We start from the raw sequence: 60,948 nt of genomic DNA, 5'->3' as shown, positions 1-60,948 counted from the left end.
CATACTCCAGGGAAGAGTGATAATTTTCTACTTACTGTATTCTCCCTGCACCTTTGATACCTTCATCACCAACACTAACATGGCCAAACAACATGTTTTCTAAAATTGTATCATCTAGATTTGCCTTTGATGTTTTTCCTTTCCCCTTCCAATCCCCCTTTTTTTTTAACACTTGCAATGCTGAAAAACTTTGTATAAGTATCATATTCATGGAAATGTAATAACAATAGCAAAAAGTTTATTTTGATGTTATTTCATTTAGGCATTAAAGAAAAAACCATAGCTAGTACCCAAAACTCTTTTGGGTCAATTTAAAATATTTATTTCCAAAGTATGCTAATTAAACACTTCTAAATGGCAATATTTCCACGAATTAGTTCCATGACCTTCAAGTATTTAAAGGAGAAATGAATAAAGCATTTATGCAATCTTTTAAAAATCTACGAAAAATTTGTATACAAAATTTCTTCCATTTATAGTTATATTATTACCTTCTTTATTAGGAGAGGTATGTTTTACAGACTTCTGTGGGATTAAAAACTTTAAAACCAGTTAGTTTCAGTAATAAACCTCTGCAGAACGGTTTTTATTATTTATAAATAAACCCATAATTATGATGTTTTTAGCCATGATACAAAACAAACCATCCCAAAATCATAAGGTACATATATGCAAAACAGTATTTGTTGTGGCATAAGAAAAGAGTGATTATTACTCTGAACAGTTCACAATTCACCAACATAGTTAAATGAATTTTCAAGACATTTTAGGTGGGCAGGGATTAGAGCAGGCCACAATAACTTTAACAGATGTCTCCAGTTAGCAGGGCTTGTACTAAAGTAAAGGCTGAGTAAAAACAGTAAAAAGTTCAATTATTTGAATTTCTGCTTTTTCCGTGCCTGAAACTCTTCAGTTTTATGTTTGACTGACTTTATTAGCATTGATAGGGCAGGATTTATGGCTTTCTTGGCAACCTCTCCTTTCTTTGCCATCTTGTTCTCCAGGCCCTTGTTTGCCTCCTTGAGATCTTGCTCCTTTTCTTCTCTTCGGCGAGCTTTCTCTTCCAGGATCTTTTCTACTGCTTTTGTCTTTTTGAAATTTGGATCTGAAGGATCCAAATTAAACAGGGGAGAAGTAAACATGGCTTGGAATCTTTTATCAGCAACATCTACCTGAAGTGAGAAAAGAAACATTTATTTTAGGTAAACTTTTCCCATGACAGCAAAGCTTTTAAGCCAAATAAAAGATGAACTGCTTCAGAAGTCACAGTTCATGAGATTCCTGGAACTGCTCCCGTCACAAAGTCAAGAAATACACAATTACCTGGAAGTCATCTTCTAGTAATTCTTTCTTTTTCATAAGAAGTTTCTTTTTCTTCTTGCTCAAATTCTGTTGTTCTATAATCTTTTTATAATTAAAATGTTTTCTGGTGTCATCCTCATCATCCATCATCAGTAGGGCCATTTCAGCCTGTTACAAAATAAGAAAGTCCATGTACACAATGAAAGTTTTCTATGAAAAAATTCAGCATCTCATTAATAAAGCCTGTATGAGTCTACATTTGTTTAAATAAGTTGAAATAGGGTCATCAGGGCAGTATTATTTCATCCATAAAAACGTTCTTTTAACATTTTGAGGTGTAGTATTAATACAAAGTGATTTCCTTCTTATTAGATGTAAAATGAATGCAAATATGCACATTCAATTTTCAAACACAGTAAAAATCTCATCTGAAAATTTTACACCACAGCTTAGAAATAACTAGATGATACAATTTAATACTGATATTCATATAGCAAAATAAAAACGAACATATCTGGATTTAAGTAATTCCTTTAGTGAACTTGTTCTGAGAAAGGATGAAAAGAAAACACAAAATAGCAATTAACTCACTCTTCAAGGAGAAAAATATACAGGACAAGGTTTGAACTCACAAACGTTTCATACAATACTGATGTTAAAAAATAAAAACTTGGCACTGCCCAACACACAAACTTCTTCTTGGTTTTAGTTTCAAAAGCTCTCACTGTTAAAATTGTATAGTTTTATTCTACTGCTATCCTATGGAATTCTGCAGTTCCACTCACAAACACATAACAAATACTTGTAGAATTCATACAATGCAACATTTTACACCACTTTACCTTCTGCTTTTCAACTTCGTCCTCATCTTCTGAGGTACTTTCTACTGATTCTGGCTTCTTCTTTAAACCTAAGTGCAAATACAGGGCATGAACATATTTATCCAAGCTTATGCATGAGGGCATAATTTACCTACAGCTAGAACTTCTAAGTACATCTCATTTTCTTGCACTCAGTATTTGAATGTCGGATGTGGAAAAAGGCTGCAAAGTTAATAAAAAACAGGAAGGCTTAAAGCAATAAAAATCCACTGAATAGTTGTTCAGTTTAAAGGAGGCAGCAACATTCAAATGGCATCAGTAAGTCAAAACCATGGTTTTACTGTATTTTTCATAGAGCAGTAAAGAGAAGTATCACAATAGTGCAGGCAAACCCATGACATCCCACCACTCCCAGGGCATTTTCTAGTGGAAATTAAAATATGATTGACTCTGCTCAGACTGAATATTGCTCTGAGGAAGCTCTCCTACTCCCTTAGCATTCAGATATACAATGCTGATAATGACAGATATAATGATCAGTAATAGCATAAGACGTTAGTCAAACCTAACTTCTAATGAAAACAGACCTGTTTATAAATCCTACTAAATCAAATTTTTTTTTTTTTTTGAATGCCTGTAGATCTTGATCAAGAAAAAGCAGGAAAAGCAGAAGATTTCCTGACCCAAACCACACACTCTGGCCTTTGAAGCTAGGATGACATTCCCAGGCAATTTACTGCAGTCCACTGGGGGTACTCTTAAGGAAGATACTTGGCTTCATTTTGTTAGGACAGGTTTGTACTCAGACTAGAAATACAGACATGCCAGACACATGTCAAGTTATATCACTAAGGTTACTTTGGAAGAGGATGTATTTCTTGAGAAAGGTTTTTTTCTGCCTTGACTATTCCCTTGACTATTTCTACACGGATTCCAAACTGGAAATGGATTTCCAGAAGAAACAAACCACCACTGTGAAAAAATAAACTATCCTGATGCACAGTGTCATCAGCTGAAAGACTAAACTATTGATTTAGTAGTTCCAGATAATGTGCAGGAAAAGCTGATTCAGATATGATATTGTTACCTAAATGACACAATTTAAGTTAATGTGTAGAAGGGAGAAATAAATGTCTTCTGTAGGCCTTCAACAACTATGGAATCTTTCTATCTTTTAGAAGTGGCTAAACTACAGAAAAGGAGCACAGAGATAAAACTGGAGACAATTATATGAGAAGTTTCTTTTCTTTCTTTTTCCCAAAGGAAAGTAATTCAAGTCACCTTCCCTCCTCTTTTACTCTATGGGCAATCACAGCAGTGATGCTCATGCCTTCAGAGTATTCTGTGGATGCAGATGGGGCTGAACAAGGAGTTGGTATCAAACTGACCTCTTCTCCATGAAAACAAATAAATTAGTAAACCCTTTATTTCTTTTGACACTATGCAGCTAGTAAAACCAGCTTGGAACTTAAAATCACCCTTGGGACTCAAAAATTTGTATCATACTGAAAATGGTTCTGCTTGAAAATTCACAAATGCATGATTTTCTGTATTATTAACATATTCCTGCTGCAGTCCCTCTTCCCACATACATTCTGCTAGCCCCACCACACACACTTGTTGCACGCTTATGGCAAACTGATTGCAATCCATCAGATTTTTCCTAGCACTTCATCCCCACTGCCATCCTTCAATCAGATTTGTCCCACCTACAGCAGAAGACACTTCAGTGTGCTGCAGAACTAACTGGTAGCTGCTGCCAGCCAGTACAAGGACTGTCCAGTTTCTGCTGTAATTCCCACTCAAGCTGCCATTCGACTCTTTCTCAGCTCAAGAATTTTGTTTGCAACATTAACTTTGCACATCAACAACTTCCCAGCTGCCAGTAAAAGCTAATCTTACCTTTGGGACTTCAGATACAGAAACTGACCCCAAATCAAAAACTCCTCTCACAAGACCTCTGCCTTATTCAGAAACTTGAGTCAGTCTCAAAAGCCTTGCAAAGACACATGGTAAATGAATATTTTCATCTACTTTATCTTTCAAGTACAGGTTCTACAGCTATACTCTGATTCTATTGTTAAGCTCTTAGGTCCTTGCACTCATACTGCTCCCTTCCAGCTTTAAAGAGCCATCAGTTCCTACATATATCATAAATTAGATCACAAGAAGGCATCTAATGGTTTGGAACTAACAGGAGTTACAATAATGTGTGGAGAATTCCTCAAAGGTTCAACAGAAACTATGTTTAATAGTCTAATGTGTTCTGAAACTGTTCAGTGATCCCCAAAAGCAGGACCTTGGTCTCATGTTAATAAGCAATTACACTATTTAGCTATTAATTTTTCAACAGTTTAAGCTGCAAGAGTCATTTTGTCTCCCTTTACTAAGATCCCACAGAAGCTGATGCAGTAACAGTGAAACTGACAAACCCAAACCCAAGTCTTGCAAGGCTTTTTGAAACAGTATGGGCATCAGTGTAAAATGAAAGTGACTTTTTTTTTTTTTCTTCACAATATGAAACTAGAGTCAAGCTTCTAGAATGGATCATCAAGGCTCATGTATCTGCAGCATCTGACATTTTAGTCTGTGGTACTATTAAAAAGTCACATGAAAACTGTGCAAAACAAGTACTGCCATGAACCCTACACAGACAGCTCTTGGGCACAGCAGGCACAAAGAATTTGTTCTACCTTGCCTCTCCCAAGCATCCACAGGGTAAGAATCATTGCCTGCTTATCAGGAACAAAGACATACCTGAGGAACATATGCTTCAGTGGACTTCCCATAAATTCCAGTTTTCCTTTCACAGCACTCAGAGTTTTTAGACCCTTGGTCTAGCATCTCCTTTCACTCTCGCTTCCCTTCAATTGCCTCAGCTTGACAGAAAACAAGCTACACAAGACCCATGCACGTTACAGCCAACAAATGAATCCAGCACTACTGCATCCTCAGTTTCTGCACTGGTCCACATAAGTCTGCAAATAAACCCTGCCATACGCTTTTTCAGCATAATCTAAAATAATCTGACAGTCAATTTAAGGGTGAAATTTCAATCTTCCAGGGGAATTGTGGAACGCTTGTGAAAAATGATGGTCATTTAAGTTGCCTGTATCCTAAATACAAAGTTGGCAGAATTACAGCCAAGTTCAAAGATGACTGTAACCTATTCTCCCTCACTGGATAAGCTGTGCTTAAAAGCAACCCCAACTATGAAACAGAGGCTGTTCTGGGTAAACTTGGTGAACGCCAAAGCTGTGCTGTGTAATTACCATTAAAATGTAAACTGGCTCGCAGCCAGCCACTGTACTGTCCCTTTAGAACTTCTCCAGGGCTAACCACGTCCTGCTTTTCTCCTGTATCTCAGTAATTATCAGTAATCTTGAAGACAAAAGCTTCACTTTCTTAACTTTTATGTGTATTTAACTATCCTCAAAGACTCCACAAACGTTAAAGGCTATTCTCTATGTTATGGACAAGGTTTAAAAATGTGCAGATAAGCTCATTCTCTGCCGAGCCCCTTTAGGACACAACTTCTCACACAATGCAGAAGCAAACATTTTTTCAGAGATTTCACAGAGAACATCACACATCATATGAGAGTACATAGGTAATCTTGCTACTAAAGAAAAAATAAACAATTTGGTGAAAGGAATGGTTATCTTTACAATTAATTACTTCAACCTATACACAAGCCACCCAGAAAGTATGGCAGAAAACAGCACTGCATGACACTTTGGACTGTGGTGTTTTTCTCTAAAACACGGACAGGACTCACTCTACTATTCTGTATTTCAGATTATTAAGTACAAAATCATCCATATTTGGGGGGTTAGTTATTTATTTTATCCTAGGATAGATTTTAACATTCAGGACAGAAGCCTGTGCTGGCAAGTATAAAATTAAAAGCAACTTACCCTTTTTAAATGGAACTTGGATCTGCACTACTATGCTTAAAAGACCCCCAACCAAACAACAGACTGGCAATATTGAGTAAATCAGTTGCTATCTTCTTTATGTTTGTTTTCTTCCTTTTGTTTTTATGTCATTTTTCTTCTTTTAATATACAGCAACATGAGCCACCTTTAGGATGTGGCTCCCAAAAGTATGGAACATCAGAAACTTACCTTTATTGATTTTACTCAGCAAAATCACTCAAAATAAATTTGCTGTTACCATGGCAAAAGCTAATTTAAACATCAGAATAAAAAGTTTGTAAAAAAGGTATCCTAAAAATCTAAATTGGGCAAGTTATTTTCTAAAATATTACATTTCTCTACTGGGGTTTCTAAGCAGCCAAGAGTACTCCAGTAAAAACGTGTATCAAACTAAGAGAAAAGTGATTTCTTCTCAAAGACAACTTTGTTTATGATGCAAAAACATTTGACATTTTTGTAATTGACCCAAGCTTCAAAGTGACCCATATAGATTTGTCTCTTTTTAAATAAAAATACTTCAAAAGCAGTGGAGTTCTTTTCTCTGGAATACTTAGGGGAGCAGCTTGTTTTTAACAGCCATCCCCAGAAACTGGATAACTAATGGTCTCTGGTGAAAGCCAAGAGAATATTCCGTACCATTCCATATATTACAATATGCGTAATTTTACAGGAATAGCAATTTTAGGCAAATAACACCGACTTAATTTAATTCTGAACATTCTATCTCTGTGTTCAGTCCAGCCTGACTTTGTTGGAAACTCAGTATTTAACAAAAGGGCAGATTTACTCTAGAAGTTGCCTGTCTTGACTGACCTGTTTTCTCAAATTCTTCGGCAAAATAGGGATCATTGAGATCAACGTCAGGTGGAAGTTCATCTTCACTCTCTTCTCTCTCAGCAGCAGCCTGTAACAAAGCACAAACATTATTTCAATCAACATTTGATTATTTCAACACTATTTCAATCAATCAACTATTTAAGTTTCACTGGAATGAGATGTTCTGTTAGTAGCTATGAAGATGAAAACTGAAATACTGTACATGGAACATCAAAAATCCACAGCACAGTAAAAGTTGATAGTAAAGACAAATCAACAATTTCAACCCTCTTTCATACATTTTATCAGGCATATCCCCAAACTGTGATGCATCAGACAACCATTCCAACAAAATTACAGGATCAGTACTGTTACGTCCTTACTTTATGCTTGGGGACAAATTTGAGTAAGAAAGTTCACTTTGTGCTGCAGATTTCAAAAAGCTGGAGTTCAGATTTAAAAGAATAAATTTTCTTTCTGGTAGTAGTGTGTCATACACCTTGCTCCTTGACTTAATTTATCAAACTGGACGAGCATATTAAGCTAGACAAAGTTGCTCTGCTACTAACACTGCTGCTTTCTCCATTTTGAGCACTTATCAACTTAAAGAAGTTACTTGTCAAATGCCAGTTAAAATTAACTGACAGGCACAGAGTAACTCAAGGTGTAGAGTTTACTCTTAGAAGTGTAATTCAGCAATGTGAGTTACACTGGGAGTAAGACTTTAGAGAATCTACATTCTGCATGCAACATGCTTTTTATTTTTTGTCTTGAAATTTAGAATTTGAATAGTTCTTTGCAGCTATTAATTCTTTGCTATTACAGGTTTGGTAAACAAGTCTGTATTATTTTAGCCACAAAATTTCCAAATTATCATTGTCATAACAACTACAATTATCATTGTCATAGCGACTTTGAATTGATATGCACACAGTAGCAAAAAGATACTTCTAATGCATTAAAAATGTAAATTACAGCCAATTATTATTATGACTAATTTATCTTTACAGCAGCACAAGTAGATAAAAGATGCTTTGTGTAAGCATATGTATGGTCAGAAGTATGCTGAATAACCTTTTCCTCTCTAGGTTTGATCAAGTACTCCCAAGTACTTCTACATGAGTGACCACCGCATATTCTAACCTTAAAGTAGCACTGGCAGCTGGACAATTTATTTTGTTTATCTGAAACAAACCTTAAGAACAAATAAGAAAATAAACAACAACTCCCCCTCAAATGGCCAATATAAACATTACCTTTCTCTTTTTCTTAAGAATTCTTTTTTCTTTCTTCTTCTCTAGATATTTTTGCCATGGAGTCAGGTTATCCTTTCCCTCCAACCTGTTTTTGACCATTTCTTCAGCACTTTCTTTGAGGCCTAGGAAAAAAGCCATAGTAAATTTAAAAAATGTGATGAATCTGAATTTTTTTAATAAACTGTTTTCTCCTTTGCATAAGAGCTATCTAGCTTTTATTCAACAAGTCTGTGGAAGCAACATAAATATTGCTTAAAAACCCATCTTTATAAAGAAGATTGCTTTATAGGATGTGTTTTTCCAAATAAAACATCCCTTCAGTAAAAACTGTACAAGAATCAGAAGAAGTGTTTGCTATGTAGTATCTGACCCCCAACACTCCTGCTGTTCCTCAGAAAGGTCTCTTCTCCAGACATTAAATTGTGCACAAAACAAAACCAACAGAGCCCTTATGTTTAATGTACCACGCTATCATTAGTTAAGATTCTGAATTAGTTACATTGCTGAAACTTTGCCTCTGTGGCAATACTCTGAAAATGCTGTAGGATCTCTGCTGAACACTCTATTTTTCATTCTAGAAAAGTAAACTCCAAAGAAGTACAACACGTCTGGCTCTTAATAATTTTGGCCTAACAGGATCAGACAGTTAAGTTTGGATGTGTGAATTAGGACAGTTGAGTTTGGATGTGTGAATTAGGTTTACATTAAATTCCATAATTTAGCACAGACATCCACTGTTTCCATGCCCAGTACTTTCATCTGCATAGACAAGTGTGTCCTAACCTTTAAGCTTTTTGTAAATAGAACAGAATGAAGGTTTCTATAAATATGCATCATTAGAATATTCAATGATGTAAGAACATCACCTTAAAAATAAATCCATTAAATAACTGAAGCATTCCCATTGTAAATGTAGAATACTTAAATCCAAAATATGCACTTCATTTAAAAGCAACCTTCTAATTTTGGTAAAAAGTTCCATATACATCAAGAATATTGTCCTAAAATTCATTGCATCACAGAGCACTTGGATGTTATGAGGATGAAAACAGATTTCAGATGCACCTCATAAACATTCAGCCCACTCTTCAGAAGATGGGTGCTTACAAAAACAAAATTTCATGATCTAAGGAGATCAAGTGACTTGCCTTGCAATACACTGGAGCACAATTCACTGGAAGAAACAGAATCAAGGAGTAGGAGGTAACAGCCTGGGCAATGAAGTATTTTTTTCCTACTTGCAATTCCTTGCTTCATTCGCTAAACCTTTTTTTTAACTTTGGTAACAAATTAGTCAGATATCCTACAGGTAACATTGTCTCCCACAACGTGACTGAATTTGCTTCGGAGTTTGTAGGAATCCTGTTCTGCTTCACTCTCCAAGTCTCATATTTATTATCTCTTCCTCAGTCCTACTTCTAATGGTCTCTCTTCAGAATTCTCTTCTGCCACACCAGTCCAGCCCTGACCTAACTACATCCTAGTCTCCCACCCCTCATCCCAGTTTTATTGCTTAGAAAGCATACTCAGACTTCTCCCGATGTCCTAGACTAGATCCCATTCTTTTTCCCAGATTCTTCAGTTGCCAAGTCCCCATTCCTCATCATTCCTTCCAGCTCTCCTCAGTATGGACAAACTGAAAACAATGATTGAATAAACAGGGCAGCTTTCATGGACAGTTCTAGCCATCCCCAGAAGAGCAGGCAGAAGATTTTGCTGAAAAACTGCAAACACTAATCCCTGTTTTAGCGTTCATTGACACTCCAAAAATTATTCCAAGGCTGGGGAGCTGGTTGCAACTTGTCTGAAATACGAAATGTGGACAAGATATAAAATCATATTAAACCATAGAATCGTAGGAGGAAAAGAGTGGAGCAAAAACAAGAGAAAGGATCCTTCTACTACTCTGGAAAGGCACCAGAATGAACTGTAAGTGGCAAACTGTTACAGCCACAAAAATTGGCCAGTACTTAACCAGCAAACAAATCAGAGCCATGATAAAGGAAGGATTTTGCATAGATTAACTAAAAGCATGTCATTAAGAAACTCTCATACATCAAGAACAAATATTTACTTATCTTCAAAGTCCATGAAAGCAGAGTCATCAGCTTCCTTGAAACTGAACCACTATAACTTTGAATACTTTGTAGTACTTTTATGGAAAAAATTACTGGTCAGGTAACAATCTTGCAGATTCTCTTTGAAGATAGTAAATACAGAATTAAAAAAAATATACGTCACATCTCCAGCAAAAGAGAGACCCAAAATCTGAAAGGAAGTTACAATATTTCTGATTTATTTGCCTGGAAAATTGAATCATTTGATCCATCTGGCACTGAAGAACTTGGAGGAAAATCCAGCCCTTTCTTGTGGTATTTGGCAGTCTCATGAAAGGCATTAGAGTTTCTCCACAGATTAGAATGCTTAGAAACTACTGTCCAGACCACTTCCCGAGAATAAGAGTGTATTTAAGTGGTCAAAAAGATTTTGATTCCAGAAGGGGAAAGGAACTGTCTACTTTAGGTAGAAATATTAGCTGGCCATAGAAAGGTCTAACTTATATACCCTTATTGATATAATTTTTTTTTAGAATTAATGAATCAATAGTTTTATTTAATCTTCACAAAAGAAGGCAAGAAAAGAGAGGGAAAAGGTCATCTATATTAGCATGCAACGAAATCATACTTCAGCTAAAGGATTAAACGTGTTGTTAAATACTACAGCAACCCTAAGTACACTGCTGTTCACACTGGTGGGACAGCAAGGGATGGGTGCAGGCAGAATTTTTACTTCTCCAAACACTCAGTTCTGAAAACTAATGGAAGTATAACAGCCTGCAACTGTCACTGTTATTAGAGGCTAGAAAGATACATTTCTGTTCTCAGGAAATCTAAACAAGCAAGTTCATTTTGCATGTAATGCCTCACCAGAAAATTGAAACACCTTTTATCAGGTAGCTGAAAGGAACAGCAAATAGAAGTATTCTGATAACATTAGAATTTGTTACCCCCAAAGATAAAATATGTTAAGTCAACCAAGCCTTCCTAAGCAGTAAAAGTGCCTGTGAGAACCCACCACACGTAGCAGCTGTCATGTGTGAGCCCCCACACAGCTCAGCACGTGCTGCTTCATGCTGCAGGAGCTGAGGCCACTCCAGGAAGGGGACACACTCAGCAATGACCCAGATGGAGATAAATACTTCATACAAACATTTCTGTGCTCAACATCATCTCTAAATACAGTTGGGCTTTACTACGCACTTTACAGACACCAGCCTTCTATTCTGCTTCTCACCAAAACAAATCTGAAATTTTTGCTCTAAGCCTAGCTAAATATTTACATCTCATTCTTCCCAAAGGAAAACTTTTTAAGTTCATAAAATGCCCCCAAAAACTTGGCTGAATATCATCAAGAAATGCAGTTGTGGTCTTCTCTCTTTTCACTTTCTAAGGGGAGCTTTGGGAGCTGGATAAGGATTCATAGTAATTGTTGCTTAAATCAGATATGATTAAGAAAACAGATGGATGCTTGAATATAACACTGATTTTGTGCCTAGAAGAAACAGGCCAAAGAGAGTTGGAACTACATCTAATTTATTTTTGCTGGCACTGTGGTTTATTTAAGACAATTATGATTCAAGAATAACTGAATCATTGACAAAGTATGCTTTCTATAACCATGTGTAAATAACTGTGCCAAAACTCAAAATTTTAAATTAATTCAAATATCTGCCTTTCAATTGAAAAACTTCCTAATTTAACTGTTGTAATTCTTCCATGTATTAAACATTTGGGCAGGAAAAAGATTTTGCAATAAGTCAAGCACATTAAGGCAGAACTTGATAATAAAAATATTTCAACAGACATAAACTACTTTTCTGAAAAAAAAATACAGAGGCTTCAGAGAATACAACAAAAACTATTTTTGAATGCCTAGAATGCTCCAACTAAACATGAATTATTTTGAAATTTAAAAGAGCACATTTGTTCAAGAAAAAATAATGTAACAACTAACTATCCTCCCTCCCATAAGGAAGCATAGCCTCAAGCATGTATAAATTGCCAGAGCTATAAACTACTGTTCAACATGTGCTGCTTATGCTCCACAATACAAAAAAACACATATAAAGAGTATCCCCTTCAGGTGTGCAGGACCTCTTCTGCAAATGCTGCCCGAAATAAGTAATGGCTGAATTTTTGACTCAAAAGCAAACTTTAGACACTGATTTTCACTTTTACGACTTGTGTTTTGGACAAAACTATATTGCAGGTGTCAATAGCCAGAAGTGGCACTGCTGACCTTGTGGAGGGGAACAGTCTCTAACAAAGGCAAGTGAACACTTCTATGATTTCCAGAACCTCTGCTCTTCAACAAACCTCTCATTTTTCAGGGTAAGAAATGAGGAAATGTTAACATATACTGTAAAATCATAGTTGCTAAATTAACATGAAATACAATAAACTATCCATGTAAAATTCATTGTGTGCACATGCACATTGATCCTAAAATTATATGAACAAACCTGATCCTGTGCATGGACATCCAGCTAAATTTAGACAAAATCAGTCAAATGTATGTTTTTTGTTTGGTTATTTGGGTTTTTTTATCATCCCTCCCTCAAAAGAGATAAAGACATAGCAAAAGCCCTAGGAGTCCTACAAGAAGGTGCAGTAGGGAAGGGGTTGGACTAGGTATAAGTATGTAACAAATCCAATTTTCTAAAGTTCCATTGCAAAGAAACAGAGAGCCCATGCATCATGGAATGGATTCCATCTCTACTACAGTTAATACTCCATTGCTACTAAATGTAGCGTGCAAGGTACAGCCTCTTAGAAAACTTCTTGCTCTCTCAGGGCAAGCAAGGCTAAAGAGTTTCCTTTGGTCTCCCTTAAAACAATTTTCCATCTCCTAAAATGAATGGTTTGCTCTAGATTCTTGAATATGTTACCACATTAAGTTGCTCAAATTTTTTTAAATTTACAGGACTTCTTTCACACAATTTGCAAAATTCTTTGAAAAACAGAATGCATAATAAACAAAAAACCCTCCAAATGTGTTTTCCAAAACCAACATAAAAACCAACTCAAAAAATAGTTACTTTAACAACATCTAAATACAAAAATATATAAATACAAAACACACTCCTAGCAGCAATTGATTCACCTGTGGTTTCCACCTTCACTCTGAAAGGTGGCAACAACAAATCTCTGTAGAAGTCTTATAAAGCTACCTATCTATGAAAACTCCTTAGCCTTGAATGCTCAGTGACAAAATGAATCAAATACTGAGTGAGCAACATCGTGAATGCAAGTACTGACATGCTGTGGACAGATGGAGTACGACACTGTGTCAGTGGTCACTTGTCCTGGCTGCATGATACATGCTTTTTCAAAAAGGTTTTGACAGAATTCATGTCAGAAATTATTGGAATTATAAAAGCATGATTGAAAGCACATAATTTATAATGCCCATGTATCCTTTTGAATACAGGTCTCATGAAGAAATGGGAATAAAATTGTTCCTTTCACTTTAGTCCATTTCAGTGAACCGCTACAGACCAGAATATTTCAAACTGAGCAGAACTTCTATTCAGCAGAAGTTACCTGAGTTACAACTCAGAATAATATTTGTATAAATCATACCATTAGATATGCATTCCTAGCTGGGATTAATCCATCAGCAGTGAAGGGCCTGGATTTTGGCATGTGTCTGGTCTTGCTATATGCAGTAACAGAACGGGGCTGTGTCCTGACATAGGCTGCAGTCCCACAGCTGTTGCACTTGCTGCTCCCAAGAAGGGGATGTCACACTTCCCTAGTCTTTCAGCTGCACATTTAACCCTCTGAACATGTGCCTATCTGGCCTGCCAACTCAGGGGAAAAGATACGGATTTTTTCTTTTCCAGACTAGTTCTGTTATTTTAGCAAACAAAATTAGACTTGCAGAGACTTACTGTCATGGTTTGACAGGGAAGTGAATTTTCTCAGGAAGTTGGGGTCAAACCAATCAGAAGTCAGGTTTGGACACTGACACTTGGAGTGACCATTGAAGGCATTGGACACACCTCTGAGAACACAGGGGGTTAAAAGCAGAGAACTGCCAGGGGAACTTTCTCTTCTGTTCCGGTCAGCGAAGAACGCATTATCTGAATTATACGATTATCTGAAGGGTGGTAACTTGATCAGGAATCCACAGTTGTGTCTCACTGTGTTTTGGTGGAAATTGGGTGGGGGGAGGAGGAATGGTTTGGAAGGTTTTCATCCTGAACTGTGTGTGTGTCTTTTATTATAGTAGTAGCTTGATAAAGTTTTTTTCCTTTGTTTTTAAGCTTGAGCCTGCTCTGCTCTGTTCCTGATCACATCTCACAGCACTCATTTGGGGAGGGTGTATTTTCATGGGGGCACTGGCATTATGCCAGAGTCAAACCATGACACCTGCCAAGTGCCAGGGCTGGTACAGACAGTCAGAATGAGCTCTGGGCCAGGATTAAGGTGATGCCACAGTGCAAACCTTTCCCTCTGTGGACGTAGTGAGCTGTTAAACTAGCTCATTGCACCTCACAGACAACATTCAGTCTGAGTGGTTTTTCATCACAAAGGAAAAAGAGAACTAGACACTCATGTTTGCCTCTCCAGATGAGCTGTGCTGGGATGCTACATGGTGAAGTTACCTTTCACTGATTTCCAGATGTCAATCTGGATGTCACTGTTCCCCAATCATTCCTGGTACCTTGCTTTTTCTCCCAGAGCAGTTTCACTGGAAGGTCTTCTTCCTCTTTTCTTCCCCAAATCTTTAGCATTATGCAAGCAACACTTCCAAACCACTCTCCTCTATTTATACACTATGTTTCCAAACATACTGATTTTCATTTTTAAAAGTGTAAGTATATTTTATGACTCTATAGCAAACACATGAATTCTACTTAAAAAACATCTATAAAGTGATAATTGAAAAAGCAAGTACAAAAAATCTTGGCAAAAACTGATCTATAAAGAGAAACTTACAGCTGAGGAACTAAGTTCAGTCATGTTATTTCTTCTGTTTCCCTCACTGTAAACAATCTGGATTTCAATTTATGGGGAAAAAAAAAAGGGTTTGTTTCTCCTACTATAAATTCAGCACCTTACACTATATCCCTGTCAGCAGACCAATATTGCATATCTGCCAAGGCAGGAAAAAAAAAAAAAAAACAAACCCTACCTGGAACCCATTTAATCTCCATTCCTATATCCTTTTCTTCCTGCTTTTTCTCTTTTTCTTGGATACTTTGCAAAAGTTCTCTGTACTTGGCAATTTGCTCTTCATCATCTTTTTGGCTTTTCCTCGGTTTGTCATCTTCCATTTCATGAGCTACATCACCATCTAGGAGGAGAGAGCAAAGTTATCACAGACAGCTTCATGAAAATGAGCAACTGAAGTTAATCTTTACAAAATAAACCTAACACATACACATTATTTCCAGAAGATAATATATTTTCATCTATTATTACCCCACAGAATAGCCAGTTTAAGAATTCCCTTATTTAGATGAATTAAAATAGTATCTGAAAAGACAAGACAATTTGTCCTTTAAAGGAAATCACTCACTGGACAAACATCCTTCACCATATTTTAGAATTATTACTTTTAGAGTCCTTTCCAGCAGAGTAGAATGTAAATCTCCAAAACCAGCCCTTCCAGGCCTTTGTGTAGATGGGCATTACATCTGCTAACTTCCAGTCAACTGTGACCTCCTTGATTATCCAGGACTGCTCAAAAATGATGGAAAGTGGCTAAGAGCATAAGATATCTGCCAACTCCCTCAGTACCCTTGGGTAGATCCCATCTGGCCCCACAGACTTTTGCGTCTCTACGTGGTGTAGCAGATCACTGACCATTTCCCTTTGTATTAAGGGGGCTTCTTTCTGCTCCCTGTTCCTGTCTCCCAGTTCAGGTACCCAGTACCTGCATTAGTATTAAAGACTGAGGCAAAGGAGGCATTAGTACTGCAGTCTTTCACTCATTCTTTGTCACAGTGCTTCCCTCTACATCCAGTAAAGGATGGAGATCCTCCTTAGCTCTCCTCTTACTGCAAATGTATTTATATGGACAATTTTTGTCTTCCACGGCAGTAATCAGGTTAAGTTCTAGCTTGGCTGTCACCCTTATTTTCTCCCTGCATAACCTCCCAACAACCTAGTCCCCCTGAATTGCCTGCCCCTTCTTCCAAAGTTCATAAACCCTCCTTTTTCTTTCCTAAGTTCCAGCCAAAGCTCTCTGTTCAGCCAGGCCGGGCTCGTTCCCTGCCGGCTCATCTTTTGCATGGCACATGGGGACAAGTCAGCTGCAGCTGCTTTTCTACTTTCCTCATCAGAAGCTGAGATCTAAGAGGGAAGCATCTGCTCATCCAGAAAGCAAAAGGCAACTCTGTTTTGAAGACAAGTAGAAAAAGAAGACATTTGGTTGTTTCTTATTCCTAGTGTCCTGAGAAAGAAGAGGTTGAACTGCATGGGAACTGAAAAAATCCTTAAGCTGAAAGAGGATCCCTAGAACCTGGATAGGCAAGGGGCTACCAGTTTGTATTTTTCACTTGTTTTGCTAGGAGAAATTTAAGTGGCAATGCATATTGTCATTCTTTCTCATTTAGACAGAACTTATATTTCTTCTGTCAAAACTAACAGTTTTAAAACAAATGTTCAACATTGCCTTCAAACGAACTGTAGGAGCTTATAATTCTGTAAGCAAATAACACACATTTGACAACAGCTGCAAGAAAGGAAAGTGAGCTGAGTTTGTTCTCAAAGTTTGTTCAGAGTTCAAAAAACCTTGTCAGTGGCTTTCAAGTATCAAGCTGTATTGCACAACATCAGGAGCCACTTTCTGATGGATATTAAGGCAGCAATGCTTTCTGCCAACAGCTTGTTCAAAGGCTTTTTGAACAAAACACACAAACCAAAAAGTTTTGGGGCATTAACCGCTGCACTGCAAGAGAAATACAATCAACCTGGGAAGGAGAAAAAGGCAAAAACTGATGAAATTTAGAGTATAAAATACAAGCATATTCTTATTGTTTTCAAAGGGAAGTAGTAATAGAAGTGCTAAAGGATTTTAAAATAAGAAAGTTCAAATAGTGACGCTAGTCAGAAACATTCCAATGCAACAATTTGTTTTTAGAAGATGACATTAATACCAAATATAACCAAATGCAGAGGTTCAATATATTAAATCAGTGACTGGCAGCTGAGTTAGCTGAGATCATGTTCTTGTAATCACAGGGCTGTGAAGAGATTGTGTTCTTCGTTTAAAATTACCTTGCAATAGCTGAGTAGATGATTCCTTTTTTTAAAAACCTCAGCCTTAGAAACTAAAGACAGTAGAAAACTTTTAGCAGATATAACATCTGACAAGAGGTCTGCTGCAAAGCTGAATTATTTTAAAGGTGGGGGGAATTTTCTTTCCATGATGTAATGGCAAAGCAGAAAACTCAGCTACTGACTTGGGTACTGATGACCCTACCTTAAAAATTGCCCTAAATATCTCAATTTTATTCAGGGTAGTTACTCAAATTCAGATAGATAAAAAATAAAAAACAAAATATGTACAATACATGTAGACCTAGAGAATTAAAACCAAAAAGCTTTACACTCCAGTGCTCAAGAATCAAGCCTAAGGTAGAGGTTTTTGCACTACAGCATGCTATGAAAAATTAAATGTGTTGATGTCAGTTGTGAGCCAGAAAATAATGTCAAAGAAAACACTGGGGTTTAACCCCTTTCCCCCACATTCTAAGCACTTCCTGAACAAGGATTTGTGCAAATCCCATTAGTTCATCCCAGTGATAATAAAAAAATGGAAAAATTTAGAATACAAGAAGAAGTTTATTCAAAGCCTATCAGAGTTGATGCCTTTTTGTAAGATTTTTCAGGGAGAAAAGATACTGGAAGAAGAGAATGCAAACAGATAACAGTAAATGAACGGTAAACATTTAATTATGGCATTTTCTTAGCTTTTTTTGCATTTTCCTTCAGGTCTGTGTAGTCTAACTATTGAGGGGTGTGCACTGGGTGCAGTTTTTAAACTTCCTCTTGCAAACCAGGTGAGCTTTGTAGCTGCAGCCTTCAAGCACCTGTCTGTGCAGAGGTGAGCTGGCACCACTAGAGTCATGCCTCTGAGCCAGCCAGACCTAAGGCAAGGCTAACACTCTGGCAATCAGAGTCAGTCCTGAGCAGGGACACACTGGCCTGCAAAAGCACAGGGAGATGTGCTCTTCATGTTACTGGACACCTCCAACAGTTTATATGAACTTCCTAGGAGGAATGCTGACATGACCCTTGGCCTTACAAGCACCTTTAATTACAAAACAAACCCAACCCAAGAGTTCCTGCAAACATGCTTTGGAAAAGTATCCAACATCTGCATCAGTCATATCAAGTTTCTGATGCTTCACAGAAAGAAAATAAGCAGGTTGTGGTATTTGCATTCTGAAATTCCCATGAAATTCCACCCAGGCTTGGCCAACTCATAAACTGCTAAACCCTCTTGCTGCTTCTTTCCACAGACAATAATAAATAACCACATGTTCTACTTCTGTCACCCTTCATTTCTTAGCCTTCTGTAATAGCTTTAGAAAACATAAACACATGTGGATACTGTTCATTTTTAAGAGAAAAAGGCTGTACCTTATCTTATAAAATGCTATATATGCATTTAAATTTATATATGTAGTCATGAGTTATTGCAACAAATTGTTTTCAGAGTTGTAAAAAGATTTAATAACTAGTCTGATTCTATCTAACCCTAATTATTGAAAATAAGATTTAGCAGCATTATTTAAACAAAAATTCCTCCCTCCCACTACATTTCCTTTCATTGCACTTGTGCACCTCTGGCATCAGGACAGCAGCACAAAACAAAAGACCTACTGGCTTTGTGGAGTCTTATACTGGAAGTCAAATACCACAGGAGACTGGGCTTCCTGCTCAGATTCCTACTGAGGAGAGCAGGGATCTACAGGAAGCTCCTACAAGCCTGGTGGTGTTCAGTGTTTGGACAACTCTCAGGTTTAACTTTTAGGTTTCCCTTTGTGGAGTCACAACTTGGACCCAATGATCCTCATGTGTCCCTTCCAACTCAGGATATTGCGTGATTCCACGCTTCTATAAAGACCAGCTAATTAAAAAAAGTCCTATAAAAGTATTTATCATAGAGTCTGTTTCACTATTTGTGTGCTGTGCAAAGCAGAACAGCAGAAAATATGTTGCTCTTGTAAAGATTAAAAAAAAAAAAAACAGATTAAAAGCTTAGACATAAACCCCATAATGCTTAATTTGAAGCATATTTAAAATGCCATACACTCAGTCACTGGTCCACATTGTCAAAATAGCAATTATGGGCTGGGCTTGATGAATGCCACAAACACTTCCTAACTGGGATAAATGTACCCAAGTAACACAAAATTCAGAAGTTACGTAAAGGAGAAGTTTTGTGCTATGAACCACAATATTCCAGGTCACTGAAATCCTTGATGTTACAGAACTGTTGTTTAACAGTAATACTAACATTCATGATGCACATATTTTAAGGTGAAAAATTCCATGAAAAAACATGTTAGAACAGACCAACAAAAACCCTTTTAAAAATAAAATATTTTAGTAAGTTTGAAAAGTATAAATTGAAGTCCAGGACACTTCTTCCTCCTTATCAGACTCCTACATTTCCATTCAAGCAGCTGACATTGATTTTTCCCATTTGTGCATAGCACCACATAATTCTGCCAAATGGAACCCTGACAGATGGAATCCTGTTTTGTATCACATAACTGAATGGATAAAATGTCAGGAACATATTAAAGACATGACAACATAATTCCTCTATTAGCAACTTACTTTTCAAAACATCATTTGAATCTAGATATTTCCAGATTTAAAATTTATCAGTGTGGTAAGCTTATTTAAGGTCATTTCTTTTTCCTTCCCAGCAATGGAATTTTACTCTTTAAAATTCCTGAAGTGTTGTTCACATGAATATTTGCTTTCATCACTACTCTATCACAGATGCTTATCTTTAGCACCTTGGTAGCCTTGTACCTGAGAGAAAATGTGCTTTACTCTGTATCCCTTGGTTCCCTTTATAGACTTCACTAAGTATTGCTAGAGGAACTAAAGTGCATTACAGTGCAGTTTTTATGTAAGATAAGACACAAGTGGACATTATTGCTGCCAAGATGAGTTTGCTGCCACAAGATTTCCCAACTCTGTAACCAGAAGAATCTGTAATGTTTTTTTGCATGCTCCAAGCTCATCTCTGATTGCAGCAACCTACTTTAATGTGGTATAAATCAATTTTAACATCTGTTTGAAAGACCTAATTAAGGTTTAATGAAATTTTATTTGCCTTGTAATCTAGGCTGTATATATTAAGAGCAGGATGAATTTTTGATTGAAAACAAGCAATTTAAATCAGGAATTTAAACACTGCTGCACCATATTCAGAAGACTCATGTACCTTACAAAGTTAGAAGAAATTCTCTTTATATTCTTAAGAAGTATGTGAATCAAAAAGCATTTGAAATATGTTCCTGTTCATTTAGTCATTATCCACCTTGCATTTCAAACTAGGACCTTTCCTCTGAAAAGGAAACATTTCAAGTTCTATGGGCCCATAATTTATCTCAGAAATGAACAGATTAAAAGCAGATATTGCCAAACTTGACAAAGAGATGTCAAGATACCCTGAAAAAAGAGAAAAAAAAAGGAGTAGGAGGAGAATCAAAATGCAAGAAAATTATTTTCCACTCAGAGGTGCAAGCTCCTATTCAGAAAGCAGCTACTGTAGTCCAGTGGAAGGTGTCCCTGCCAATGGCAGGGTATTGGAGCTAGATGGTCTTTAAGGTCCTTTCCAGTCTGGACTATTTAAAGATTCTGCTCAGGGGTACAATCATTATAAAACAAATATAATATTGTCCTTGTAAAAGATGACGCTCAAAGTATTTGCTATAGATATGACATTTAAATATGTAAATAATTTGTATTCAGAACCCTGCAGCTAATCACTTTGTGTACAATATTTATTACCAAAGTACCTTGCTGCTGTTCCTCCTCTTCTTCACTTGATGAAGCCAAATAAGCTTGAAAATCCATGTCAAGAAGCTCCTCTTTGTTAAAAGTTCTGCTGAGTGATGTCACTCTCTCATGATCTGTCTCATCCCATGTGATATCTACCTTAAAAGAAAGAATGCCAGTTGTAGAAGCTGGAACATTAAAACTGAAGACTGTAACATTGTCTTTTTAGGGAAGATTATTTTATACTTTCCATTCAATTACCTGTTAGTAATGCTCTCTACAATATCTCACTATAATAAATCATTTAGTAACATGAATCTAATTATAACATTTTGGAATTTATGCTACATTTCTAAGGAGTTGGAACTACAAGAAGAACTGAAGAAAACTCATGCACTGAATGGTTCTGGAACAGCAGGTCCCACAAGACAAAACCTCTGTAAGCTGAATTTCCTTTGTGGCAACAGATACTAGAGTTGAAGCAGCCACTAACCCCTCTCTTTTCCTCTTCCAGCAGCAATTCACTGCTGGAATCACACACGGACTGCAATGGAGACAATGAAAGTGTTTGCGCAACTGCACCCTCAACCAGAACGTGAAACAGATCTGACTGAAAAACGATCTAACAGAAGTACTTATTTCTCAACTAATCACTTCTCCAATCTGGTTCACTTCATGGCCAGATGGAAATTTTGGCTCTCAGTAGGACAGAGTAGGAATTAATTGCTACAAGGAGGGGAAGCAACTGTTGAAGCCTGGCATTACTACCAAAAAAACTCTTACTGATTTATATACTAACATCCATTTTAGGCAAATTAAAGAATTTAACTGTAAATAACAAAGTTATTTTATGTGTAACTTGTCACAGAGATATAATGAGGTCAAAATACAGTATTGAATTTGTAAAAGAGAAGCACAACCTCCTTTAAATACCAAACCAGGGTTGCAACTTGTAGGTCCATAGCATGCTTAAATCTTTTAATATGTTTGATGTCTTTATTTTGAAATGGTGGAGATAATCAGGAATCTTTTCCCCAGTACATATATCATTCACAAGCTGACAGCAAAACTAAACAAATAAGAAAAGCATTACAAAAACACTGTAAAGATACCTTTGATGTTCCCATAGCAGCAGATGTGAAGTACTTTGGCTTATAAGCAGCTATGTTCACTTCTGAGGCTACATCTTTTGGCTTATCATCAAATGTAACATTATCTGGAATAAATCTTAAAGGCAAATAAAACATGTTATTCTTCAAATACACCGGGAAATTGCATAGTATAAACAGCCTAAGCTTTCCTAAGTATGGTACATCAGCATGAAAGAATTAGCTAAAATAAAAAGGGGGTAAGTCTGAAAAGGGAACAAAAGATATGGACAAGTACTCCACACATGTAAGATTTATTGCCTGGCTTCTGCAGATCTGTTCCACAAGTTTTCAGTGTATAACAACATGCCCTTTGGGAGGTATTTCAATTTTCAGTCTGGTATAAATAGGGTCACAGGTGGTTTGTTTGGTGGTTTTCTTTGTTTTAAGAATGATCTTTTCAGAAAGTTTAATATTAAACATTAAAAAGAAAAAAGTGAATAAAATAGGATTTGAAAACAGATGAATAAGAAATTCCAAACTTTTTAGGAAAGTTTAGTACATCTTGAAAATTGTAATTAATAAGGAAAAAAAATTAAAAAGTAACAATTGAAGAACTTACTTAAAAAAAAAAAACCAAAACCTTGATATACTACTTAAGAAATTACTTGTGATTTTTTAAAATCTTTGCAAATGTAATCTGATAAACCATATTCAACATTAAAATTTAACAAAGCAGAAGATTAGGAAAAACATTGGAGATTTTCAAGCAACTGTGTTTGTTATAAAACATTATCAGTGTTTAAAATGATGAAAAGTTACATGTTCCCTTAGCAAAGATGTCTTCTCCAAAATGGTTCAAAGCAAATTAACTGAGTTTCTCTAGAATATGATTCAATGCAAAAAACCCTTAACTTTCACTGACTTCCAAGGATGTCCATAATAGAGGCTCCAGCAGACAAACAGGGCTTTTGTCACAACTTTTAGTGATTTAGTAACTTTTCTGCTTAGAACGAAAGGGGGCTTTTGCAACAAAAGGAAATACTAACAATAAACAAAACCATAATTTTAAATCCTTTCTTTCCCAAACATGACTTTTAAAATAGCAGAGCATCCAGCTCATTCACAAGGACTAACATATCTATTACAGCTTTGTGACAACAGCAGCAATAATCTTGCCCTGTGGTAAGGAATCACAAAAAAGATTCACTTCTGGATCCTTGGGGAGAGAAAAAGAAAAAAGTTTCATTTTCTGAATCCTATCACTTTACTTAACTGTACCAAAAGCTTGAAGATGTAATCAGAACTTTTTATCTGGCTTATCTGAAAATAGACACTCTATGCAGAGATCCTCTTGAACTTCCCATGTTACAATAAAAATGGTTAAAAAGAAGAAAAACCAAAGGGAAACCTAACAACTCACTGGATGCCCAATTTATCTTCATATCTCGTTCTGGTTACAGAATAAAGTAATATAGTTTACTCTGAATTATTATAAAGTGCCTTTAATTCACCCTCCCTGGCCCAACGTGCAAAAATACCACCAGTGGAGTTACCTCAGGTCTATGAAAGAACAGCTACTTTCAAATTCCAGTCCATCACATTCCTCATAAATTTTATTGGCTGTTTCAGGAGAATCACATTCTACAACTGCATAGAAGTATTTCAGTCGCTTAAACTGGTACTCCCGCAGTTTTTCCCTATAAATCCTGCAAAAGTGGAGAAAAGACCAGTCAGGTGAGCTGGCTTTAACAGCTTTTTACTCACAATATCTTTTAAGTCAAAATTTAAATTTTAAAATTTTATTAAAATTAAAAACATGCGTTAAAAGCATGCGCCAATCAACTACTCTCCTAATCTTGTAAGACGAAATGTTAAACAGCACGAAGTTCCACCAGTATTGAGTTTTCTTCAAGTAAAAAGACCATTTCAGACAGCTTTATTAAGTGTAAAATTTGTACATGACTCCACTGATAGGTCACAGGGATAGGTTCAGTGATTCTGAAGGGCACAGGTATCACTGTGGTGGTACCTCTGGGATACCTGGATTTCTGTGTGTCAGATTCCAGATGCTCTCAAGCCCACTGAGCAGTAAATCCAACACTTCAGGATGCACCTTGAGGAACACAATGCAGGTGACCTCAGAACATGCTCTACATCCACCTTACACTCTCCTGACACACCAGAGAATATCTTCAATGGGATCTGCCCTTATTTTAGAAGCATCTAGATTTTCTAAATACAGGGCAGTCTGTCAGGATGCATTATACAAATATGGCCCCAGTCAGGCTGCCAAACATCTGGAAATTTTGGAAAAACATCAAAGCAAAACCTTGAAAAAAAGCTAAAAAAAGGCAAAAAAGACATGCCTGAAGAAGCCAGGACAATGGTAGAACTGAGGAACTCAGCCTAGGAGGCCAGGGCTGTTGCTGGTGACATGCAAGAAATATCAGTCTGGGAATTCTTGGACTAAGGTCCCTGTTGATTCACAGGTAAGAATTTTGACAGTGAGCACTAAAAGGAGTTTACTGCACAAATGGCAACTTGTAGAGGAGAAATGCTGGTTTTTAAGCTAACCACACATTTGTTCCATTGATTACTCCAGTGAGCTACATCATAAAATTTTGAACTCACATCAAAAAGCAAATCTCAACTTCTCAAGTTTCATCATCATGCATTTATTAAATGCACTGATAATGAACCAGTGCCTGTTGTAAAACAACCTTTGAACAAAACTAAAAACTTAAGGTGTCCACAGGACACTTCCACATATGAACTCCTGAAAAAAGGAGTTGATTGGGATTTCTACTAAGAATTAAACATATTATATCTGTCATTTGAAGACAAAATTAAAATTAATACCCGTCATCCTCTGTGGTATTCTCTGGAAGATCAAACAGTTCCACAGGTCCTTTTTGTTCTTCCTCTTTCAATCTCTCTTTTCCAAACTCTGAAGGATAAATCTACAAATACAACAACATAAAACGAAGTTTTTAACTGTAGTGTAATGTACACTAACTAAGGAAAAAAATATCTCTCCAGGCTTTTACACTTCACAGTTTTTATTTAGGATCAGTAAAGGGATCAATTCCATAATTGATGGAAAGTATGGAAAAGACAGTAGAATAATCAAACTGCCTGCTAGGAATTTTGAGGCAGATGAAGAACAACAGGAACCCTGACTTTGTTCATTGTACATTGTGGCCCTTTTCAGAAAGAGGTATCTGATTAAAATTTCTCAGAGAGCTGAGGTAGACACTATTAATGGAAAAATATAACTTAACTGGCCAGAATACAACCAATTTATTAGTAAGGTCTAAGGCTGGGTCTTCAGTCTAAGGTTGAGTTGTCTGCCATACAGACCACTGAATATTAAACTAATCAAGGAAATGTAGTCTCCTCCTACTAGAGAAAAAGCAGCAATGAGGGCCAACCTCATGCACAAAAGAAATTAATGGCTTTGGCCTCTAACTATGCCAAATACATACCTGTTACAGCAAGTTAAATTGCAACATAATTTCTCTTTAAACGCATTAATATTTCTTTTGGCTCTCCACAGTACTGTCTTGCTTCTTATTTTCTAGTCTATTTTTTTTAAACAGTAGAAGTCGGTACTCCTTTTAGAAACCAGTTCTTACCTTAACAGAAAACACTGTTCCTCCTTTGGGTGTGAAAGAATTAAATAGAGCCAACAAATCCTTAGCCTTCAACCTATCCCAGTCCATATTACAAACAGCCAATCTACTTGTAATCTGAAAGAACATAAAATTAATTGTTAACTGTTGTGGGGAATACACAATTCACAATACACTAGCAGAACTCAGTGGTAAAAATCAAAGTCAGCAATAAACTTTGCTGAAAAAAATAAAAGCAGCATTGTCGTCATGACTTTTTATCATTTAAAGTAGCAAAGATGAGAAGCATTGATTACCAGAGCACATAAAAAGGACATAAATAGTGAAGCACCACAGAATAGACTGCACCAATCACAGATTTAGAACTGCAGTGACAATATAATTGCTTAGGATTTTGTTATCATCAAACACTGCTAGTCTCAGGAGCAACCATTACCACTATTGTGACAGCACTAGAGTACTGTGATTTCCTTACACACTGATTGTGCTAGTTGTAAAGTTCTATTTCACTGTCTCATGATGCCTTAATTTCTTGAAGTGTGAGTTAAATAACTAAATTTTTGAAAAGTGAAAAAAATCAGTAATGAGCAAAAAAAGCAGTACTATTTAAATTCTGGAATTACTGAAAGGCTTGATTTTGTTTGTTCTTTCACCTGTAGACAGCTTATTCATAGGTATAGGCAAGTGTGCTTAGGGGAAGAGGAGATACCAGTGAAAACTGCAAGTCTCTCATTGTCAGACAATTTCATTACCACTTCCATTCTGTCACTAAAAGGCTGAAAAACCTTTATGAAAAATACTTCCACAAACTGTTCCATAGATGATGATCTATAACCAACTCATAACATTTCTGAGTTTGTCATGTAGCAACTTTTCACAGGCAAAGTATTGTTACCTCATCTCCACGAGGGGCATCTTTATCCAGCTCGCGCCATGAGTGCTCGATCTCTGGCTCCTTTGGAAACAGCTCGTTTAAATCCTCATCATCCTCTGAGCTCGTGTCAATGTTCCCTATGCCTCTGGCTAGATCAGGCCCACTATCACTTTCTTCATCATCTTCTGAATCACTGTCATCTTCACCTATATCCCCATCATCCTCTGGCTCCTCTTCCTTGCCTGTTTCTCCACCATCTTCTGATTCATCTTCTTCCAATTCTGCATCTTCACTTGAAGAGGTTTCTTCTTCTAACTGGCTTTTATATTTTACACTTTGGTCACAGATGTCTGAGTACAGAAAGATAAACATTAGATACATTTTTATGTTAGAATTACACATGACTCTTTACAAAAAGGAAAAGTTCAGGGCTCTTTCATACCTATTTACAGGACTCCTTAAAGGTGTAATGATGCAGGAGCAAGTAACAGAAAACAGCATTTCCTCTTTTGCTTGTCTGGTCTGGTCTAATCTAATTTAATTACTCTTTAGGCTCAAAATTGTACTATCAATCCCAACTGTAATTAAATATTTTGCTATTTTATTTATATTACAGAACCAAGAGGTAGAAATCTATTTAATAATGGAGGCTATACACATGCACAAGCAATATATATAAAGTTTTTCTTCAAGTTACCTGTTCTTTCTAATCCCCCCTAATATTAATGGCTCAACGCTGCCATGTTTACAATTTCTGCCCACAAGCTGTGACGTGCCTTCATGGTATCAGTTCATATATCTGCTGTTCAGTTTGATAAATACAGCAGTGCATATGCTGCTATAAATTTTACTTTCCTAACTAACCGACAATTTCAGCGCCAACAATTAAAAGAACAGGGATGTTCACAATCTTACTGAAGAATCAGAACTGATTCTATACAGAGCTGACCAACTCCAATCCTTCAGCAGCACTGAATCTGAGTCAGTTAGCTGTTTTATAACTAATCTTGCAAAATATCTCCCATGGATAAAACAAAAGCATCAACATCCAAATGAACACAGCTGAATTCTCCTTGTTATTTGAACAACTAACCTGATTCTTTTATTTTCCCTTCTAGGGAGTGGTCCCTCCTGGCAGTTTTGACTGACTTAGTAGCACTTCCTTGTGAAGACTTTTCCTTGATTTGAATCGAAATGGATCTTCCCCCTGATACACCTCCTTGCTTGTTTTCCCCTTTGGGTAAAAGGTCCTTGATTCTCCGAGAGTGATCAACTTCCACCACGGGTTTCTGCGAGTCCTCTTTCAAGCTGAACTTAGATTTACTTTTTTGTCCTTCTTTTTTAAGGTCATTTAGTTTAGTCACCGCTTCACATGTTTGGTCCACTCCTTGTCGGGCTTTTTTGCCCTCCTCCTTTGGGAGGCCACCAGCAAGAGCCTTTGCAGAATCTCCTTCTCTACCTTTAGCTTTCTTTTTCTTTTTTTTCTTAACCACGAGTTCTTTACTATCACTTTCTGAAAGATCCGAGTCAGATTCCGACAAGGCATAAAACTTCCTGAGGTTCTCTGTAGAGGTGTAGTTAACAGGGCGACCTCTTTTATCCACTGTGTACCTCAGCTTGAACTTCTTGTCATGGAACATGGCTCGGAAGCGCTTGTCAATCTTGACTTTACGTTCCTTTTCAGGCATCTCCCAAAACCTGGGATCCCTTGCCACGCAGCTGAACCGGCCATCGCTCAGTATTTCCTCCTGGGCTGACATTTTCGATGCCATTGAAGACTTGGACATCTACAATATGGAAAAAACCCCAAACATTTCTGATTAAAAAAACCTTGACCAATTAACACAGATTTAGATACGTAACTGAAAAAAAAAAAATGGATGAAACAAAGTTGAATTTCTAAACTATACCTAAGGAGTTCTTTTCAAAAGCACATATGGCAATTTCATAGCATCACAGGCCACCTGGTTGGAAGGGACCTCAAAGATTCCCTGGCCCAACATTTCCTGGCAAAAGCATTGAATATACAAGATGGCCCAGCACTCTGACAGCCAAATCCTGTAAGTGGGAATCCACCACTTCCCTGGGGAGATTCTTCCAGTGGTTGAATGTTCTCACTGAGGAAAATTTTCCTCTTGTATCTAAATGGAATCTCTCCAGGAATAACTTGTACCTATTAGCCCTTGTCTTTTGCTTGTGACTCCTTGTAAAACCAGTCTCTAACTTCTCTGTAGCCACATTTTAAACACTGGGATGTGAGGATAAGGTCTCCCCTGAGCCTTCTTTCCTCAAAGTGGAACAAATCCAGCTCTCTCTGCCTTTCCTCACATGGCAGCTTGCCAGTCCTTTGGCCATCCTTGTGGCCCTTCTCTGGGCCCTCTCCAGCCTGTCCACATCTTTTTTGTATGGCAGAGACCAAAACTGAACACAGATGTGCCCTGACAAGCACTGTGTGCCAAAATGATTTCTTTATCTCTGCTGGTGATGTCTGCTGATGGAACCTAGCACCCTGTTGGCTTTGATGCAGCAGCAGATTTAAATAAGTCACAAATAATCCTGTACCTACCACAGTCTCAGCCACAAATCTTTGCTTTGTCAGCTGCACTGGCAGCCCAAAAATCCCCTGTGCCCTGGGCTGCATCCAAAGCTCCATGGACAGCAGGTGAGGAAGGGAATTCTGCCCCTCTGCTCTGCTCAGGTGAGAGCCCACCTAAAGTGCCATGTCCAGATCTGGGGTCCCAGCACAGGAAGAACATGGAGCTATTGGAGCAAGTCCAGAGACCACCAAGGTAACAGGAGTTCCTCTCCTATGAGAAAAGACTGAGAGAATTGAAATTGTTCAGCCTGGAGAAGAGAAGGCTTCAGGAGACCTAACTGTGGCCTTCCATCTGAAGGGAGCCTACAAGAAACATGGAGAAAGACTATTTGCAAGGGTCTGGAGTAACAGCACAAAGGAGAATGGCTTCAACCTATTAGAAGGTAGGTTTCGATTAGATAGGAAGAAAAAATTCTTCCCTGTGAGAGTGGTGAGGCACTGGTACAGGTTGCCCGGAGAAGCTGTGGATGCTTCATCCCTGGAAGTGTTCAAGGCCAGGTTGGATGGGGCTCTGAGCAACCTGGTCTGGCAGAAGGTGCCCCTAGCCATGGGAGAGGGTTTCGAACGAGACTGTGTTTAAGACCCCTTTCAACCCAGGCCATTCTATGATTCTGTGATGACGTATACACCTGGGCTGCAGACACATCCCTCCGTGACTCCTCACCAGACCCGCGCATGGGACCTTCAACGAGATTAACCCAGTGCGCACCGCAGCTACGGCCCACCAGCAGCACCAGGTGCGCCAAGACGGCTTCAGCCCCCCACACCCGCTCCGTCCCCGACCCCAGCGACGGAGGCGACCGCAGGGTGGAGCCCCGAGGCCGCTCCGCTCACACCGACCGTGCCCGACGCCCGCCGCTCCCTCACGGCGCCGCCCGCACGCCGCCACTGCACGGCCACTTCCGGCGGCGCTACGGCGGCCGCGGCGGGACACGGCTCTCCCGCCCGCACGGCGCACGCGCAGAGGGGCGCGCCAGGCCGAGCCGATGCGGGGCCTGGCCCGGGCGGCGCTGAGCGCGCGATGGCGCCGCTCGCTGTGGGCGCTGCCGGCAAGGGCCGCCGCCGCCGCTTCGCCTCCTCCTCCCGCCGGATTCTCGCCGGGCTCGGGAGCGCTGAACCCGTTCGACCGCCGGCTGAAGCGGAAGCAGAAGAACTGGGCGGCGCTGCAGGCCGAGCCCGCCAAGTGCGATTACCTGAGGGAGGAGGTGCGGGGCCGGGGGCGCTGGCAGGTGCTGTGGCCGGTTCTGGGCCCCGCAGCTCAGGGACGATATTGAGAAGCTGGAGCGGGTCCAGAGGAGGGCAGCGGGGCTGGTGAAGGGGCTGGAGCACAAGGCCTCTGAGAGAGCTGGGCTGTTCAGTCTGGAGAAAGGAAGGCTCAGGGGTCGCCTTATCACTCTCTACAACTCCCTGGATGGAGGTTGTAGGCAGGTGGAGGTCGGTCTCTTTTCTTAGGCAGCCAGCGACAGGATAAGAAGACATCGTCTCAAGCTTTGCCAGGGGAAGTTTAGGTTGGACATTAGGAATTTCTTCACAGAGAAGAGTAATCAGACATTGGAATGGGCTGCCCAGGGAGGTGGTGGAGTTACCGTCCCTGGAGGTGTTTAATGAAAGACTGGACGTGGCACTCAGTTTAGTTGACCATGGTTTAGTGGCCACGGTTTAGTTGACAAGGTGCTATTTACTAATAGGTTGTGCTTGATGATCTCAGAGGTCTTTTCCAGCCTCATTGATCCTGTGATTCTGACCGCCGGCTCTCCCCCCAGGTCGGCGGCAGGATCGCGGACCGGGTGTTTGACATCACCAGGTAAGCCCCGCCTTGTCCCGCGCCCTCCCCTCATCCCCAGGCCGTGGGAGCCCTGGGGAGATCGCTGCAGGCCTTGGAGTGCCTTTCCCCGAGGTACCGCAGAAGGATGCTCGGTGGGCTGAGTTCAATAAGGCCCTTAGAGATTAGCAGCTCTAAAATTAAAAATATTGTACCACTTGGTTATGTTCTGTATTGCTGATCTTATCCTTTAGAACGTTTCCTCTTGCTTTGGACGTTGGCTCTGGAAGAGGTTACATAGCTCAGCACTTAAACAAGGTACTGTTCTCTTCATACTTAAAAGTGTTTAAAGGAAGGTCATAAGTATACCTCCCTTTCAAATAGGGCTCTGTTACAACTCAAGACGATCATCTGAGTCTTGATGAGGTAAATCTTGCCCCCCCTGTACCCATATACCTGTAGTTATAGTTCAAAGCTGCATATTGTGCAGGCTGTTCTTCATTTATTGCCACTGAAAACTGGACAAATGTGCAAGGAAAGTTATCAATTATAGTACAGTTAACCTTTAGTTTTGGATAGGAATATTCCTGGTTTTTTGGTGAATCTATTGGCTACAGTTAGCTGTTAAAGAGAAGTGTCATTGTGGAGGCTTTGAAGCCATTAACAGTTTACCATTCATGAACCACTCTGTAAGTAAAGGTGCTTCCTTGGCTGTTAATCCATGGTTTATGTTTAACTAAACTTATGCCTAAAATTACAGAATGTGTTTTCTGTTACCACTTCTGCCTCAGCTGTTCTCCCTGGGAGCAGGTGCCACATTGTGTGGGGAAAAGTGCTTTGCACTTTATATAAAGCTTCTATCAAGAGTGGGAAAGATTCTTTCTAATTTATTATAAATAGGTGTAAGTGCCAAAAAATTACTTATGTCCATTTACAAAATAATTCACATATTTAATCGACTTTTAAAATTTTATTTCAGGAAACAGTTGAAAAACTTATTCAAGTTGATATCGCAGAGAATGCTTTAGTAAGTAGCTTTTTGCATGCTAAAGTGCTTGAAAACTGTAATACAGGAAAGCAAAAGAAGTGTGGTTTTGATGAGCTGTTTTTCTTCCAACCCAACATTAGAAAAATGCTGTGGAATCTGAAATCCCGACGGTCAGGGTCGTAGCTGATGAGGAATTCCTTCCTTTCAAAGAAGATACATTTGATCTTGTTGTCAGCAGCTTAAGGTATGTATTCATGATTCATTTATTTTGTTTTGTTTAAGTTGTTAATAATGTTCTTTTCAGAATAGCTTTAAGAAAATAAATCCAACAAAGATTACTAGTCCATTAAAAAGCAGTAAAAGTACTTGCATAGTTAATATGAGCATGCATTAGGAAAAACTGCTGTCCTGGTGATTCTTCCTGTTTTGTTTCATTTCCTTCAAAACACTTGGAGCTTCTCTCTTTCCTGCATTTTGACAAACTAGTCTCCAAGATTTGTGTTTTCTGACCAAAAAGAAGCTCTGTGTGGATAAATTTCTGTTCTTGTTTGGTATCAGTTTCAAGCAGGTGTTTCAGCATGGTCACACCTTCAGAAATCAGTTTGTGGTTTTGGCTCCTGAAACTTACTCAGCTAATTAGGTAGATACTGGCATTTGATTTAATCTGAAATTATAAAATGTACACTTCTGTTATTTCAGTTTACATTGGGTGAATGACCTTCCTAAAGCTTTCAAAGAGGTAAGAAATTGGTTTTTAATACTCTAACTTAGCACTTGCCATTACTTGCATTGAGAGCACTCTCTATTTCCAGGTCTTCTTTAAATAAGAGGCACACAACTCATGTTGCACACAAGTATTTTTTGCAATACTTTTTGCAGTTTGAGGAGCATTAGCTGATATTGCTATTTGCTCCCTCAGATCAATTTGGAAAAAATAACTGAAACAACATACTTGTACAATATTTGGATTCTCCACAGCAGGTAACTAATGTCACCTGAGACAGTGCTATTGATTTTTATTGTTAGCTCTTACTATTTGTAGTAAAATACTACACTTCTCCAGAGCTGCTTTATGGAGTTTGAGTTATTTGTATGTCTCAGCTGTTTATTTTGCAATACAGCTTTGACCAAGGCTTTTTGATATTGGCATAAAGCAAATACTTGTTGAGGACAGAAAAATAGGTTTTTTTCACTAGCAGATTTGGTTATTTTGGGTTACTTCAGCTCTTTCCTGCTGGTGTAAACTTTAGTCAAATCAAAAAACGTGGTGCAAGAACAAGGAATGTGTTTTTTCATTTATTTCAAATTGATCAGTCCTTGCAGTGCTGTCCTATCACCTGTTGGTAGGAATAGGACTACCCTACTGTCACTGAAATAATAAAAATCAGTTGAAATGCATTCAGTACTTATTAAAAAAACTTTGAAAGAAATACAGAATTTTCACTGGAATTTAAGTATTCTATGAAGGGTCAAATATTTTCTCCCACAGTAAATATAACTGACACTGTCTCACAATGGCAAGGGAACTGGGCTTCTTGGCCAGCTTTCATGATTTTCTGTGTTGTCTTTAACTAATGGAAACTGCCTTTAACTGCCTAATTTTCTTACCTGTCAATTAAAGGCTTTTTTACTAGCACAGAAAAGGTAGCTTGATTAATACATCATTAAATTCTATGGAAAATATTTTTTTCAAAGGCATTGGAAATGCTTGCTGTCTTGTTAGCCTGGTTATATAATCAGGCTCTTCTGGATGTCTAAAGCAGAGATAATTTCCAACTCTTAAAGAAATTAGAAAGCATTAATTTATTTGCCTTCTCAGTAGGAAGAGGGCTAGAACTTAGGAGACCAGAAAGCAGCTTGTCAGCCTTGGTGTTTGAATTATGATATTGCTGTTTTGGCAAGTCAATAATAAATAATTGTAGGTATAATAAAAATGGCATTACTCTATTGTCTCAAGTGCAGAGTACTGGAAATTAAACTCTTAATTTCTCTTAAATCAAACCATTAAAAAGTGCTTTTGCAGCTCTCAGAAAGTAAAAGTAAATAGCATACTTGCCTTAATCTACCCTCCTTTTATAAGTAAATTAATTTAGAATATTATTTTAGGAGTATTGTGCTGAAAATAGTTTTACCCTCAATTTCTACAGTTTGTTCCATATTTCCTGACTAAGTGTAATTTCTGAGGATTTATTCTTAAGAATAGAAAATAGTCTCTCTTCAACCAGAGTATTTGTTTGCAGTGTGACCAGAAGCTGTGTCACAGCTTGCCCTGCAGAATACAGTCAATATTAAAAGTCTGTCACAGCTCTTAACAATGATTACTTCTGAGTTCTTTAAGATAAAAGAACCACTTAGTTATGTAGGCTTCACGTAGCAAAGCCGTGAGCTGTGTGTTTGTGCGTTGCAGATCCACCAGGTGCTCAAGCCCAACGGAGTGTTCATCGGAGCCATGTTTGGGGGGGACACTCTGTACGAGCTGCGCTGCTCCCTGCAGCTGGCGGAGCTGGAGAGGGAAGGGGGTTTCTCTCCTCACGTGTCGCCCTTCACCGCCGTCGCCGATCTGGGACATCTGCTGTCCAGGGCTGGCTTTAACACCCTCACTGTGGTAATTATAAGTAAGAGAGCCATCAGGGAGAACGAGCCAGAACGTCAGAGCTGCTGGAATATGAAAATCACAGTTTGCTAATGTAGTAATAACATACTGCTTTCTTCTGCATTTGGTGCACCTTGCTGAACAGGCTGCAGAAATAGCCTGGACTGCCACTGTTTTTGGCTTTGTGGTGATAATGGAACCAACTGAAGTGTATCTTTGGCTCATGGCCCAGTAGATTTTGGATGGTTTTCTTGGAGAAATGTCAGAGAATGTTAGACCTGCATGAAAAAATTATAGACACTTGCTCTTTCTTCTAAAACCAAGAAGAAGATAATGGCATTTAAATTAAAATTTGATTGCATTTGGGCTACTAAGCAAAACTTTTTAGAAATGTTAAAATAGTACATGCTTCCTAGAAATACGTGATTTGAGCAGAAGAGGCAGATGAATAGAATTGTAGAATGGTTTGGGTTGGAAGGGACTTCAGAAATCATCTAGTTCCAACCCTCCTGCCATGGCAGGGAATAGTTTGGTAGTACAGCAAGGTTGAAATAATGCTATTGGTTTAGTTTGATATGCTCTAAAATTGAACTTCTCAATTCTTCTAGGATACTGATGAAATCCAAGTGAATTACCCAGGGTTATTTGAGGTTATGGAAGACTTACAAGGCAAGTATATTCTTTGTGGAAACATAAATGTTTTCTTGTATCAGTGGACCAGACACAGAACTGTTTTACTGTGTGTTTCTTAACTCTAAATCATAGACTAGTGTGGGTTGGAAAGAACTTTTAAAGGCCATCTAGTCCAACTCTCTGCAGTGAGCAAAGACATCTTGAACTCGATCAGGTTGCTCAGAGCTCCATCTGACCTGGTCTTGGATGTGATGTGGGTCATCCACTACCTCTCTTAGCAACCTGAGCCAGTGTTTCGCCATCTTCATCACAAAGAATTTCTTTCTTAAAAAAATACAAATAAATCTTACTGCAACAGGGGAAGCATTAGGTTTTTTCCTGCTTTCTAGTTAGTCAGGAGATTATGCCCGTCAGGAGATTTTTGTTGGGAAGCACAAGTCAAAGATTTGCTACTTCATGGTCTGCTATGAATATTCTGCTTCCCTGGGGTTCCTGTTCTGCATGAGCCTGTTCAGTGTAAGGTGCAGAAAAACCCTTAAAGGGAGACAGAAGTCCATATCCCACACACTGACTTTTCCTGTGAGCCTTTCTAATTACCAGGGCAATCAGCAAACTGCTTTGGAATGAGAGTAAATACATCCTTAATTTGGAATCTGCTGAGGAGCAGCAAACAATTGAGTAACGATTTTGTTAATATTCTGATAGCATTTGTCATGGATTGTAAAGCAGTCATTCACATGCAGTCTGTTGTTACTGACAGCAACTCAGGGCATTTCTTAGCTGGATCGACTGCTGTATGGAGTAATTCCTTAATGGAAAGGCAACTTTTATTCTGAGCAGAAACGTTCAGATGCAGTAAGTGATTAAAAAGATTAGAATTGTGGTTACTTTATTTTGTATTCTAAATCTCTTGGACTAGTAATTTTAATGATTATCTGTTAAAACAATAAAGTCATGTGTCTGAATAAACCCTTTGTACTCATTCTTAAAATTAGTTATACTTAAAAGCCTAAATGTTCAAAGACTCAAGCTGAAGAAGTAATCTTTTGAAATGATTCCTAGCAATGCAAACTGTAAATTGCAAAGCATAGGAGGTTAAAAGTTTTGGATTCTTACACATAAGAAACTCACCTAATGATCTCTGTGGTATGTTCTCTCTTACACTGAATAACAGAGGATTCTGTACTTTGGTTTTGTAAGAATCTGTCCTTAGTGCATGACCTTAACTCATGGCATGTGCAATATCTTCTTTTCCTTAAAGCTAAAACATATTTTTAGGTATGGGGGAGAGTAATTGCTCTTGGAATAGAAAACCTCTGCTGCACAGGGAGACAATGCTGGCAGCTGCTGCAATATACCAAGGTCAGTATTTGAGAGTAATGGGTTCATGTAAAATGACTTTAAGAATATTTTTTCTGTGTCTTTTTTTATGACTTTTGTGTAAAAAAAACTCCAGAAACCTAAACAAACCCAAAGCAAAACCAAAAACCCCAAATACTCCAGAACAAAATGCCATTATCATAAGCTATTTTTAACCTCAATTATAATGCCAGGATTTGAACTACATTGATGCACCAGTATGAGATATTTTTATTGTCCCAAATCTTTCACCAGGAGTCATTATGATGAATATGTCACGCTCAGTTCTGATGTTCTGAGAACTGAGTGTTTCCTGGTGCTGACAGCCTGTACCTTCTCTCTCTCCCTTCCTGCCCTAACAGAAATGTACGGAAACAGCAATGGCTCTGTACCTGCCACCTTTCAGATCTACTACATGATTGGCTGGAAATACCATGAGTCACAGGTAATGTGAAGCTGTTATTTTCTCTTTGAAGGTACTATTTAAGTAAGTGATGTTTTAAAAGTTTTTTTTATAAAACATTTTTATTTAAAATTAGCCCTATATGGTTTGTTTTTTTTTTCTTCCTTAGGCAAAACCAGCCCAGCGAGGTTCTGCAACAGTTTCATTTGGAGATCTGGCAAAAATAGAAGGACTTCTTAAAACAGGAAAAAAATAGTTGTTCTTCAGAATAATAATTGTCTTGAAACTTCTATAAAAGTTTTAATTGCAGACAGTCTTCACTTGTGCTTATTTAGTGATGACATCCTGAAATGATAATAAAGTACTCTAATTTGAGGTTTTGTATTGTGCCACAGCATTATCTGTGTGAAATGGTGTTAATTTTTTCTTTCTAGATAAATATTTGAGCAGTTTGCTCTCTCAAGTCTTTGAGTTGAGCAACTCTCAATTTTTTATTAAATTTACTATTTTCAAAAATAATGCCTTCTTCAGCATTTCAGCATCACAGGCTGCTCCAGGTATGGTTTACATGTCTTGAATGCATTTTTAAATTATTTCTCAAGGATAGTAGATTATAATAAATACTAGTGTATTATAAAAGTAAAGAATGGTAGCGGGTGTATTTATGAGACAGCCTATAATAGAAATTATCAGCAAAGACAAAGATATAAATTATTACGGTTTTTATGAGTTGGGAAGTATGGGTAAAAAAATATAAGATATTTGAATAATTAAGTGATACGTTATGTAAATGTTAGTTGAAAATTACACTTACACATTACTTCCCACTTTTCTATGTCAGAGGCTAAAGAGCAAGAAGAGTCATTTTCTCTTTAGCTGTGCCATGGAGCTATGACTTTTCCTGTCTATAACAGCATTACCAGAAATTTATATTAATTGCAACTATGACCCATTAATATGAGAGGTTTAGAAAAAATACCTGCCCAGAGATTTTGCTTGATTGTAGCACTCATAGAGTTGTGGAGAAACAGAAAGGATGAAGTCTATACAACCAAATATTCAGTTCCATAATTTTTGTCCTAGTATCTGAGTGGTATATCAATCCTGGTGGAGCTAAAGTCTTTTAAAATTTATTTCCTAGGCTTTTTTAAGATTAACCACCAGGTGGAGTTTGACAGAACTTGTGCATAGCACAAACCCAACAGGCCAGGTAGGCAGAAGTCTTCCCATCTGTAAGGTCGTGTTTTGGGGGGTTATTTTATTGACCAGGTTTTGACTTTGAATAAAAAATGGGCAGAGAATGGACAAGTCATGAGAAGGAGGGCCAGAATATTCTGTCCTTTTTTGCTTGCAAGCCTAACCCCTAATTATTTGAGAGAAATTAGTTCATTTTTTCTTTTCCTAGAAAAGAACAGTGATTCTGCTGGAAAACGGGGGAGAGACTCTAAATGGTGTGACAACCTTTAAAACTCTCGAAAGACTAAAACAAGAGCTTGTTTCTGTGAACGCTTCTGTTTTTTTAATACTCCATCAGTGGATTTGGTACAAAATACTGCATCACTCTAGAGGTCTTCTCTGGCTTAAATAAAGTCCCCTTGTTTCTGGAGGAATCTCTGGTTTCCCAGATGTAGGTTTCTGTGAAGTTATGCATCAAATTAATGTAACTTTATAAATCCCTGCTTTAGTAGGTTAATTTCCAATCGCTTGAGCTGGTGGTTGTGACTCAGACTTGTTAAGTAAATGAGGAGGTGGAATGTGCTGGGTAAATGTTAATTGGACAAGTGCTCCTGCTGTGCTCCTTTGAAGTATTCAAGTTGTGGTGAAAAGGAAGGATTTCCAGTTCTTTGATTTCATATTTCATAGATGGCATACATAAATAGTAAAGTGTTTTGGTAGTGGGGAAGCATCTTCTGAACAGGGAGAAAAGATACGTAGCTTTCCTCCTAGCCCTTGGGGGGAAAAAAGGTGTAGATATTCTATTAATTTGAAAAAGGGCTGGGGAGTAATAGAAGTAAGGAGTAGTAAAAATGGCATTGGAGCAGTGTGGGTTGGAATTAGGGAACATGTAACAAGCAATAAGGTGTTAATTTCCCTGTCTGTGTTTGAATACCTGCCTTTTGTGGGAGCTTTAAACTGCAATTATAGGGTTTTTTCTGTAGCACCTCTTGAAGTTCTAGGTTACTCCTAGTTGCTTGAATAAGTAACTTTGAAAACACTTAGTTTACTATGAAGAAATGTTTTTGTTACAAGACTCTGTTTCATTTTAATTCCTTTTCACATTTAAGTCTTTATGGCTTTCTAAAATTGTAATGGAGAAGAACACTTTTGCCACTTGCTAGCCTAGTACTTTGTATGCTGAGAGTCAGCTTTTTCAGAGTGACTAAGTTCTAAAAAGTAGTTGTGAAGGTGACATAATGTCTCTTGTAAGCTTAGTTAACTTAAAAAGCTTTATGTATAATACAGAATATTTTTCTCCTGAATACAGAATGAGAAAAGAATTCAAGGAGATAATTATTTTGATTAATCAAAAGCTAGGAGCCCATAAATAAAATAAAAATAAGTTTAGAAGAAGCATGGTTGCACTTAATGAACATGAGTATTTTTATTTTAGAATTTGAGTCACAGATCAGTGAGTATGCTTGGTCTGGATCTTTGGTTACAAGATCTGTCAATGTATAGTTTTATTCAAGTCTGTTTAGGATAAAGGAATGAGAGCCTGTACTTTCAAGACTAAGAATCTGTGAAGTTAAAACATGAGAGAGGATTCTTCATTACCTCTAATTTATAAAAATGTCATCAGCAGAAGTACAAAAGTGAACCATACAAAATTAAATTTAGCTGTATTTCTTTACACTGTTTAAAAAAGAAAAATATGAATGACACTCTTTTAATGTTTTTTGGAAAAACTATGAGCTAATACTGAGCTTTCAGTTGCAGGGGGAGAAACACACCAATCTTTCATATGGTTTTTAATTGGAATTTTCTGAAGCAAAAACCTGATCTCAGGGATTAAATTCATTAGAGCATCTTTAAGAAGCCACTTTTTAGAAGGCTAGCATGTATGTTAAACCTCTGAAGTTTTCATTTGTCTAACCCAGAGATTTAATATGCACTTTTCAAAGACGTGGTCCATTTTTGCCCAGGATTTGGAGCTGTTACTTTGGAGAAGTGCAATTATTGTAGTCCTTTGATTGGAATCAGTCTGAGTACTGAAGCAAGTGTGATTTCCTGAATATCTTGAATGCCTTCAAGTGAAAGAAAAGGAAAAGAAAAATAAAAACCTGAGATAGGTAAGTTTAGTTGAAGGCTACATATAAGAGTGAAGCAGAAGACACTGAAGGGGTGCATTTGCTGCTTGTAAGGGAAAAACAGCTCGTGCCTTACTTAAATCAAGTTAAAATTGAAGTGATTTGTTGACTTATTGATAGCTTGTGATTGACTGTTAGTCTGTGAACTATGCATGCAGGATTAATAGCAGCAATATAACAGATAAATGACTACTAGACCCTTACAAAACCTTAGTAAACACCTTCACATACCTAAACATACTCCTATAGCAACCCCCACAGCCCCCACACATACTCTCAAATTTGCAGGTAAATGCTCACCCCTGTCCCTTTACCAGGAGGTTTCAGTGGTATGAGCCCACCCTTCTCAGAATATATTCCTGTGTGCATCCGTCACCTGAGGAGATGTGGATGGTGTGGCTGCATTCTCACCTGGGCTGTTCCTAACACCTGCTGATCCACCCAGCTGTTGGGGCAGGACCCCAAATGTGACACCCCAGGAGTGACCTGTGCTTGTTGAGCCCTGTGTTCTCAGCCCACTGCCAGGGGTGGGTGTTCCCTCAGGCTCCATAGAGCTTGAGATGCCAGGGGCACCTTCTTGGTATCAAACCAGGTTTTCACTGCTTTTTTCTCCCTGTTAGAAATGTTAGGGCTTTATATATATATATATTTTTTTAGCTGATTTTTCTTTCCCATCTGAGGTCTCTTGATAACTGCCTGATTACTATTTCATGTGGCTGATGGTTATCTTCATTTTCAGACAATCTTGGCAGATTTTAAGCAAACACCTTCTCAGTACTGAATGTTTTGTTCACACACATTGCACATGCAGTTTTATCATAGCAGCTGATGATGTCCAAGATTTTTTGCCACCTTGTACTTTATGTAGGTTTCCCCTAATATTTGGAGCTGTGTCTTGGGGTACAAAGTATGTTGATAAAGGAAGAGACAAATTCCACAGAAAAAGTGTTCCTGTTTGGAGCCTTATTTTGAAGCAATGAACGATGAATACTGGGGAATTCTATTTGGCCTCAAACTCATGATAGGCCAGAAAATTTGCAAGTTTTCTAATTATTGCAAAATAAGGAGGTTTTGTTATTCAAATACAATCTATATAATATCTATCTGATATAATTTCTGGTTTCATAGATGCCAAAACTATGGAAATACATGGGATACATTTCAGCAGCCTTCCAGTACTAAATGGGCTGCAAAAGAGTTGGTGAGGGACTTTAATGGTGTGTGGGGTAATGGCTTTAAGGTGACAGGGGGTGGGTTTAGATTAAATAATAGGAAGAGATGATTCCCTGTGAGGGTGGTGAGGCCCTTGAAGAGGTTACCCAGGGGAGCTGTGGATGTCCCATCTCTGGAGAAATGTTCAAGGCCGAGCTGGATGGGGCTTGCAGTAACTTAGTCTAGCAGAAGGTTTCCCTGCCAGTGGCAGGGGGTTGGAACAAGGCAACCTTTAACATTTCTCTGAACCCAAGCCATTCTATGATCCTTTGCATAAAATACCATCTTTTAGCCAAATTACAACATAAAAGAAATTATTGTTTTACTTGGTACCTGCATTGGTTTAAATGGTTTGAATCTCTAACCTTGATTTTTTTACATCTAAAGTAAGGCACCCTAATATTAAAATACCACTTATTCTGTGGAAATACTAGCCAAAATGAACAATTTACTGAGGGAATCTACTGGGCAACAGGTATAAGAAGTAGTAACTTAAGGTTTTTGTTGATAGTGGAATCACTGTACTCCCTGAGGGTTTTTTCTCCCTGGAATTTTTTCCTCCTGAAATTGTTTTCTCCCTAAACTGAGCCACAGATGGTTATATGTGGTGCCCATTTTTTTAGCTGTACTATCATCTTGTCTTCACAAAGTGTGTATTGCTGTAGCATTCAGGTGCCAGAGGCATCAGTTCTTACCAAAAATTACATAAGGAATGTCTTGAAGTCTCCCATTTCTTTTTCTACCGTGTGTAGGAATGTGCCCCCTGTTGATGAAGTGACTAAATTATTCTTTGTCTGCTTAAAAAAGCAAGAAGTCCAGAAGTTTCTCTCCCAATTTGCTAAGAAGACACCTCATAGAACCTTTTGGACTTCACCTCAGACCTGGGGCTGTCTGATTGGACAGAGGCCAAGAGGTCCTGCCTAGGTAATTCACTAGAAAAGGAAGAGAACAAAGGAAATAACTGCTTTTGTGGGTGTTTTAGCAGGAGCAGGGACCTCTTGCCCCTGGCTTGGTTTTTCTCTGTAGCAGCTTTGTTATTCTGTCTTTTATTAAACCTTTTCCTGTTTCCAACACTACCTCAGAAGCCATCCTGCTAATTTTATGCATTCGGGGTAACTGGCCTGTCTCAGGTGTGATAGGTTTTCTGGGAGCTCATAAGACCTGGTTTGAGGAGAAACCCATCAACCATGTGTTCTATTTTCAGTTTTATGAGGATTTATTACTTTATTCCAGTTCTAGAACTATTGATTGCTTTAATTTGATGCAGAACATATATTTGTTACAGAACTCTCCATGTTATTTCCTAATGTCAGTTGCTTTCACTTCTGGAATTAAAAATGTAATTCCCATCAAGTACCACTTCAGATTTGGTGATTATATTCCCAGTCAATTTCTTTTCTGACTCAAAAGCAGGATGCCCAATCTTAGAGTAATACTGCAGTTCTGAGGCAGCAGCTGTAGTAAGCTTTACTTGGTAAACTAATGCTGAACTTCATAGGTAGCTAAGTTCAAAATACAAGCCAGTCAGAACTCAGTATCCACTTAACAGAAATTTAGATAGTATCTTGTCCAGGCCTGACTTTTTGTCTGTGACTTTTTTTTTACCTATAATTGTTTCTGAAATTCTAAAAGAATAACTGAGCTGGAGCTACTGCAAAGAGATTTTTTTAATCACATCTCAAACAAAGCATTCCTCGCATGATTTTGCCTCCAGGCTTCAACTTCGAAGGCATTCTCAGGAGGAGCTGCGGTGCTGTCACAGCATTGTTGAGTCAACAGAGGTAGAGCACTTGTTTGATACATGGATGACTGATCTTCGATTACCACCTTTCACAAAACAAATGAAAACATCTGTTCTTTTATTTATATGTGAGCTTTCCAAGTAGATGTGAACAATTTTCTTTTGTTTATTTTTGTTGTGTGTGTTCTTTTTTCCTTCTGACTCACTGAATCTTCATTGTATGGAAAGTGAAACTTTGAGCACTGAATGGATTGGGTGATTGCATCTCTGTTCAGGTTGGTTTACAGTGTGGTGGCTGGTATTTTTTTGTACCTAAAAGTTTATTATCCCTTAGAAGATAGCTAAGCACAGAGTTTTAAATTACATTCTATCCTAAAGATATGGCATTAAGATAATAGTATGATTATTTATTAGCCTATGTTTGGAGCAGACTCAGTTGCTCTGCCTTGGGAAAGAATTCAGGTTTATGAACACAAAGGCTTCCAAAGTGCGGGAAGTGTTTCCCTGCAGAGAGTTAGTAAATCTTCACAAATTACTCAGTCCCTGCACTCCTTTCTGGCATTTTCTGCTGGACAGCTTGGCTTTGTTATACTGGCTCTCCTAGATCTCTCAATTGTCACATAGAGACTGTGCATAATTTTAGAAGTCTTGAGAATTGAAATCAGAGCCCCTTACCTGTAAAAAGGATCTGAGAGTTAGATCACAGAATGGCTTGGGTTGGAAGGGACCTTAAAGCTCATCTAGTTCCAATCCCCCTGCCATGGGCAGGGGCACCTGTCACCAGAGCACCGCCCTGAGTGCTGCAGCAATACAAATGGTTCTGTGCTCCTACCTGTTCAGTCTCTGCTTTTGAGTATTGCTGAATAACTCCACTGAACTATACTGTAAATATTACTGTTTTCAAGCAGTTAACCATCTTGAAAACGCATCAACATGACTTAGTTAGTATAACACTTGATGAATTTACAAATGAATCTTGGCATAAGGCAAATGCATTTTAATGCTGCGGTTTGTATGCCTGCTCCCTGCATATTTATTTTCAATTCCAGTTGATTAGCTGCTTTGTCTTGTGTGTAGAAATGGCCTGTTTAATGCAGTGGGAAGTCAAGTAGAAGCCAGCATTTGTTAATGGATGCTTTGAACAGGCACAGTCAGACATTTTAAATTATTCTAACTAAGCAGGAATTCTAATTTATTTCTAAAGATAGAAGTACAACAACCCAATTACCTAGTTTTCTCATGGAGTGTAATAAGTGTAATTAGCATAAAATTGGTCTATAAATTTAATGGGCAATTTCTTGTGTGGTCATTGAAAACACTAGTAAAAATGTGGCAAGCTATATTCGAGTCCATATAGTAACTTGTTCCCATTAGATGCTTCCTTGATAGAAGGCATTACTGTAAAATATCAATCAAATGTGTTCTGCACAAGGAGTTCTTAAGGTATTGGTTCAAACAGGCATGCCTGTAGGTTTGAAAGTTCCTTCAATCAGAGATTTTTTTTGGCTGGGTTGGCAGTAGGATTTTTTACCTTTTAAAGATGGTTTTCTGACTATAAGTTCAAACTTGTAGTATATGTGAGCATGTGGCCAGTTCTGTGTGTAGCCTCATAACAATAGCTGGATCAGTTGTTCTAAATGTAGATTATACACACAGCTGACAATAAAGATAATAAAATACTATTTATTTACTCTTGAAAGTGGAAGGGGTGCTAGAGTCCCACACCTGATGCAGAGGTTCTCAAATCATGATTCAGGCTGCTGTCAGCACTTTTGCAGTTGGTTGGATGTAACCAGCTGTGGGACATTTCAGAAGTTCTAGATGATGGAATTCAAAGGATAGTTTTCCCTCCCTTCTACAGATGATTTGTTTATGATGGGGAATTCTCTATGTAAATGTGTTTTCATCTAGTACTGTAAACTCAGACATAGCAAAGTTGTGGTGACCTGTTGGGACTAAAGTGGTGAAAACTAATGCTGTGAGAGAGAACACATATTAGAAGAACATGAAGTTTCTTCTGCTTTGTCTATTCCCTAGAGAATGAATAAACAAAAAATCCAACCCTGAGGCTTGGAGATTAGGACCAAGTCCTTCAAAGTTTTCATGATGGATTTTTGATTTCACACTAGTGCAGGCTGACATTACTGGAAAGAGAGATAAATGTAAAAATCTCTAAAACAAATTTACCAATCATGAAAATTCTTTAATTTCTTCAAGAGGGCATCCATTTTAAAGTTACTTTATTACATCATTCTGTTAAATACAATGAATAAAATTAGAGCTGTGACTGTCAAAATACCAAGTTATTTCTTGTGCGTTAGAACAGCAACTCTCTTTGGGATTTATGCCCTACCACATCTTTCCCTGTCTTGTTAATTTCATAGAGTGCACTTGCCTGCCTTCCTCTTTTGCCTTATCACTGAGCAAATGAAATCATTTGCAGGTCCTGGGCTGCTTTGGAGAGATGTTGGGCCGCTGTGTGTACTCTGTGACTAGCAGCCTGCCAAACAAATTGGGCAGTGTCCTCAATTTACTTGGTTGTAGGGCCAGTAAAAGATGTATCTTTACATTTCTAAGATTTAACTCAGGGCAATGGAAATTATTTTATCAAAATATATTAACATGTAATTAACAATTCTGTTCCAGGTTAAACCCTAAGAATGTTAATCCTATGGGATTACTAACTTGGATTTATTCAAGAAATAGTATTTTAAAGCAGGTATTTTTAAAAAGGGGTTTTTTTAAGTTCCTGAACTCAATGTAAACCACACAGCAAGGGGAGAAAAGCATGGAGCAGTCCATTGCTGACCTCCCTCAAACTGAGCTGTGCTCTGCTAAAATAGGACATCTTATGGAAGAAAAGTGTTCTCAGGTCTTTTGTTCTGAGAGAGTCGCAGAAAAGATAGGTCAAAGTTTTAAATAAATCTCTTGGGAGTGTGTATTCATATCTTACCTGATAAATCAGTGCACCTCTCTTCACTAGTAGCTGAAGATTGAAGATGTGATTCTATAATAAGGATGTGTTGGCAGTAGAACTTGTAAGAAGTAAAATAATTTGTTGGTCTGTGTAGGAATTTAGGTGTGTTTGACTTGGAATGTGAGAACCACCTCACTTAATCCTGATTATAGGAATAAAGTTATTCACAGGCAGTGCAGGAAGGGGCTGATTTTGGTGGCTGTGCGCACAGGGGTAGCTGCTCCCAAGCCCCAGCAGTGTTTCAGGCCTGCCCTCACTTCTGCGGGCAAAAGAAAACAAACAAACAAACAAACAAAAAAACCCCAAACAAACAAAAAAAAAAGTAAAAAAAATTGAAAATTCCCATCTCTGGAAATATTGTCAAGTTGGATGGGACTGTGAGCAGCCTGATCTGGTTGAAGGTATCCCTGCTCTTTTCAGGGAGGTTGGACTAGATGGTCTTTAAAGGGCCTTTAAATCTAAACCATACTATGATTCTGTGATCTTACTAAAGTGGAAATTATCATGTATTTCTCCCATCAAATGCTTTGTGATCGACAAAATAGAACCAGATGTAAGCACAAAGCAAACCCCTGTCTCCCAAGGAGTTTCAGAAGTTAAAATGGACACATGGGTAAGTTTGGAGATTGGCTGCAAGGTCAGGTGAGTAGAGCAACATTATTGCTTGTAAAAATAATTGTGTTGATTTTTCTCTTCTGTGAATTTTTTTCAGCACAGGCTTTCACCATCTATTGGAAGCAGAGCACTTGTGCTCTGAAATGAATAATTAGCTGTTGAAGTAGGTCTGTGCTGTGTCAGTACTGTCTTCCACTTGTCTTCTCTTATGTAACAGACAAATTGAAACTGAAATGGGGAAAAGTTACTAAATCCTATACAGAGGTTTAACTTTTAAGTGAAAATGGGATTGTGATGTTAGAAAGATGCTGCTTGGCAAAGACATCTTTTGTCCTAGTGTTCTCCTAGTAATCATATTTTCAGCAGTATTCTTGCAGAACTGAATTTCTGAGCCTATTTCATTTAAAAAGTAATCTTTTAAATTCTAACATGGTGCCACTAACTGGCTACTTTTGCAAAATGGTACCATGAGAAGCAAATAATTTAATAGTAATAAGGACATTAAATTCAGCATTCTGTGGCTCGTATAGGGTTTGTATTTTAGTAAAATATGCACATTTAATTTTTTCTAATGTAATTTGCATAAATACTGAATATGATTACTCTTTTTTGTCTATAGTTGCAGTTATTGCCACTTGTATTAAGCTGTTTTGCAACTTGTCCAGCTCTGTGGAATACAGCTAACTGTATGTTGCTATAATACACTTTTTTATTAAAAAGCATAATTATTTATAAAACAAATAATGAAAATCCCGGTTCTGGTAAAGTTTATTCAGCTACACAGTATAAAACTAACCACAGGAGAATGAAATCTGTGATGGAAGGGAAATTTAATTTGGAATGGTACAGCTCTATTAGAGGAATGTGTGTGATAACCATGAAGACCTGTCTCTTTCACTGAGAACTGGAATAGTGAAGACAAAGGAAGGAAACTAAGGAGAGGAAGATCACTCATAACCTAAATGTTGAAATTCGCACTCAAAATTAATGAGCGACAGGTTATTATCAGCTCAAGATTTTAAAAGGTAAAGTATAATATTTCTCATTAACCTTCTTTAATAATTTAAATTTTATGTGTGTTTTTCCATTTCACCTTTTCATGCCCTGCCTTCCCCTTTATATACTGTAGACAACTCTGCTAGTTTTTCATTTCCAAGCTGTGTTACTTAGAGGTACTCAATTATATATCACAATGGTGTCTTTCTTTCCATTTACTGAGTGACAGTGCATATCATTTCTGCATTGATTCATGTGTTAGGTTGCTACAAATGCTTAGGCTTAAGACCTTGATATTAATTCCTTATCCACAGCTATTTATATCAGGAAAAGTCAATTGTCTGAGCACTACTGGAAAGTAAATGCAAGAAGTGCCCTGATACCATTAAATCAAATTCACTGAAAAATATAAGAAGGAAAATTTGTGCAAAGTGAAGATATATGGCTGCAGTCGGATATATGATGTATGGCATGGAGGCAAGCCTTGTAGCCTGCTTGAGCTCAAGTATTTTTATTGCTTATGCAGAAATTAGTTGCATGTATAATCTGACAGCAGGTCACACAGCAGTTTCACTTGAACAGTTATGGAACTTTGACCTCCAGATTGCCAGCTTACTGCAGTTGGTGTTTTCCTTTGCTGCAGGCACTTGTTTTTAAAGCTGGTGACTATTATCATATGCTGTTCTGAAAGGAAGCAAAGGGTATAGCTACCAACAGTGAAACTGTGGCCAGCACATAAATAATGTCATTGTTCTGAGCAGTCCCAGATAGTTGCAGGGATAGAAGTTTAGGCTCCTGATGACAGAGCCTCTGCAAAGGCAAGGCAGAAGGCACAAAGAATTGAGGAACAAATCTTGATTGTACTTTCTGTTTGCTCCTTGTTGCTCAGACCCTTAAGTGCCAAGGTTGCCAAGTGGCTTTAAAATTTCTGAGACTATTTTTCCCAAGCGAATAAAAGCAGTACAGAGCAGCACATTTGTTATAGTTTTGTGTTTAGCTGGAACATAGAGGGACTTCTGAGGGCAAAGCCCTTGTTTTGGGACCTGACTCAAGAAAGCATTTTTGCTTCCTCTTCTTGTTACCAAAAATAAAAAGCATTATTAAGCAATGATGTTTGCAGCTATGCCAGGGAAGCTATTTTGCTTCCATGTGATTGTATAGAGTATTGTCAGAGAACACTATGAAAAGGACTCAGAAACATGGGACATTGAGGGAGGACAGCTCAGAGGGCACACAGGCTAAGCTAAAGCCTGAGATACCAGTTCACATAAGAGGCAGAGACTTCTGAATCTGAAAATGAAGTGTCTAAACGTCAAAGGTAAAGGAATGATAAAAGCAACTGTCAAGGGTGGGGTAGTCAGCAGCTGGATTCCCAAAACACCGAAGAAATTAGGGTGACAAGCAGGAAAAGGGGTACTGTCAAAAGTATCTACTATGGTTTCAGGATAAGAGAGAGGGAGAGGAAAACAGGTTTATAGAACAACATGAAAAGAAGGCAGATAGGATTTAGAAACAGCTTCACTAAAGGAGAAATCAGTTGAGTGTTCTAATGATGGAAGGAGAAGAATAAGTTTGAACGAGGGAAAAGGGATCTGACAAACTTGAAACTTTCTTCTGGTTAGCTAACTGGAGGTGACAAGGCACACCTTCAATTCTGGTGCTAAAAATGGGAGCTTGGAGTACAGCCAGATCACTCAAAGGCAGAAATTACTTTTGGATATACTGAGAATAGGTGATGTCATTTAGGTGAAAGAGAGAAAGTCCACGAAAAGAGGCTGCAGGAAAAGGAAATCTGTCTTTTTATCACCTTATTCAATCGGAGGAGAAGTAGTTACTGCTTCTCCTTTCTCCTTTGACATTATATAGACTGATAGGTGCAGTCATAGAAAATATTTTAAAAGTTATTATGATGATAAGATTTGGACTTTGTCATCCTGGTCACTCAGACATGTCAAATTTCAGTGAAGGAAAGGAAAAATATGCTGTAGATTGAAAAGGATTAGAAGTAGTAGAGCAATAGAAATTACTTTGCTATACAAAACACTGAAAAAGTTTTGGAGAGGGGTTGACTGGAACAGGTTCACTGATGAAGGTGAGAGGCTGAAAATGAGAGGAGACAGTGTGGGGAGTGATGTAGGCTGACCCCTACTCTATGTGAAATGCACGGTCAGCTCAGTATTTCTTGGCACTGTGAACAAGGTTGAGTTTTAATGCCTAAGAGGTGAGGGGAAAATAAATTTCCTCTCCCAGAGAGGATGAAAACCAACTCCTGTGACTGCTGCTACCTGCCAGAGAGTGAGTAAATCTGCAGCTATTGTAGACAAGTGCCATGGCTACTGCTCTGAGACCAAGCAAGTCTGCCTCTTCTTGCTTTCTTATGTTAGGCTTTTTCCATCCCATTAGTCTAAAAAGCTATTTATCTTTTCTCTCCCTCCCCCCAGTAATTGTTTGCTTTGATAATAGTGCATACAAATGAGAAAAGATATCATTCAAATTGTTAAAGATAAGAACACAGACAGGGATTAAATCACTTGAGAAGGCATCAACAAAACTGATTATTTTTAATGGAAAGATGAGAAGGTATGTTTCTGTTTTCTGAATAAAAACTTTTCCTCACTACAATAGTAAAATTAAGTCTGTCAGTAGGATTGATTTAAGGATACAGGTGAGGAAGTACTTCAAGATATCTGTTTTATGTTGGCAGCTTCATTCAATACAGTCCATTACTTTTTGAAGGCTCCAGTAGAGTCGTGCTGGCTTGAAAGTTTCTCAGAGTTTTCATGCTAATTGGTAGAACTTTTTGTGCCTGGGGTCATCAGGAGCTCAATATCTGTCTTTGGGGCATCACCTCCCAGGGACATCCTTCAGAATACTGAAGAAGCCTTGGTGACTTCAGTAAAGGACTCAAAACTTATTTAATCTTGATTTGAGAGCTCAAATGCAAGAGAAGCTACCACAGGCCTTATTTGCAATGATTAATTATTCACTATTTAAAAAAGATGAACCTTACTTTCAGCCTTAAATCTGGAGCTTGAAGCTGTTGCATTGATTATAGATTGCTATGTAAGACTGTAGACCTTCAGAGAAAAAACATACCTGAGAGTGTATGGTGATCAAATTACATTTTAACATATTTGGATAAAAAAGAAAGTAAATGTTTTTAGAACTGCTTATTCTTTAAATAGCATTTAATTGCACTAAGTACTGTATATTTAACAGGAAAGATCTTTTTACCCATTTCCCTCAATTTTTATGCTTCATTTCTTTCATTTTTTTGAGGGAACATGATGACTTTTTTTTTTCTAGAAGAGATTAATTTAGCTGAAGATTTTTTTTTCTTTTACAGTTTTACTGACTGTAGATATGGTACAGAGTAGATAACTTTTGATGCAAAGAATATTTATGTATGGTGATTATATAAGTGAGAGGTATGGCTGCACAACCTGAGCATGTGAAAACCTGCTGTACATGATTTTTAATATCCATAAAGCTTCATAACACATGTTATTTTGTGAATTGATTACAGAATAAATCCTTTGATGAACAATAATTGCATTCTCAGAACCAAATGTGGATTGATTTCACCAGTGTGAAAAAGAAAATACACAGTACAGAAGTTCTTAGAGCAGCACTTTGGTAAAGCTGGACAGAAAAGTAGCAGTAGAACTAAGTGAGATTTTATACTTCTGCAGCACAGCTAAGCAATGAGCCAGACCTCAGTGTTTTAATATGCATGAAGTATTCTATGCTTTAATGAGATCTTGTTCTTTGGCTCTGAAGATTGTTAGTGCCCTGGTGAATAGCCCTTCAGACTTCAGGCATACAATGAGAATTTGCTCCCTCTTTCAATTCTTCAACTTCTTGGATAGAATTTATTATTTCCCTAAATATAAGCAGCTGACAAAATTCATTATATATTATAGTACCCCTTTTTGCTATTTTTAACTCCATCCCATTAAATGGGTTACATGGTGTCCTTTTGTAATTAAGTGCCGATTAAATATCATATTAAAAATATAAGAAATGACACCTTTTCAACTGCCATTATGAAAATTTTAAAGGCAAAAGAACAATTCTGATTTTTTTCCAGAAATGTTGGTCAATAAAATAAATAAATCTTGTCCTTGTTGCTGTGATTGTAGAATCAAAAATGTAAAGATGACATGTGCTCTGTTCTTTCCCACTTAAATGCCTTTCAAAGATAATTCTTTTTTTGCCTGTTTTATCCTTCTTCGAGAAATAATGACTTCCTTCCAAGAGTTTTGTTGCGTATGTGTTATTTGGACACCAGGAAACCAAAATATTGGTAGAGTCAGGGAACAGAGAAAAAAATGGGATTTGCATATTAATTTGGTAAGTATTGTCTTTATTTGATAATAAAATAGTGTTTCTATTTCCACCAGCTACATAGAGTGAAACCAATCCATGGAAATTACTGTTAAAAATTCTGCATGTTTTAAAATTTGATCAAGACAAGCATTATGGACCCAAAACTTTCTTCATATGAACTTGCTGAGTCCCAAATCTAAATTCAACCTATTTAATATCAATCAAGACTCTCAATAGAAATAAGAGAGTTCTTCCATAGATTTGATTCCCACCTAAGACTTGCATCACCTGTGAAAGCACTCTCTGCCCTTGCTGCCCATAAGGCAAGGCAGCCACTCTCCTGCTCCAAGTGCCCCTTTAATGCCTAAAGCTGTAAACTTGGAATGTAAACTTGGTGGTCCTCACTGAGCTCAGTGAAGCCAAACTGCTCAGTGTAACTTGGTCCTCTGTCTTTGGAGTTAAGCTCTACATGTGCCTCCTGCTTTTCTTCGAGTTTGCTTCAGGTATGGTTTAAGTATAAAGTAAGTGTGTGTTACTAATTTTCTCAATCTGGATCCTAGAGAGATTTCTTTGGGTAATACTGTTGCTAATTCTAATTTATCCGATTTCAAACTAAGTCACCAACTGCATGACTCCTAAGAGCTAAATTCTGTTCCCCAGGTTGGGCTGTAGTGACAATCAGCCCATTCTGTCACCAGTGCTCAAGTGAAGCTACAGCATTTTCTGGAAAAGAACAAAAAGCAGCTATCATAATACCCTTATGCACCTGAACAGCTGCATTAGACTTAGTCATTATCAAGTCCTTAATGATGCCAATTTATCAAATTAGCCTTAAAATAATACATACCTTTTCCCAAATGCTATACCATTAGCATGCCAAATTCTGACTGTCTTTATCAAATAGTAAAGTTTTCTTTAAAATGAGTCTTTCCACTCACCCCCAAAAAGGTGAAATGAGTTTGATATATTCTACATTTTCATTTTGTTTCATATGAATTGAAAAATATTTAATTGCACAAAAATGTGTTTCCCTGATTAACTTTTAAATCTGATTTCTTCCTAAAAGTGATTATTGCAGATGCAGTCCCACTCAGCAGATTTGTCATGACAAAATAGCCATAGTTTAGCCTGGAAGGTGGAAAGTGGCTGAATTTGAGGTCATATGTGAAGAGTTAGATATTTCAGCTGGAAAAAATTCTTTCTAAATAACAAGATCAGGTTAACTCTGCTTAAACCAGACAAACCAGCAATTTGGAATTCTTGTTGCAGTGCATTGGCATATATGGAAGATGTTACTTTTTGTGAAAACATGATATGGTGTTCCAAAGTATTTTCACTGCACATACATTCCCTGCTCTGCCCAGCTGATGACAGTATCTCTAAAAGTGCTCAGCAAAGTAGAAAATTAATAAATACATATATATGTTTATGTGTGTATGATTTATATAGATGTCTTTTGAGAGGGCAAGCCTTAGGCACAAGTATGAAAACGCCAATCACTTGATTTTTAAAATTTTAAAAGTTTAATAATAATAAAATGGTTATAAAAATAGCAATGCAATTAGAGTAATAAAATTTAGAGTTAGGACTATTACAAGACAATAAAAAGCAAAGAATTACGGACGTCCGGATGCTCTCGGACACTAAGTCACTACAAGCATTGACATGCCTTGCGAACAAAGGAATAACCCTTAAAAGCAATAGCCTGTTGCATATTCATATATCTCATACATGATGCATAAATTCCTTGCAAATTAAGAACTTTTCTAGTTTTTGTCAACTCCTTCCCCTTAATCCTGGTGGTTCCATAAAGACGGAGAGAAGGTGGAAGAACATTTGTCTTTTCCGATAAGGAGGCAGTAACTCTTTATGGGCCCTATCGCTGTTATCTCTGTGCGAAGAATGTCTTGATTATCTCATCTCTTTCTTGAGCTAGTTAAAAAGTATCTTACATAGCATAGTTTCTATTTTAACATTGTGTTATAACCTGAAAATATATTTAACACACTAAAGAGAATTAATACAGCATAACTTTCTAACATTACACATATAATATTCATTGTAATATTTGTGAAAAGCCAATCATAAAGTATGCATTTTTCACAAGGAAGTACTTACATATCTGTTATTTTGCAAAGCCTTGCAGACTATGCTGACCAAATAAGTAAGAATTGTTCATTCTTTTCTGACAGTGGGGATAGAAAGGAATGAGACTAACCTTCTGATTCAATTGCTTTTCTTTACAGCACTGAAGTAGGAAGGAACTTTCTCCTAGTTTGATGCTGTCTGGCAGCTTCAGTTCCCCTTTTGCTGGAGACCTAGAATCTACTTTGATTTCATATTTGCAGCCTATTATCTTTCTTTCATATTGCTAGGTTTTATAACTATTGCAGTATTGGATCTTAGGATCTAGATGGAAGTCTTATTGTTCTGGGCACAGTGAATACAAGTACAAGAACCAGCTTCCACCCTGAGAAGCCTTAAAATACAATCTGCTTTTCCACAAGCTTTACAGCTCTGTAGGCTGTCTTTGTTAGCAAGTAGTGTGGAGCAGTGGATATGGAGCTGCAGGAGCAAACAGGCTGCAGGTACCCACTGTGTGGGTTTTGAAGGGGTGATGAGTGGCTTTACATCACACTAGTTAAAATCTCATTCTGTGAACTAATTGCCCATTCATGGTTGATGTGCACTTCCAATTTAGTTGGCTCTTAAACTAATTGAGTCAGTGCACATCAAACCTGGTCCATAATGTAAACCAAATCAGGTAAATGGGGACAGTGAGATTTGCTTTCAAAAGTACATTCTTGAGCACAACAAGCAAACCCAGGACTGTTTGTGTAAGACTTGCTATTGTAGTAGCACAAACATGGTTGATGTCCAAGACCTACACATGCTTAGTGCCTAGGGAATGCATGTATCTAAATGGATCCAGTTGACCCCAGTGGCTTAACATCTTCTGCTTGGTTTCTATGATTTTCTGTGCCCAAAACACAGGCCTTAATGACTCTCATACACAACACTCACAAGTTTTTTGCGTGTGACAGTGCCTACCTTGAGCACAACTCAAGAAACACTGTTAGAGCAGAGGGCTGAAACACATCCCCATAAACACACAAATTACTGTTGCCTTTTGTGTTGCTCTTGTTTTGCCCCAGACCCCCAGATAATTGTAACAAAATATCTGAGTTTCTCTGTCCTAGATTGCAAGGCAAGATGTATTCAATTGCCATCTGTTAGAGGTGTGGCAGTTGTCTTCTGTTAATTGGGCAGTTTTCTTTATCTCTTCCACAAACCAATCCTCCCCGTCTCCCGGGGGGGACATCTGCTGCTAATGGCCTATTGAATGTCACTGCATGACTGATAAAATTACAGCATCCCATTGTGAGATGCTCTGCCCAGAGGGAGGAGCCAAGCATTTCTAGCTGGATATAATCTGAGTTTTTGGGACACCAGACTCAGCCTTCCCACTGGATTCCCAGAGGAACAACTGTGTTTTTCCCACTGGATTGTCAGAGGAAGACTACACCCTTCTACAGGATCACTGCTCCAACAGAACCACATCTGCCACTCCAGGAGAACTGCAGCCACTGCAGTTTGGTACCAACACCCTGACAAAAAGGGTGTCAGGTTGTATTCTGATTCTGTCTGTGGTTATTCTTTTGTATTATTGCATGTATTTTGTTTTGTTTTTTCTTTTTCCCTTTTCCTAATAAATTGTATTTCTGACTTGGAGTCTCTCACTGGTTTTGCTTTCAAACCAGAACACTCCCAAGCCTTCTGTTACCAACACATAGTTTAGTTCTTAAACACTCAACTTTTGTCCATCTTCAATTTTAATCCAACAGCAGTTGTTAATAAACTGTAAGACCTAAGGCGGAGATGAAAAAAGAGCAGTATATAGTGACCCAGACATATCAAAGCAGCCAGTTTATGCTAAACATAATGAAACTGCACAAACATGTTGGGTAATTAGAATAAACATGCACAAGAAAATATTTCCAAAATTCACTTATCTTCTTAGTAGATATTGGACGGTTCAGTAAAAAAAGAACAGTAGCTGGAAGAATTCAGTGCCAGGGTTTACATTGGAAATTATCAACAATTCACCCTTCATGTGGCTGCAGATATGAGGCCAAGAATGAGAAATAATGGTATTATTATTTACGAAAACATAGGGTTTCTGTTAGCTCTGTATGTCTCTGTTAGCTCTGTATTTGCTATTGCTGCACTAAGGACACTATTTCAAGACTGTTGGTTTGCAAAATACGATACTTTCATTTTACCATCACTCATGTAAGCTGGATGTTCTACTGATGATGCTTTAAGGATAAAATTATCTCTAACAAAAACAGAATAATATAAGAAAAGTCAAGTTGATTTTATTAATTTCAAATGGTAAAATATAGTTTCAGCCATTACAAATAGAATTTCTGATGAAGCTCACTATGCTTCAGAAACAGAGTTAAAAGTAAAAAATTATTACTTACAGTACCACATGGCTACTTTTTTTAAAGTACAGCATAATCTTGGGAATTAGGGAAGCTTCTAGCTGGTGCTTCAGTATGAAGGCCAGAAATGCTCCTACCCCTACCCACCTGCAGAACGGAACTTGGCACCATTTCCCACAGGAAGCTTAGTCAGTTCTGTTAAATAAAGGGCAATAGTATGGTTTTAAATTGTATGACAAAACTTAACACCTACTCTGCAGTTAATGTAGGGTACAGTCATTTTGAAAGAATAAAGTATTTGGGGAACACAACTCAGAGGGCTGAGCTGGTTTTGCTTGTAACGTCAGGGAAGCAGCACAGGTCTCGTGAACTGTGGCTCTGCTGGCTCAGCTTGATTTCTAAGAAGTCTTAAATGTGTTTCTCTCATGCTCTGCAAGACTAAATAGGACATACATATAATCAAATATAAAGCCATTAAAGCTGCAAAGCTGTACAGTCAGTTTCATTTCTTGGCTTAAAGCACTAGTGCATAGCTGAAATTTGAGATGTAAGGCTACAGTGGCACAAAATGCAGCAAGTTCTGTCTGATGGAACCTCTGCATGGTGGGGTTGTTTTGTTCATTCTGGGTGTTTTTGTTTGGTTTTTTGTTTGTTTGTTTGGATTTTTGTTTTGGTTTTGTTTTGGGGTTGTTTTATGGAATATGTCAACTACTGAACCTAGAAATGTTTTTCACAAATAGGTATACCTATTTGATTTAGTAAAGTTTTCATAGGCACACTTTGGAAATTCTGGTGAAGAATGTGAAGAGATTTCATTGGCTTGTGGCTTTCATTTTTAAAAAATCAACCAAAAAAAAAACCCCACAAACAAACAAACAAACAAAAACCCAAAACAAAACAAAACAAAAAAAAACAACAACAACCCACCCACCTCAAAACCTAACATTTTGTATGGAATTTAGAAATATAATAATCTTGATCACAATATCTTTGATATTTCCTGTGTAGGCTACTGAGAACTGGACATAGTCCAATGAACTCAATGGCTCAGAAATGCAGATAATCACAAAATCATAAAGGCTGGGAACCTACAAATTAAGCCAATGGAAACTGATGTAGAGTCTGGGGTATGCCATTCTTGCAGTGTATTCCAAGATTTTGGTAGCTACAAGCTGGAATTAAAAACATGAATGATAGTTGAAATTAGAAATATAGAAATCTACAGCAAATTCTGCAGATATTCTAGTGAAGCTCCTTCCATGTACCCAAGGAAATAGCACTGTAGTATATTCAAAATATAGATAATAATTCTTAGAGATAATTCTAGACATACTTATTACACCAGGCATTATTTTTATTATTTCGATTGAATTCATGTCCATTTTATGTATTAATGTATTTTCGTAAAGAATATACAGTTCTTCAGAGCCTTTAAAATGAATGAATGGGAAAGATAAGTGCATAATTCGTGGACCATTTGCAGCCCACCATTCTGCACAAGAGGGAAAGTCTGAAGAAAAAAAAAAAAAAAGACCATCACCTGTACAATTTAAAAGAAGTTGTTGTGATGTTAAATAGAATTTCCACAATTTCCTCTGGAATGTGAGTTAAGTCTAAAGGAAAACCATGCTGAAACACTGGAGAGACTTTTGACCAAGGCAATGGAGGTTTCACAGTCGAGAGTGACAATTTCTAAATATAACTGCATAGTCGCACACTGTTTCTTGCAAAGCTGTAACAAACTGCCATCCTAACAATCTCTTATTGTACAATTGCACCTTTAATTGTCACCCACTACAGAAGTCCTTGTTGGTCATGGCACTTTTTAATCTTGTCTACTGTAAAACTACAGGAAATATTGTAAAGGAACATTATAGGAAAAATAAGTGCTATTTTTCAGGTTCTCTGCAGGAGACCAGAGCAGGCTGCCAAGCAGAAATTTCAAAAGCAGACTTGCTGTCTGAGATGCTATGGGAGAATGGAGCAGCTGAGGAACAGAGAATTACTGTTATATAAGCTTTCTATTTCCTGGCTGAACAAGACAGGTCTCTTGTAGAAACTGAAGCCACAAACTAACATGAATCCCTAATATGTGTGACAAAGCCTAACAGTGAAGTGGGAAAAGGCATCCAAGGGTCACAGCTCTGCAGGATGTGCCCCAGAGAGACAGCTGCCCCACGTGTTTGTCTCTGGGGTGCATCAGATGAAATGCAGGTGAGTGAAATTGTTTTACTGATAAAAAACTTCCACACAAGAAGCAGAATGGGCAGATCTGGTTTGTAGGGACAAAGGAAGGGATAAATGGTACTGGGCCAACATGTTCCTTCTTTCTGGTGCCTTCCATGGCAGTTTTTACCAACTCCTTGGCAGTGGGATGCAGTCACCAAACTGTGAAGTTCGTACTTCAAGGGGAAGAGCAAAGAGAGATCCTGACAGAGTACTTGGGTGGATTCAGTTCAGCCTTCTTGTTATCTTAAGGAGGAGGGGGAAAAGGCAAAGTAAGTGGAGAGGGAAAAGAAATTACTGCTCAATCCAGAACTGGGTAAAGTTGATGCAAAATTTGGTTTGATTAGCATGTATAGGAGTCATTTGTAGTCATTTATCTGCTTTTTTTCCTAGTGCTTTTGTCCTAAACTTATTTTGCACTGCAAAGTAAGGCAGTTATCAGCTGCTTTTCTGTTATCCTCTGAGGGGAGCATTTTCTGCAGCTGCTGAATTGCACTCAGAACAGTGGAGAATGATCACCATGATTTACAAGAGGCTTCAGGTCAATACCATGCTGAGGAAGTGAAGGAGCAGGGGCTGATCAAAGATAACTGCTTCTGCCTGGAAGTTAAACGGCTGCCCTTGAGGGGAGACCACATAGGGGCTGCAGGTTCAATCTCTCCAGGGATGTGGCAATCACTGGATGGGTCATTTACCTGAGGAGTCTGGAGATAGCAATAACTATTCATTACTGCAAAGCTATCAAATTGATGACTCTCTTTTTTCCTTATTTTCTTGGGCTTAGCACATAGAGAGCAAAACAGGAAAGCCACTATATTAAACAGCTCTTAAATAAGGTGTAACAATGAGATTTGTTATAAGTAGTTTATAAATGGTACTGAAGAAGAGTAAAATCCAGAGGGCAGAGTCTACTGCTATTAACACAAATTATTTCCACTCATTGGTTTGCAAAGTTGTTAGTCCAAACTAACTGAACTTCCTGCTTTGGAGAGAGTAATGTCGCAAGAGATTGACCGTCTTCCCTTTTGAGCACAGGAGTAAAAGGAGAAAGACGGGCATTCGAATTGGTGTAATCCGAAGAAAGGTAGACTCATGCCAAAGAAACCTGAAGTTCGAACTGCCTGGGGCACTACGTGGCACAAGAGTTTAAACATGTTATTCAAACGGCATGGTTAAAGAGCATAGGTTATAGAGGCCAGACAGCCTAGACCCAGTAAAGAGACAGCTGTTCCAGTGTCGATAAAACTGATCTGTTGGCTTAGACATCTAGCTGGGATGCAGAAGAAGTGTATTTTGTATTCTATTTCAAGTTTTATAAAGACAGCCCATGCTCCCTGGACAGATAGTTATCCAACTTCTTCTGTGGTTCCTACTTGAGAAATTGGTGTAATAATTCTCTTGCTTCTGGTCATGTGCTGGTAACCAACAGAAAAGATCACTGACATGGTGCTTTGACTCTGTGCTCCTTCCACTAAAAGTTCAGAGAAACAAGGATGAATGTGTTTTTTCTGTGGGCTTTGCTTATGAAATATGTACTCACTGAAACCCATTAATCGAAGTAGAGGTTGATGCATGGTTATTTGCTTGATCTAATGTTTACTGAAGTCAGCTGAAATCTTTCACTGGGTGTTTAATGTCTTCCCCTCCCTGTCTTGCTGTGATGCTTTATGATCAGTGGAGCAGCTGAGGAAAAATGCTTGCGATTAAAAGCTCTTAGGGTGAGTATTGAGGCAACAGGGATCCAACAAAAATAATCTGAAGGGTCACATAATTTATATTTTAGAAGTAATTGTAGCCCTACAGCAACAGTGTTAGTGTAAGGACTGTTGCAGCCTTGATGCTTTAAAGGTATATGGGAAATAAGGTTGTTTAACTCAAGGTCTAAATCAAATTTAAATGCATTTATTCTAACCTTTATTACACTTATCCCCATAGTCTGAAATGCAGAATAGAATGCCCAATAAGCTGAACACTGACCCAATGATCTTTGTA

The 60,948-nt window shown here is 37.9% G+C and overlaps 2 protein-coding genes across 3 annotated transcripts; one reads left to right on the top strand and one right to left on the bottom strand.

Annotated features, from left to right (window-relative positions):
• Positions 1 to 212: 212 nt before the first annotated feature.
• On the bottom strand, positions 213 to 30,247 carry ESF1 (ESF1 nucleolar pre-rRNA processing protein homolog). The gene is made up of 14 exons (XM_053939357.1): positions 30,207 to 30,247; positions 27,864 to 28,557; positions 26,792 to 27,120; positions 25,900 to 26,013; positions 25,124 to 25,224; positions 23,818 to 23,970; positions 22,286 to 22,400; positions 21,194 to 21,332; positions 15,334 to 15,495; positions 8,134 to 8,255; positions 6,875 to 6,965; positions 2,145 to 2,212; positions 1,324 to 1,470; positions 213 to 1,172 (listed from the first exon to the last, which is right to left on the bottom strand). Exons 2-14 carry the CDS (start codon positions 28,555 to 28,557, stop codon positions 873 to 875), a joined length of 2,535 nt encoding a protein of 844 aa, XP_053795332.1. The 5' UTR covers positions 30,207 to 30,247; the 3' UTR covers positions 213 to 872.
• An 84-nt stretch (positions 30,248 to 30,331) lies between these two features.
• Positions 30,332 to 37,479, top strand: NDUFAF5 (NADH:ubiquinone oxidoreductase complex assembly factor 5). 2 transcript variants are annotated; one of them, XM_053939471.1, is made up of 11 exons: positions 30,332 to 30,549; positions 31,130 to 31,170; positions 31,383 to 31,446; positions 32,108 to 32,155; positions 32,257 to 32,360; positions 32,816 to 32,855; positions 34,524 to 34,721; positions 35,318 to 35,378; positions 36,621 to 36,704; positions 37,064 to 37,146; positions 37,274 to 37,479. In XM_053939471.1, exons 1-11 carry the CDS (start codon positions 30,388 to 30,390, stop codon positions 37,358 to 37,360), a joined length of 972 nt encoding a protein of 323 aa, XP_053795446.1. In that variant the 5' UTR covers positions 30,332 to 30,387; the 3' UTR covers positions 37,361 to 37,479. The 2 variants fall into 2 exon arrangements, with proteins under 2 accessions (XP_053795446.1, XP_053795445.1); XM_053939470.1 differs by having other exon boundaries at positions 30,332 to 30,571.
• The last annotated feature ends 23,469 nt before the right edge of the window (positions 37,480 to 60,948 follow it).

This window comes from Vidua chalybeata, chromosome 3, assembly GCF_026979565.1.
Source record: "Vidua chalybeata isolate OUT-0048 chromosome 3, bVidCha1 merged haplotype, whole genome shotgun sequence".
Lineage (NCBI taxonomy): Eukaryota > Metazoa > Chordata > Aves > Passeriformes > Viduidae > Vidua > Vidua chalybeata.
The sequence above is the reverse complement of the archived record's forward strand: the minus strand, read 5'-3'. Positions and strand labels throughout refer to the sequence as shown.

Bases quoted from the DNA above. Each gene is read 5' to 3' on its own strand.
- ESF1 (XM_053939357.1), bottom strand. From the start codon at position 28,557: ATGTCCAAGTCTTCAATGGCATCGAAAATGTCAGCCCAGGAGGAAATA. The intron at 1,471-2,144 runs GTAAAGTGGTGT...ATTTTGTAACAG, and splicing joins ACGAAGTTGAAAAGCAGAAG to GCTGAAATGGCCCTACTGAT. The intron at 1,173-1,323 runs GTAATTGTGTAT...TTCTCACTTCAG, and splicing joins TACTAGAAGATGACTTCCAG to GTAGATGTTGCTGATAAAAG.
- NDUFAF5 (XM_053939470.1), top strand. From the start codon at position 30,353: ATGCGGGGCCTGGCCCGGGCGGCGCTGAGCGCGCGATGGCGCCGCTCG. The intron at 30,572-31,129 runs GTGCGGGGCCGG...CTCTCCCCCCAG, and splicing joins GCGATTACCTGAGGGAGGAG to GTCGGCGGCAGGATCGCGGA. The intron at 31,447-32,107 runs GTACTGTTCTCT...ATTTTATTTCAG, and splicing joins TAGCTCAGCACTTAAACAAG to GAAACAGTTGAAAAACTTAT.